The 65743-nt window shown below is 37.4% G+C and overlaps 3 protein-coding genes across 5 annotated transcripts in view; 2 read left to right on the forward strand and 1 right to left on the reverse strand.

Annotated features, from left to right (window-relative positions):
- lpin1b (lipin 1b) overlaps nt 1–1346 on the reverse strand; it is an 18770-nt gene extending 17424 nt beyond the window's left edge. Inside the window, exon 1 of the mRNA XM_087812558.1 lies at nt 1235–1346. Within this exon, the coding sequence (XP_087668684.1) occupies nt 1235–1306 (72 nt within the window). The 5' untranslated portion in view covers nt 1307–1346. The remainder of the gene's footprint in view (nt 1–1234) is intronic.
- A 1647-nt stretch (nt 1347–2993) lies between these two features.
- Nucleotides 2994–12627, forward strand: gpatch2 (G patch domain containing 2). Of its 3 annotated transcripts, none has more exons than XM_087813238.1 (10): nt 2994–3120; nt 4633–4876; nt 5003–5550; nt 5710–5774; nt 6582–6779; nt 7138–7252; nt 7547–7586; nt 7994–8058; nt 8195–8283; nt 11497–12627. In XM_087813238.1, exons 1-10 carry the CDS (start codon nt 3071–3073, stop codon nt 11661–11663), a joined length of 1581 nt encoding a protein of 526 aa, XP_087669364.1. In that variant the 5' UTR covers nt 2994–3070; the 3' UTR covers nt 11664–12627. The 3 variants fall into 3 exon arrangements, with proteins under 3 accessions (XP_087669364.1, XP_087669365.1, XP_087669366.1); XM_087813239.1 differs by having other exon boundaries at nt 5003–5547; XM_087813240.1 differs by lacking the exon at nt 2994–3120 and adding an exon at nt 3174–3302.
- An 11958-nt stretch (nt 12628–24585) lies between these two features.
- Nucleotides 24586–59557, forward strand: LOC148062237 (estrogen-related receptor gamma-like). Its single transcript, XM_087778976.1, has 8 exons — nt 24586–24943; nt 35983–36222; nt 37849–38006; nt 39807–39923; nt 48568–48678; nt 49206–49388; nt 56626–56895; nt 58220–59557. The coding sequence occupies exons 1-8, from the start codon at nt 24888–24890 to the stop codon at nt 58462–58464; spliced, it is 1380 nt and encodes a 459-aa protein (XP_087635102.1). The 5' UTR covers nt 24586–24887; the 3' UTR covers nt 58465–59557.
- Nucleotides 59558–65743: the final 6186 nt, after the last annotated feature.

Consider the following 65743-nt stretch of genomic DNA (forward strand, 5'->3'; position numbering starts at 1 on the left):
AGGATTTCTGATTCTGATTTTCAACGCCTTGTGATCAATTGCATCATATATTGTTTTTTACTCTTTTCACTTTCCCAGTTCTCCAGGAAGACCAGCTGACCAGTGAGACTTGTTGCCGCGACAAGGCTGGTTATATAACCCTCTTAGGAACTTGGTTCGCATCGTGGCCTGTGATTGGCTCTGGCCGCTCAGGTCTGACAGTCACAGGATTCACTGGAAATATTTACATTAGTATCTACTGCTGAGGAATGTTGGAGTCAAAAGTTCAATGCTCCAGGCACCTCTCAGTAAAAAAAAGACATGATAAAAAAATGTATATATATATTTCGACTTTCAGAAAGAAAAAAAATGTCATCAAAGGGACTGCACAAGTTTAAAGTTGCAGCCTGAATGTATTGCACAAAACTACTTAATTTATTTCTCCAGGGTGTAGAATAAAACATGCCCTTCTTAATTATTGTAATTATAAATGTATAATAGTAACAGCAACTAATCTGTTGATTTAAGTGTGTCTTAAATAGATGTTGGACTCTATTGTATCATCAGTATGTGTCTGTTTGGTCAAAACTCTCTTTTCATTGAAATATTTACATTAGAAAAAGGTTTTTTTGGAGATTACATTTTGTTTACCATAACCATGCCCACTGTGCTGTGATTATTCAAGGATCAAGGTTTGTCACCGTGCGTTATCAATTCCCATATGTGGGAGCCGGAACATATCGTAGATGGACTGTTTAATCTAGATTTTTGCTTTTTGGCTCAGCTTTTTCTTCAGAATGACATATTGATGCAGTGATTTGTAATTGAAGATGTTGTCCTGATCATATGCTCCAACTCGACAAGATTTCCAGAAAACCTGGGAATGATCTCATCTGCATCCTGGACAAGACATTCAACTTATTTTCTGAACGATAACAATGATTTAATCTCCGCTGAGGGGATTGATGAAATGCTGAGGCTATGAATTTGTGGACCCAAATGAACTGAACTGTGAATGAGTGGGAAATAAACAATAATGAACTTCATTTTATGGCAGAATCCATTGGTTTGAGAATACATTTCGTTATTACCTCCTCACCATGACATTCTTTTGAATATCAAGCCGCTCTGACTTTATCTCACACGCTTAACTCTCACTTTCCTAGCTGTATAAAATCACTGTATTAATAAAAGTCATCAGTCAAAAGTCTCAACCGTTGCGTCGCCATTATAACGAGAACAAGTTCCACTTTACCCAGCTCCAGGTGGTGTCCGGGCCGTATCGTTCAGCCTCATCGAAGTAGTCGTCTTCCTCTGATGATGTCATGAGTCCATGTTGTGGGAGACTGGCCTCAGATCTCTATTTTTTACTCTTTTTCAGTAACAGAAAAGTGAAGATAATGTCTGTTGAAAGTCAGAACTCAGTCAGTGTCTTCTCTCTGTGAACAGCCCCACTGCTCTGAGCAAGTGGCCGGTGTCTTACTAAATTTACCTGGTAAGAAACCTGACACTGTCCTGCAGTGGTCATCATCTACCAGACCCTCTTAAGGCATTCAAGGAAAGGAGAGGAGGGAAGGGGGCACCTGTCATATTGCATGTTTAAATCTAGGAAATGTGTCCCTCACTTCTGCTTTAACACTGACAAACATCTCACCTCAGTCAAAACTCAAATTCCATCAGCAATTCCACTAAATCTCAGCAAGAATCTGCATATCTCTGTGTATATGTAGTTCAGGTCAACTCACAGGAACACCTGTTGTTGCTGTTGACCTCGTGTTAGAGCCTCCACGACATTCAGACAAGATCAAGTTACACAAGGGTTTATGTTCAAGTCACTCTGGTGCCCCCGAGACTGGTCCAGTGGCCGCTGTAATCTATATGCCGCTGGGAGTGAGTTTGAAACCGTTAACCCTGGATTCTTGAAACTACAGCCAACACCGCCATCTAGTGTTTGTCAGTTTGATTACACTGAAGTCTCGCAAAATTAAAGAAGATTCTACATTTTTCTTTTATTTTCCCTTGTCCCTTAAGGGTCTCCTACCTGATATTTCTAAACAATATGTTGCGTCATGAAGTTAAAGTCATTGAGTATTTAATAAGATAAAATAAAATAAAAAAAATAAAAAAAAATTGTATCAAAATCCAAGTAGATTAATGTATGTGTTGATATGATGATCCATAAAGATGCCAGTGTTAAAGATAACATGAGAGCCATAGATGATGGATAGAAGCAATACTATTAAGAGTCGATTTTTTTCTGTGTGGTAAAACAATAATTATTAGTAAATTGAGCCTCAATGAATAAAAAGACAATATAAAAAGTCAAGTTCTATGCCCTGTTCTGTAGATTTAGTCTGGTCAGTTTAAAGTTTTTTTGGCCCTTGTGTAATTGAGCAGTACCTGCTCTTAAGCATTTATTTGGGATTACATTAGTGACAAAATGATTGTATCTGGACAAAATATTATTTTACTTGGGTAACGTTTTATTTTATTCAAAAATGAACAATTTTATTGAAACGTCTCCACAGGGGTCTACACTGGCCTTGCAAAAATAAATCTGGCCCACCCGTTGACTATAAAATATATTGATCAGGTTATTATATTTTACATTAAATGCAATTTTTCAAATACTATTTTACAAAACAAATGTTTGTTTAAATATAATTGTGTTGTCATTTTTAATATGTCACTCTTACACAGTAAAATTAGACCTCTATTGTAACTAAAAATGTGAAACAAAAATTAATTATATGTATTTTTGTACGACTTTAACCTCGTAATAAATGTTTTTAAAGGACATTAATCTCGTAATTAAATTACTAAAACAATCGTGTGTGTATAAATGGCCCTAATACCCCGTAGTAATTTGATATATCATTTTTTACATGATTTTTTTTATATAAATAAAGTTCTGAATAGAATGCAAAGTATTTGTAAACGTCCTATAGTCTCGTGAAGGCAGCACGAGTCCGACTGTTGCGTTCAAGGACTTAACTCTCCTTCTGCTTTGTGCATGCAATGATGGTGAATGTGATGGATCGGTGTTTGTCCGTTGTTTCTGGTTAAAGGAATTCGGCATTTGACGGCTTTAATGTCCCGAGCGGCGAACCGAAAAAGAATAAGCAAAACCGGAACCGGCTGGTAAGAAGTTCCGAATAATCACGACAGATGCACTTCCAGGCACTGGCCGGCTGCAGAACCTGAGCTAACGATGCTAGCAGACTAGCACCGCAGTTATTCTTAATATTTATGCCTTTTTCGACGTCGAATTTCAACAATAGTTATTCGAGAATATAATACGTTTAGTTGAAATCGTGTACAAGGTCAGTAGAAACAATTGCCACCTCATTTTGACTTAGTTTAGCCTTTGTTTTTGGAAGAACCTTCTGGCGTTGTTTAGCTCGACTAGCTAGTAACAATCTAATGTTTTTGCTTTTATTGGACTAAAACTGTGTTTTTGTAAATAATGCCTTAGCCTCGTAGATTTTGTTTCGGATGTACTTGTGTATTATTGATAAATACGTACTTATTTAGGCCTGTATTAACGGCAACGTCATAAATAACAGTCGTGATTTTGTTATCGTCCAGCTTCGCCAGAGTCTTGTTCGACTGATAACAATCCAATAAAACCTTTAAATATAGGGGTTTTCACATTGTAAATAAAACACAACTCGGGGATTTGTACCATTGCATAAACCTTAATAATAGAGCAAGGTAAACAGCTGTGATGGAGTCTAACGTAGAAGTTATTTAACTCGGTAATTTTTGCTTTTTATGTTTTCATTTCTCCAACTAAAAATGTATTTATAACTTGATAATCTGTTTATGTTACAAGAGACTGATCCTTTACCAACCAGCTCACCAAATACAAACATATGTGCTTGTGAAAGATAAGATTATATTGTACACTTTTTTAAAAATTCATTTTAATAATTTAGTTCAACCAATACACATCTCATTGCATCCATCCATCTTATTGGTCATATTTCTCGTATCCCTCTATCCTTACCCATGGGAAGTTTATTTAAAAGCAGTTATATTGTGTAAATAAAACCTCTCATTCCAATGTGGTCCACACAATTGTTCTTTGCATCAAGGTTCACATTGTTTGAATGCTAGTCGTCAAAGAAAGTTTGGGATTTATCAGTTATTTCTGTTACATTATTTAAATACTTTCCAAAACAAAGTTCAGTTGATAATTAATTGTGTCAGAAAAAAGGAAAGTTGTAATGCAATAAACAAACCTTTAAAACTCTTATTCTCTAGGTTGTTTCAAAACTTTCAATTGCTGTACATGTTTCTGTTTCCATAGTTATTCTTGTAGTCTTTTACTTTTTGAAAACAACTACAGTATGTACTTATGGGCTGTCCACACACTTAAGTAGTAGAAATAGGAACAATAAGAAAACAGAATAGGGGTTTACTTTTCTTTTGGTATGACTTGGATTATACAATTATAGAAAAGGTAGTTTCTTGAATTTATTTAAATAAAATGTGTCAACATTTTTTTAAATGTTCCCTTGCTAAATGTGGTGCACTCTAAAAATATATATAATAAACAATTTTGATGCATTTCTGTAGAAAATCAAATTCCTGCCCAGTTAAAGTTGTATTTTTTTTAAATAAATCACACATTTAATATCTTCTTTTCAGGCACTTTCGCCGGACAATGGACGAGCTGGTCCATGACCTGGTGTCAGCGCTGGAGGAGAGCTCTGAGCAAGCTGCACGCGGTGGCTTCGGCGACGGGGGAGACCATGCACTGGCCGTGGGTTGTTTGCTCAAGAGACAGGCCCGGAAAAGACGTGGCAGGAAGAGGCGATCGGACAATCCGCACCCACCATGGGAGACGGCCCATCTTAGCGAGGGGTCTGAGTCCAGTGTGGAAGAGCACAAGGTACTTGAGGATGCGTGAGAGTACAAAGTAATCTGAATCTTTTAAGAGAAACACATGTTCTTGGTTTGACGCTTTAAAGTCATGTTGACATTCTTGTAAGTCGCTCAATCTAGTTTCTTTTACAAGGACTATCGGACGACTGGAGGAGTCTCCGGCACGAACAACCATGGTCGGGATAACAGCGACTCAGACGAGCAACTCGGCCCTAAACGTCGGACCCCTCTATCTTCTGACATAGGCCGAGGGAAGCGTCCTCTCTGGCCTGATGACCTCGGTGTGATAGGCTCTGCAGAGGGAACTCGCAGCCTAAGGAGGAGGCGTAAGGTGAAGCGTATGGCTGTGGATCCTCCCGCCGAGCCAGAACCCCCTGTGTCCACCATGCTCGGGCCCCCGCCGGTCCCCAAAGCCCGACCCGGTGGCAGGTTGAACAGACTCTGCCCCGCTGAGAGCAGGAATGCTATGGAACTTTGTGGAGGTGGTGTGGTCGGCCCGGTGGGAGGAAAGTGCAGGATAAAGAAGAGGAAACTGGCCACACACAGGCTGGGGATGGAAGCTGCAGATGAAGGAGTGGTGGTGGAAAGTGAAGACCCCATCTCCTCTCCAACAGACGGGTCCAAGGACAAGATGGAGCTAGAGGAGCAGAAAGCCTCTGATGAGGAAATGAGTGACAGGTGGTTAGTGTTTTTACTATTTACTAATTTATCACTGAATGACATCTTGCAGGTAACAAATAAAATGCCACAAAACATTCTAAAATGTATTTAAATATAGTTGACTTTGAAATATGTTTTCATAATCAAATCTTTAAAATGAATTCTCTTTTAACTTCCCAGTGAAACTAGCAGTGTGAGTAACAGCAGTGATGGAGGTCTCTACACCAATGATGAGGGGAGACAAGGTAGGAAGATGTGTCTTTTTAACTACCATTATTATATTCTAAAATATGAACTTGTAATTAAAGCACTTGATACTTGTTAAGGGTTTGTCAAAATCGTTGATCTGTTCTTTCAGCTATAGAAGGATGTATGAATGTATCTCACAGGGTTCAAGCAGTTTTTTAAATGGTCTTAAAAGTCTTGGATTCATTATCTAAAATAAAGGCAATTGGCATTATAATGTATTAAAACGAATGGGCAACTGACAAATATCTGTTAACATCTATTTATTAATTGCCTTTTATTAAATACAGATTTCTATCACAGTAGGGACTCTTGCTAAAGCTTAATAAGCATTGTGTTTTTTATTGTGGTGGTTTTTAGTTGATTGTCGAGTTGGTCTAATAATTCCAAAAGCGATTGGAAAAACAGTATTTAAAAAAGAGATAATTTATCTTGTCTTACGCTTTAGGAACCCAGATCTCAGTTAATGATGCGTAAAAAAACAAACTTTATGAACAAACTAAACACAGTTTCTGTCCCCGTTGGATGCACGGCAACAACTTTTGGGTGAATTAAAGAACATTAAAAGAGCGAAGTTTAATTAATCGCAGGGTAAGTATTTGCGGAGATGTCTTTAATGACTTTAATTCTCTTAGTGCCCTTTTTGCTATTTAATTGACTGAAATCAACTCGACTCCTCGGGCAAGATGGAAGCGTAATAGATCTCAGAGCTTCTGCAGACTTCAAGTTGACAAAAGACAACTACGTCTGAGAAATAAATGTCACAATGCTTTTAGTCAGATAGTCAAGATTTTAACTTTCACCAGGTGATGACGAGCAGAGTGACTGGTTCTATGAAGGAGAGCCCGGTTCATCCGCAGGACCCGGCGGAGCATGTGGCATCGCAGGTGTGATCCCGTGGTGGGAGAAGGAGACTGCCTCTGAGGATCTGGATCTTGCAGACCCCGTCTTTAACAGCATTCTAACTGGCTCCTTCCCCCTCATGAGCCAAGGCACGCGCCGAGGTACGCTGCTGAATTTGTTGTTGCAGTCTCATTTGTAACCAGCAGATGGCACCCGATGCAAGAAGGTTAAGAGTTCAGACACATGGGACAGGGTGTTAATTGTATCACTTTTCAAGGCTATTATTTTAGAGCCTGTTACGCTTCAGTTGAAAGTTTCACTGAGCCTTTAATTTTCCCGATTGTGTGTTTCCCGATTCTATTCCTGTGTGTGTGTGTATGTCACACACACACACACACACACACATACACTCCTTTTAAATCACTTTGACTAGGATTACGTTTTACAAAATGGACTAGGCTTTGATGTCGGCTACCAATTCATTGTCGCATTATAAAACCGTTTTTTTCATTTCTTCAGGGTTTCAGGCCAGACTGAGTCGTGTCCAGGGACATCAGTCAGCCTCTCAGGGCGGGTTGCAGGGCAGCTCCAGTCAAGGGTTTAATGACAGACTGGCTCGACAAAACCAGGACGAGTGAGTCATCTCTTGTCCTCGCATTATTGTTTTTCCCCACAAAATTTTGAAAATATACTAAATGTATATATATATATATATATACAGTGTTTTTTTTGTATGTTTACGTTATTTAAGTGTTGTTCATGTTGGTGACTTCTTAATCAATAACAACCAAATATCAACCAACATTTTTTAAAAATGTTTAAATTAAGTCAAAATCCTCAAGAATTCTTAACCTGGAAATATGTCAAGAAAAGTCAAATGTTGTGTGTATACTGTGTTATTCAAAATATGGATGCTTTATATTCACAGTCCATGGTTCAGCTCTGGTTCAAGACTAGAACATGCACAAGTGAGTTTCCTTTTATTAGCTCTTGAAAATGTGAACGTATATGAGTGAATAGTTGTAGTTTATGTTCCGGATTCTTTTGTATGTTGGCAATAAAATGAGTTAAATATGACAGCAAATTACTCAACATGGGTAAAAAGATGAATACAAAATAATTCAGAAGTATGCTTTAAAAGTGTAATGAGAATATGCTAAATAGTGTTTTGCTTCAGAAATGTACCGTTTTTAAATTTTTATTTGGATTTTAATTTATTCTGGCATACTTTTTAGAAGTTTTATTCATTTATTTTGCTTTGAATGGCACTTTTTTTTAAAATTTAGTCGTTTTTTTCTCCAATTAATTTGTGCACCAGGTGCTATTTCAAACCTTTAATCTCAAACGTATTAATATTTGTCATTTCCATTTCAAGTTGCATTGGGACTCTCGGTCAGATAGAGGACACCGGAGAAGCTGTTCAGCAAAAACAGCCAATAGGTGAGAAAAGTCAATCATTTGTTGTTTGTTTCCGTTAGTTTTCCGTCGCCGTATATCCCGCAGTAACACTTGCTGTTAATAACATGGGAGCTATTAAACTTTCATACTCTTTTGTTCCACTTGGCTGTTTTCGCAGACAAACTAGCGGTCACCTCGGCTCTCTGTGTACAGGGGACGTCAAGCGTAGACGAAAAGCAGCCCCCCTCGGTTCTGCCGCACCCTCAGGTATTACACACACACACAAACACACACACCTAGCAGCACCTCATGAGCCATCTGGCACCCGACTCCCTGATTTTGGACCAAATTTCCATTTTGTTTTCTCCGCCTCTCTGTATGTTCCCATCAGCAGACTTTACTGCAGAGCGTTTTTACACAAACACGCTTCTTTTTTTTTTTTCTCTCTCTCTTCTCATTTCTGTGGTCATCAGAGAGGAGACTCATCCTTCCCGTTATTACCCCTCCCTCCCTTCTCTTCACATTTTATTAAACCCTGATTTAGCTCTTAACCCCATTTTCCTCTCTAAGCTTTGTTGGACAAGTGTCAGCTGGTAGTCATGCTGTCAGAGCGGAGATTAGCTCTTAGCCAGTTACTCTTGTGTATTACCCGCTTCCCCCTAAAACCAGCACTCGTGCCGCAGGGTCAGTTGATGCTTTTGGAGGACAGCGAGGAGCAATTTTGCACTTGATGTTGCGGAGAAGGCGTCGTGGATTGGATGATGTATTAAAGAGGTTCTTAAAGCAGTGGCTTCATTTATATGGGTACCAGTCACCCCACTATGACCCTCTCCTGATGAAATGACTGCCTAGGTGTTGCTAGGCAAAGACCGTCTTGAGATTATATTCCGGTGTCACGTGGCCCTGCAAGAAATTGATGCTCAGCTGAGCTTGAATTATTTGTTATCCTGCATTATTAATATATAAATACATTAAGGGAGTCACCTAAAAAAAGAGGGGTTGCAACATGAGAATATTTTTTAGGATTGCGGTAAAAATAACCAACTGTATATTTTGTAGGAACTGGTAGTTAAGACTTGTCACTTTACTTAAACTTGAAGACGATGACCTTAAAACGACGGAATAAATCAAATGTATTTATTGTCAATTTAATCATTTCTGTGTAATCTAAATAGTAGGTGATGCAGCAAATGTAGAATGGTTGAATTAAAAGGACATGGCTTCAGGTGTGTGAGGTTTTCTGTTTGTTTGTTTCAAGGCCGAACTTTATCCATCTATACATTTTTTTGAGGTTGGAAGGAAACTTGATTAGTTGAACAAAAAGTAAGATTGTTTTATCTTAAGTTTTTTAAATGACCAGTTCTACTGTGAGGGTTCAAGCAAGGTCTTGATTAATAATTTATTTCATAGCAGTGACCTGAAGTTGGTGAAAGAAGGAAGTAGTTTGGAAAAGGAAGCAATTTTAAGTGTTTAAGAAGGTGAATTAAATGGCCTTTGATAATTCATTTTGAAATTAATTAAAAAAAAATATGAACTATTTTTGATCAAAACAGAAACAACTTAAATCATTCATCAATATTAAACCCTTGATTTTTTTTGTAATAGTTTTCAATAATTTTTAAATGTAACACTTTATTGATCTTTTTTTTATTTTAAATGAACAAATTGAATGAACTATTGATGGACACATAAATGGTTTTCTTCTGTATTTTGACAACTATAGATATACAAGTGTATTTTCTCTCCAACAGCAGTACTATAATGGGTTATAATTACTTTTAAAACATAATATAATTGCCTTATTACCTTTTATAAGGACTGCTTTGTAGTATTTTCCTACTAAACACTATATTAACAATAGAATCCACGACTCAACACTTCCATTATTTAGACTCTATTCTTATGTCCTACTTCACTTCCTGTCAGCGTCCCATTGTCCAAACGTTGCTTCCTGTACAACTTAATGTTTCCGCCGCTTACACCTGAGCAGCACGTCTAAAGTCATCACATTTTAGCCGGAAACCAACACTGACTCAACCGCCACAATTAGTTATTTAGCACCGCCATGCTAAAAAATAGCCGACCTCTCTGTGAACCCTGGACTTCCTAGAAGAGATCGGGACTGACTGTCCAGTCATGGTGCTCTGCTTCTCCTGGAAAAAAGTCTGCCGGATGATATGTCACCAGTCAATTAGATAGTCAGGTCTACCTTAAAGTGGAAGCAGGGGAGTTAATGATGGACAGAAGAGGATAAACACGTTTATATGTTGCATTTTTAATGATAATAATGTCATACTTTTGTTTGTTGAATGTCCATTTTGCATTTTAATGTTTCAGATGACTTGTGATTATTTTTGTTGTGGTCCTTTCTTATTTTATTTTAAAGAGAAAAATATTTATTTGTTCATTTTTATTGTCTTACATAGGTTCTTGTTTATATCTTGAATTCATATTTTTCATTTTATAACCACTCGGAATCAATTTCTTTTCACCTTGATTTTATCCTAAATATGAATTCATTTTTTTCTCAAAACTTTGAAAACTTTTTTCTCTCCATGAGTTATTTTGTAAATATTATTTTTAAATTAAATTAAATTTAGATTTCTTTCATCTTGATTTATGATACTTTTCTTTTACATTTTAATTTGATAATCCACATACGTTTGAATTGGTCTCTTCCATTAATATCACAGAAAATTGTAATTCTACATGATTTTGGATGCTATTTCTATCATTTTTTCGGTTAAAAACAAAATTAAATTAAATATTTGATCAGAATTAATACTTAAACTGGTCTATTTTAAACACTATTGTTGTTCTTTTATTGCTCTTTTTTTCTCCATATGGTTTTTAAATTGTATTTAATAAAGCGTTTTTAATTAAAAAAAAATAATTTTTAAATGGACATTTTTTTTGGATTATACTTAAAAAATACACTATTATACATTTTTATTTAAAGAATAGATTTTTAATTTAGGTTCGACTTAAAAGCATGGGTGAAATGTATCTTCAGAAAACAATTTCTTTTTTATCATGTCCATTTTAAAAATTTAAATTTTTGTAAAAACGAATTTAAAAATAAACTTTTTATTGTAGTACAATTATTACATATTATATACATTATTCTCTTTAATTATATTGTCATTAATAATTAACTCTTGTTAGATTGTTTTAAATATATCTTTTTTTTATTCCTGCAACCTTCCCTATGTAACCTTTAATAGTTGAACTGTTTAGATAACAGAAGTTTTGTTTTCTCTTTATTAATAATTTATTATTAAACATTTATAACATAAAAAAGAAATTACTTCTTTTTTTTTACATTTTAATTAATAACACCCATTTCTTTAAAGATGTCCCTTCAATGAATGTTTTCAAAAGTGCACGACTATATTGTGATGTTTGTTATCGTTTCTAAAATGAAGGCGAGCAGAGGAAGTCAGTCGTCATCCTTCATACCTGTGTCTTCCTCTCGTGCAGTGGTCGGGGAGAACGCCCCTCCCCTCCCAGAGAGCAACATGGGGAGTCGGATGATGCAGAGCATGGGATGGAATCCGGGGACGGGCCTGGGTCCGGAGGGGAGAGGCATCACCGAGCCGGTCCGGGCCACACAGAGACCGAAGGGCACCGGTTTAGGTTTTAACTAAAAGACTCAGGGAGCCATTTTCAGCAGATTTAACGGACGGTTAGATGGACGTGACGACTAGAGCATGAGGAGCATCTTTCCCACATTGGGAAAAGAATCTCTTTTTTTTTTTTCTTTCTAGGACTCGCTACAGACTGAAGCGGAGTAAATGCTTCTCTTTCCTGCTTGTCGTCGGTTCTCTCCGCTGGCATGCAGCCCCTTTACCTCAGACGTCAACAGCTCCGGCGCTGACCACCTGCCAACGACGAGACGCCGCTTTCGTGAATGACTGAGACGTTATTGTATTGTACGAGCGCCGCGAGGAGAAGCGAAGGTGCACTGTGATGACACCGCGATACTTTTATCAGGAAAGCCACAGAATGTTTTTATGTTCTCGAGGGATTTTATGTAGGTCAATGTTTCACTGCAGACACTTTACCTGTTGTACCATTGAGGGCTTTTCAAGTGATCCAAAATGTCTTTGGAGAGAAACATTAATAAATAACTGTAGCTGCATTTAACAACCTGGTTTCTGCTTTCACTTGTTGTGATTCAACCAACAATACGACTTAACTTTTGTTTTCTCCTTTTTATTCTGTTGTGTATTTTGAATCAACACACAATGGACACATTGAGAAATGATTAAAACAATCCCAGAATGAAAATAAAACTCGGAATAGTTGCTGTTTACCTGTTTCTCAGAACTACTTCTCTTTTCCTTACAGTTTAAAGAAAAAATGTTTGACAAATGTAAGTATTGAACCCTCGTCTGAATGCATTAATAGTCTTGTTCACTTCAATCTTAAATCTCAGAAAGAGAAATAATACATTATTTTAAAAGACAATTTCAACCTGAATTGATAAACTCTTGCTAAAAATTGCAGGTTTAAACCGAGTTTTTAATTGTATTCCTTTAAGATTTAACCGGTTTCATTTGGTAAAAATGTCAAGCAAATGATGTCCAATAAACGTTTTTTTGATTTTGATGTTTTGACATTTCTGTTTGAAAGAATCATTAAAAAAAAATCCCATTTTCCTATTCACAGCACAGCTGCAGTTTTGCAATGGTTTCATTGTTCTGTCTAAACCTCAACAAGAATATTGTTTTAAAAATAGATTTCAATTGTAACTTTTATATTAGAAATGTCGTTTTATTTGGCGGCCTGCTTTCCATTTCTTAGAAAGGGACTCCGTGGCATTCCATACCTTTCCTCATTTGAGATTCCGTGTGAATCATTTATTGAAGTCCAAATGTGACTTGACCTCTGACCTATTGTGGTGACGCTAAACCTATCATAGCTGTTAGGTTTCCTGCAAAATGACTTTTGTTCAGGCTGGTTGCATTTGTTTTTCTGGTCTGTCCAGGTGCTGCAAACCAGCACATGTGACCAACACTTGAACTCAGGTGACCCTGCATTTATTTCACGTCACTAAGGAGGTGTTTCCCGCTCTGACCCCCGCACATACAAGGCAGACCCATAAATCAATAAAACCCTTGCTGGCATAAACCAGAGTTAAAGGGATTTTTGACAAACTATGCACACAAACTTGTGATCATAAACATTAAATCAAGTTTGCCGTTTCTCACGCTGCCTTTTCTTTTAGATTGTTTTCACCAAGTACATGCAAAATCTAAGCCTCTGAAAACAATGTAAAAGGACATTGCATTTTTTTATTTATCGACTGCATATTACATCTTAATTGTTTTTATTGTATATTTCTGACATTTCTGTATTCTAACCATTTGTATTTAATCTTAAATTATAAACTCAAAAAGCCATTTAGGTGAGTTATTTTTCAAATATTCTGGTTAAACCTTATTTTTAATGGTTCACACTTTGCTTAAAAAATTTGAACATCCTGTTAGTTCAACATCAAGTCAACAATTTTGTCATTTTATCTCACAATCGAGGCATAGTTTTTTTTCGCCTTTTTGTAGGAATTTTCCAGGTTCAAATCCATCTCTGGCACTGTTGTCTGGTGGCAGCTTTTATTATGCTATTATTATTATTATTATATTTTATTTGATATATTATATTTCCAGTACTAAGTTGAGCATTCCTCATCAAGTCAGTCTATCTTATATCAAGATAACTTAAAATGAGATTATCAGATCATTTCAATCATGTGAAGAAACTGTCTCGCCTGCAGTTAATACAAAACTCTGCAGCGATAATTCTGACCCGCTCTAGTAGAAGAACTCACATTTCCCCGATCCATAAAACTCTTCACTAGCAGCCAGTTTCTTTCAGGATCAATTTTAAAATTCTGGTTCTTACTTTCAGATCTATTCATGGTCAGGCTCCTCCTTACATCAGTGATTTTATCCAGTCGGCTCGGGCTCTGGATCAGAATCTACTGATGCTTCCTCTCCCTCTGTGTTTGATGATCTACTGACTCCTTCAAGAAATATCTTTAGACATTTTTATTTATGCAGGCTTTTCCTTAATTTCATTGGGTTTTTTTTTTTTCTGTAAAGGAGAACAAGCACAGAGATAATTCAAATAAATCAATAAGTCCTTTTAGGTAAATATACATAGGACTTAGAATTGAAATCAATTTTGAAAGAGCTCTGAGAGTTTTCCCCGGACTCATCTTCTTTCTTGCAGGTTGTGTCTTATCGACCTTTAAGAATGATTTCGCAGAAATAACTAACAATCTTGACCAGCAACACAAAAAGAGAAAAATAGTGCTGATCTCCACTGCTCCACGACGGAGGAGGAAGCGAGCTCAGGTCCCAACACAACTTTTCTCTTTTTTTTCCATCTGCACAGCGGAAGATTTCCATCCTATAAGAACTTTTTTTTTCTAAATGAATTCGACTATCAATGTACACATCACATTCCCATGCTGAGTCAACATCACTGAAATATGACCCCCCTCCTCCTCTCTCTCTCTCTCTCTCTCTCCCTCTCTCTCGCTTGCATCCTTTGCACTAGGAATCCTGCTCTGTATCTATGGGAATACAGGAGCGCCTCGTGTCCTCCACCCTCCCTCGCTCACCTCCCTCTGCATATAAGGGGGCGCACTGGCTGTCTCCCCCCTCTCTCCTCCCACCTCCTCCGTGAGACACACTTTCTGTCTGGCACACTCTCTCCCAGGACTCCCCCTGCGAGCGAGCAGGTAGGTGAACTCAGCACTGAATCCCATGCAGAAAAGTGTGTGTTGACGCTTTTTTATTGTGTGTGTGTTGCAAGTGTGTGTGTGTGCGCTCGGCTGCTGCATCACAGAGCCGGAGGCGAGGAGAGCGTTTGTCCTTGAGACTGACTGCAGCTGGAAGAGAAGGAAGCCGGCGGTGGATGAAACTGACGGTAAGTCACCGAGTGTTTTGTTGGCGGGATGGTTTTTTACGTCGCTGGTGCTGATGCGACGCCGAGGTCGTGTTCACTCTCCTCCAGGTGTAGGTGAGCCCAGTAGTTGATGTGAAACAGGACTTTGTTAAGCAGTTTTTCAGGCGCCGCACAAGAGGAAAGCACAGCGTCCCAGCATCTCCTGCCTGTGTGTTGACAGATCGATAGTTATGCGTCTATAATTGGAAGTCATTTATGGCGACCCTCCAAAGCGAGTCATTATCATGTGTAATCTTGCAGAAAATTACATTTTGACTGGTGTACCTTGGCGTGGCCAGGAATCACTGGACTGTGCTGAGCAGGCTGACCAGAAGGTAGCTGGAGAGTTCATTAGTTACAGGAGAGTTGCTGTCACTGGGAGAGTCCCAGTGGTCCAGGAGGGGAGCGTGAGAGGGGGGTCCTGTTTGCGTTTATCCAAATACTTTTTTTTTTTTTTTATATTTTTGAGTCTCATCTTATGTCGTGATTTAACCAGATAAACGTGCTTCATATGGTTATTAAATAGAGATTTAAATAACATTGGACAAAATAAAAAGAATAATCATAGAATTTAATTTATATTTTCTTAAATACTATTACTGTTATTTATTTATTCATAATTATTATTATTGCTTAGGCTTAACATTTGAATTCGTTCTCCATCTGTAATCGCATTAAAAAAATTAAACAACATGTATTTTCCCAATGTTTGAAAAAATGATGTTTTCTACATATATTTTCAATTTTAATATCTTAATCTCTTGACATGTTTTAAATGTTTTTTTTTAATTAATTCTCAAAACCATTTGTATTTCCATCTAATTATTGTTTAGTTTATATAGAATTTTCAGAATAATATCCTGCTCTGTTTCTTTCTGTTGCTCCAATTAAATTAATTTGTATTACTTTAATTTATTCTTATATTACTTTTAATTTTATGCACATTTATTCTTAAAATGAATTGAGCTCCAAGGTCACATAAATAAAGTTTTATTGATAAATTAAGGTATTCATTAGTTTATTAGAATGTTGCAAAGGGGCTGAAACCCTAATTGGAATGATAAACTAATTTTTTGTGAAACAGTTTCATGGTTTACAGTATGGCATGTTTTAAAAATTAAACATGTTGCAAGCACAAACAACAGCAAAGTCAATTTAACGACTACAACAGAATATAAAACAGGTCAATTTAATATTTTTAACCTTCGCTTTATCTCAGGGTCGAGGTGACCCAGAGGCCCGTATATACAAATGTGTTTTTCTTGACTCTGAGACAACAAAAGGGATACCTCAAACACATTTGTTTTTCAGGCCACCGGGTCAACTTGATCCTGGGATAACAAAAGGGTTAAATACTATCAAAGCAGCACTTTAATGAAACCATGTGTTCTTTCACTACTGTAGTCAAGTGTGCTGAATAACTAGCTGTGTAACTACTTTTATAGCATGCTAATAACAAAATAATTACCACAATTTTGCCCATATGTCTTTATTATTAAAATTACATTATCAGACTTATTTGACTGATCAATACAGACATTTGAAAAACTAAATAATTTGATATAAATCTTCAATAAATATAGCATAAAACAATCTAAAATGAAAAAAATATAGAAAAATTCAAAGTACTGAAGTTCAAGAAACGGTCAATGCATAATATTATATTATTATTTTTAATCAATATTGTAAAAAAAACATAAAAGATGTGTTAAAGATTTTCTAAGAAGTTAAGTGAATATACTATGTAGAAGCAAATAGTTAATTGAGAGTATTATAAAAACCTTAAGAATGTGAATAATAGAAAAACAATTACATAAAGATGATAAAGACTAGTGAAGCCTTCAAAAATATAAAAACAAAGTTTTAATCATCAACAGTACAATCTGAAGTATACTTCGTACTTTGAATGTTGACATTGGAAAGTCCAAATTGGCGTACCTTTGAGAAACACAAGCTTCCGAGTATTCTCGAAAGACTGACAAGAATCTCCAAATTCATGGCTAATAACTCAAAGACAAAATCTAATTGGCTCCTGGAGGACCGTGAGGTTGATGATCAGAAGAACCAGGACTATTCTCACCTGTGGAGCATCTGACAAGACGCGGTGAGACAGGTAACTGGGAGACAGACTGGAGACAGACGGACATCACATGAAGGCGGGGCACATTTCCTAACTTCCCATAATAGCTCATTTCGTTGTGTGTGTGTGTGTGTGTGTGTGTTTGTGATTTGTGTGCGGCAGACATGCTGACAGTGAGCCAGGGGCCTAACTTTGCCACCTGTGGAGATAAAAATGAGATAGACGGTGTGTATGTGTGTGTATGATAGTTTCCTGACATCAGCAGCGAGTGTGTGTGTGCTGCTGACACACTGAGTTTTACATGTGTGTGTCTTTTTTAATGTGTGCGGTCCCCGCGGCTTCTCACCTGAGGCGGGTTTGAGAGCCAGGTGTGTGTTTTTGAGGCAGGAGAGAGAAGTTTTGGACTGGAACAGATGGGCCTGGATTAAGACAATAAATGACACAGTTTCTAAATAAACAATCGAGTCCATGTATGAATGCTGATGAGGCGTCGGAGACGTTTCCAAATCAAGAATTGATTCCATTGATTCTGTGAAGCTTGATTTTTTTATTTCACCATTTAATTTTTTTAAATTAAGATAGAATAAAATGGCATTATACACATTTAATTAAGTTAAAGTTTAATGTCTTGTGATTTGTGTTGGTCAGTGGTTTCAAACTCCTGGTCTGTGGGCCGTTTGTGGCCAAAGGGATGTTATTCTGCAGCCTGCCACTAGGTGTCTACATGTTAGTACTCCCTCTTTGTATAATCCCAGGTATAATCCTTACACATCGTAATCTTGCTATGTTTATGACTTTATTTCTGAAGGCATCTCTAATTAATTGCTTATATGATCCCTGCTCTAGAAAATCACCACAAGACCTTGGAAAACTATTTTATTTTTTTAAATGATGTATTACTATCCAATATTTATTATTACTTGTCAAAGTTCTTTGTTTTTAGAAAGTAATTAATTTGTTCTTTTTTTGACCATTTGTTCTCCTTCAAAATAAATGAGTCAAAGTTAAAACAACTTATAAAGTACAAAGTATTGTTTTTCCATCTATTTATTTTATAATATTAATAATAAAATGTGTTAATAAAATGCAATTTTGTACTATCATATTAAATAAATGGTTTATTTACACTTTTTTTGTCCTGTAACTTTTGCCCAACATATAACAAACATTATTTTTCTTTCTCTTGTTCTTTCGTAGCCAAACAAGCAAAAAGAGTAGCCCTTTAGCCCTGATAACACAAAACAAAACAAAACAAACCAACTCATACAATAACCATCTTATTATGTTTGATTTTGTGTTTCCTTTATCGCTGCCCCATTGGAAGGTATTGAAGAATCAATAAAAGGATTTGTGTGTGAGAAGAATATATAGTTAATCATCCATAATAATATATATTAGGATATTTCAGAAGTGTGTACCAAACGCATAGTGTAAAAATGGAGACAGAAATGTTGGTGACCCCTGCTCTATATATTGACACAATTACTTCAGGTTCATGAAAATGTCCAGATTTATATCGTACGTCTCTTTTAAGACAACAATAGTTTGCAGACCACATATTAATGTATTTTTGTTTTGGCCCCTGGACCTTGATTTTAAACAGTTTCTTCAGTGAGGTTTTTTTTATTTGTCTTGACAATATTTGTTTCAAAGTGTTGCTAGCTAAAATGCTAACACAAGCGTCACAAGGCGAGTGGCGGTGACACAACAATAACATCGTGTTCAATATATACGTGAAACGGCAGTTAAAATTTTCGTTTTTCGAGACGTGATCAAAGTTCAGCCATGTTTCACGAGCGGACGCACCGTTCTCGGCCGAAAAACCTTTTGTCTGTTTCTAACGTGACGTTCTTGTCGAACAGTTTAATGGCGTGTTCAGCAGCGTTCATAAAGCGGCTCTACATCTCGTCTCATTACGCCGCGATAAGCAGCGCCATTAAAAAATACTTAAACCATCTTTGTCATTTTTAACATTCAAGCCTGATTTTAAATTAAAATAACTACATCCTTGAACCTCATTTTAGGTTAATATCATCCTCTTTTACCTGCAGTCTGAAAATCACACTCTATTACCACATATTTGTGTTTAAAAAAACGACTATTTTCACCTCAACTGTATTCAAACAAGTCATACTCTTAATGTATGGCAGAGTATAGGATTTATTGGACGTATAATGGCAGGATTATACGGCCCTGCAGGTGAAAAGGTCAGGAGAGGCTGACAGGTTAATCCAAACGAGCTTGTTGAGTGGATGTGTTAATCCACATTACGTTGTTTGTAGGTTCTCCTCATGACAACACGGTTGTGCTGCATCTCAGGGAAAAGATAACAAAAAAGGAGACATTTAATCATCGCGTTAAACGGATAATTCGCCGCTAGGGGGCAGTACAGACAAGTAATTTATCTTATGATGATTACAGTGTTATAGATGGAGCCCGCTGTGTTTATTTTTATTCTTTTTTTGGTTAAAAATGATGCATAAAGTGAGGTCTGGCTAATTCCTGTGCACACATGTTGACACGTTCTCCCAGGAGAAGCCGATCCACGGATAAATTAAAACCATTCTGAGACTATTGACCCGCCGAGGATAGCAGCAGTCAGTCTCGGTGCTGGGGCCACTTTAAGCCTCTCCCTCAGGCCTTCTAATGTTTCTCACAATACACAGATTATGGATGCGACTTTCTTTTCTCCGGTGCGTGACCTCTGATCCCTGAACAGAGTCGAGGCTGATCAATAGCACGAAACTGATCCACGTACTTAGTCAGTCAGTCCATTTTCCGCGTATCATTTCCCTTCCAGACATCTATTTCAGGACATAAAACTGTACAGGATGAATTAAGATGGAAGCCATCCGCTCTCCTTTTTTTTTTTTTTTTTCCTGCTTCTATTCTTTCCTTTCATCTCCGTCTTTTGTGAAGCTTTTTTCCAGACAATGGTGTTTGCACACAGTGTCAATAGTCTTCCCTTCTGTCTGGCTAATTGATGGATGAGTGTGAGTCAAGCATAAACTAAGCAGATTACTCTGACCAGAGCTGGTGGATTCTCTACTGTGGGGGGTTACAGTGCAGGAGACGAGGAGGATTGTTCGCCCAGGAAAAACTCTGTGTTTTTCATTCACTCTCCCTTTTAGCTTTTTTTTCTTCCAAAGAAAGTAAAAGCATCTGGTGTGTGGTCAATAACTGGCAGCTGGGTGCAGCGTTACAGGCTGCTTCCCCTGTGAGCAGTTATTGAGCTCGGCGACAGCAGTGTGAAAATATTTTCTGATGGCCGTCCTGTTTGTCTGCCCTGGACAGACCGCGATCACACGGCCATCATCACCGGCGCTGCTCAGGACACCATAAAACCATCATTTAGAATCTTAGACTTGTATCTCTGGAAAATATGAAGGGAAAATAGCTTGAGGAGAAGGTATGTGTTGCAGAATAGATCATATACATGTATGTTTAAAGGTCCCACAGTAGGTAATATGATGATCTAAGTATGAATATTTGATTTGTTTACTGCTTCAGATTGTATGACTGTATACATTTAATTTAATTTTAATAAATTGACTTCAAATAGGGGTTAAAGTGAAATATAAGTAATCCAATATAAACAATCAAGTTTAATTATGCTTTTATAAAGTGAAACTAAATTAGCAAAAATCCTTTTTTATTGTTTCATATACATTTTATTTTATAAATATGACCCAGAGGCACTTGAAAAAAAAGGGGGAATAAATAGTCAAAAATTTTGACAAATTAAAAGAGGAAGAACAAGTTTATATTAATACAACTATACGTAAAATAAATCTGTCGTCGTCGCTTCCCTTTACTGATTTACAAATATGATACATTATATTATCATTTGTGTTTAATTATAATCCTATTATTAGACAAAGTTAATTGAGGTTGAATCATGAAAGTGGGAAACATTAAACACACACTTTTTTTTTAATCTCGTCTTAAAACACACTTTTACTCTCTTGCTTTTAATACAGCGTGAGACTCTGAGCTGTTTTTAGTGCTTTTTACTTGTTTTATTTGATATTGTTTTATCTTTGTGTTTAAACTGTGCTTTCTTAGAGCTTTTATGTCACTTTACAGCACTTTGTAATAACTGTTGTTGTTTTTAAAGTGCTTTATAAATAAAGTTCAGTTGAGTTGAGTTTTTTTTGGTGCTCTTAAAATTTGTTTTGAATTTTTAGCCAACTTTAAGTTCTTACTGTCTTACAACAACTATAGAGCCTGACATGTAAAAGTAAAAAAAATACCCCAAAAACATGTTCTATAATAAAATATTTGGTATGAATATAAATGTATATAAATGTAAATAAACAAAAATAATGATAGTAATAATTAATAAGGAAAAATAAAGGATTCAAGGTGAATGTAGGATTTTAAATTATACCCTAGAAAATAAAAAAAATACTTAAAAAAAAACAAACAAATTTTATTAAGAAAATAATTAGGAAGTAATGATGATATTTCTGATTTGTTGTTTAATTAGCAGGAAAAAAGATGGTTACCGAAATGAATGGCCAAAAGGTTTGATACAAATAAAACATTTATTTTTTATAATTTCAACCCGAATGAAGTTTGAAGGTCAAATCTTTATCTTTATCCATGAAAGGAATTGTTTTTAATGCTCAATTGGAAATCATTGAATTAGTTTTGAGTGTCCTCCTCCTAATGTCATAATGGCAACTTCTCAGTTATTTAAAGCTGAGTCGACAAGTTTATTAGATCAAACTCTGACAGAGAAGCTCTCTCGGGACAACAAGGTTTGCTGCAGATACACATAATGAATGAAAAATCAGAGAGACGTGAGCTACTCAGGAGGATTTTCTTTTTATTTTAAGTGGCTCTCCAGACGTCCCGGTTTGATTGACTGCACAAACACAAGAACTGAAAATGGCAACCATTTGACTTTTGTTGTTTCTCCTCGTCCTCGAGGTCTTTATACTGTACAGTATAGACGGATTAACTAGGTATAGAATATTGTGTACAAAACAACATGGACGTCTCTATTCACCCTATCATGGTTGTCGCCACAAATCCTATCCTTGTCAAGACCTGAGCATCTTAGACTCTGACTCTTCTTACTCTGTACACGACATCACGTCTCTCACTAGTGTCCTATATATGTTCACTTGAGCTTCACCTTCACAGAGAGTCACTTTCCGACTGCTCTACTCACTCTCTTCCTCACCTCCCTTCATCTCTGTTTATTACTTGAAATAAGAACCACAACATTTAAAACAAGTGTATGTAAATAAAATTGTATTGAAGCACATTTGTTTTGTATGTATACATATATAAATAAGCATATTTTGGTTTTCATAAGAATATAATTGTATTTATAAATATATCAATTTGTGTACTTTTTCATGTAATTATAAACAAGTATATGTAAATGTAACTGTATAAATACGTATGCTTTTTTTTGACCAAAATAATAAATTATTATATGTTAATTAAATATACATATATGTTGTTTTTAATTAAATTATATAGATGTAATGTGTATGTATATAAACATTAGAGTTTTAGTTTTTTTATAATGAAATTATAAACACACTTATCTATGAATAAATCATAACTAAAACAAAATAGTATTTTTTTTAACAAGTTATAAATACATATTTGTAAATATCAATATATAAATAAATTAACAATTGTTTTTTTTTTACCAGTAATGTGTTTATTTTATACAAGTAGACATTTCCAAGTCGACTCAAAAGTCTTTGTATATTTTTTAATATTTATTACAAAACTACAAAAAGAATAAAATCACAGTTCTTATATATTCTGATGGAAATTACAAACAACAGTTTAACAACCATTTGTCACAATCATGAGGATGAATGAACAAACAAATCACTATTTTCACTTTTCTCTGCTGTTTATTATGATTTGTTTGAGCATCAGTCTGTTGCCAGGTGTTCGCTGAGGCGACTCTTGAAGGAGGAAAAAACATATTTTTCAACTGATTCAACAGCACTCACTCGTCATAATGAGCCAGACTAAACACACAAAAGTGTATCTTAAGTGGCGTCTAAGACTTGTTGGCATGGAAGCGAACCCTTCACGTGCGTGTCTCCTTCCAAGTGGATTAGGTCCAGTGACCAAAGGTTGCATAAGTCTGATCAAGCTGCCTGGGCAAGTCTTTTTAGTGTGCCCAATAGGACTTAGAGCGGCTCAATCTGAGTGTGCACATGTGATGTTGGTCAAAGGGAGGAAGCTTCACATTAGAGACATCTGATCCCATAAAGGTTCTGATCGAGCGGATTAGAAACCCGGCTGTGCTTCTCTCTGATGTAGCATCAGGATGAGTCTTGAAGATGCTTCTGTGGAATCTCTAGGAAATTTTAGATCGTTTGTATTCTTTCGTAGCTTTAGAAATAACTGACACAAATTTTTCACATATCAGTGAAGATAGATGATCACATTTAATATTAGCAACAGAAACTTTGATATTCAATTTTGTGTTGTCAACACAGTTTAAGTCATATATAATTATACATGATTAATACAATTTGTTGATAGTACGATCGACTCTTGGCTTTGTACTTCTCTTCGTACGTTGAAAATATGTTTGTTATCAAATTTTAAATAATATGTTTGAAGTTTAAAAGGAGGCTAGCTAGCACTGTTTTAGGTTTGTTACGTTCACATTCTAAAAAGAGGATTTTTTGTTAATCAAATTGCTCATTTATATTGTTAGAAATCCTCATAAAGTCACATTTTCACCCTATTAAAACTGTGTTTTAAATAAAGTTTGGTCACGTCTGCATAAGTATGATGGAAAAAATATAGATTTGTATTTTTATGCCATGAGATAAAAGAAGCTCTTTCTCTGCTTTTTACTTTAACAGGTTGCATTTTTTATTCTTTAAAAAAACACAAAACTCAATTTATGCATTGCTGTAAACAATCAAGAATTTTAATCTGGTGTTTTCAATACAGTTTAATATACAAGTCTACATGATGTCTACAATTCTTTGAATATATCAGTGACTCTTGGCTTTATATATATACTGTATATATATATATATATATATATATATATATATATATATATATATATATATATATATATAATTTGTTTTCTAATGTAAAATAAAATGCTTCAAGTTAAAAAAGAAGGATAGCCAGCACTGTTTTAGGTTTCTTACATGCACTTTATAAATATAAGAGTTTTATGTATATTTTTATGTACAGTAAATAGCTCATTATTTCTGTTATAAATGATCATAATTTCGCATTTTCACCTCATTAAAACTCTGTTTTAAATAAAGTTTAGACATGTCTGCATAGGTATGATGGATAGAAATTTTAATTTTAATTTTAAGATATATATATATTTCAGTTTACAGAAAGTATTGCGATCTCCTTTTTCAAGCCTGAAAAAAGCGACATCACCAGTCATATCAGTGCGGACCATCCGCTCGCTCCTCACATCCACCTGCCGCTCACAACCCCGCAGCCTCTGATTGGCCCAGAGCTCGGGCCAATGGAGCGGCGGCTCAGCTGTTGAGGGGGAAGGCCCATTCAAATCATGTGTCTGGACAGTCCTGAGTCTTTGCTTGGAGACCCCTGCTCTAGTCACAACACCCAGGACTCTCAGAGGCGCTCCAGGGTCCCGGGGCAGCGAGCGAGAGGTGTGAGTGACAGGCTGACAGACGGAGGGGCGATGAGAGCAGCTGAGAGTGAGACAGCACACGGGGAAGGCCAGTAGATGAAGTTTGGAGGCAGAATAGAGAGCAAGTGACAAAGACAATAAGAGACAGAGAAGGTGAGGAGGACACAGAGACACTACATTTTCTCTCCTTCAGAGTATGGTGGTAGAGAGCACATGGATCTAGTGGACCTGTACCTCCCGGAGTGCTTCACCTATCACTCTGACGCCGAGTAAGTACCTTCACGTCTGATCTCAGGAACTTCTTTTTGCTCTTGTTTTTGCTGATATTTCACTCAATAATGCCGTCGTAAATTGAATTTCTCATAGTATTTTGTTGTTTATACGTGATCTGCATTTTTAAATTAACTTCTATACAATTTTTAGTTTTTGTCTTTGTATGTATTTCTGCTTCTATCTGTTTGCTGTTTGTTTATACTTCATATTTTCTTCTTCTTTTTTAATTTATGTATTAGGGACAGCTGCTTCCATTCTATATATATAAAAACATCTATGTATTTACAACACAAACACAATAAAAACGGATTTTCCTTCAACAAATCTTCAAAATACTCTTCAAATGAGTATTGTTCAGCACAAACTTAATGTATTTACTGTACAATAGTATGAGAAAGAGTTGATTGCAGAATGTTATATTTAGTTTTTGCTACCAAATATTACATGAAAGACTGAAAAAACTCAATGTTTTTTGAAGATCTTTATTATATTACAGTTGCATTTCTTTAGGATGTGAATCTTGCATTTAATTCTTGAATAATCAGCTGACAAAAGCAGTTTTTTGGTGGCAATTGTTGTCTTTTTTCATGCAGCTTCTTAGTTTTAATGTCAAACCCCGAAAGTAGATTGTTTTACCTTTCTTTATCACATGTTTGCAGTTGTATATGTTAATGAAAACACAAAAAGGAACCTTAAACTAAACACAGACGATCAACAATACGTCTCACCAATTTTTTTTCAAATGAAAACAACTGCTTTTACTTCATATCTACTCGTTTCGAGCGGGATGATGTTGTTTTCCAGACCAAATAAGACGATGACATCAGAAGAATAGACGGACAAACCCGCATGACAAACAGGTGCCGTTAACCTCGCTAGGAAAAAAAATAATAACGGCGAGCAAAAGTGACAAAAACTAGCACAAGTGACGGATGAGAGCAACTAGAGGGGATGTCATCACAATACATCAACGCACATGAGAGCGGTGGTCTGTCAGACCAGCAGCCAGAAACAGCAGATATCCACACACAGCCACATGCATTGACCCACATGTCCAGTGATCAATAATTACACACTGCACAACACGCAACAGCAGCAGGAAGACACACTAATCGAGGAAGAGCACGAACCTGACGGATGATCCGCAACAGAAAATAGCAAAAGACAAATCCAGACTGTTGTAGGTTTCACGGAACAAAGAATGAAACACATAAGCAGATGGAAATGTGATTGGATTAAATGGGATGTGGAGGCGACAACACAGACAGATGCCCGCAGAACATCAGTCACACACTGACGCTGGATTATTCCATGTTGAGAACCTGAAATATTGAAAGCAAAACTTGGAACGCTTACCTTTAAGCCTCAGCGGAATTTTTGAATATCGTCGATAGCAATGAGCACAACACCCGGCAGCACCTCTGGGAATTAATCCAATTTAAAACATTTCTTGACGGGTTTCACCAAAATCGTAGTTATTTAAAAAACATTAAAACCTACATAGAAAAGACAATAACAAATGAAGGCACCACATTTATTTTAATGCAGATCATTTCGATACCTTTTATAGCATTTGAAATACAATTTAGCTTTAAAGCACAACAGGTGGCGCTAGCATTCTTTAATCTGCTTGCACAAAACACTGCATGTGTGAGCATGATCGTTTCATTCTGCACCACTGAGAGTTACACGTCTTTAAAAGATCCAAAGGGAATCCAAAGCACCACCATCATGTCTGGTATTTAAAAATGTAATCCATTTTTAGTTCTTTGTAAACCTAAAAAAGCACAGACAAAAAATAAAAAAACACAGTAGAACACATAATCCAATATTTCAATTTGATTTTATTTAGTTTGAACTGCTTTTTTAAGCATTACAAATATTCTTGATAGAAACAACAGTTGCATTTTTAACAAGCTTGAGCAACACACTCCATGTGATAGCATGGATTATTTACTCTGCACCACTAAAAGTGATATTTCTTTAAATGATCCAAACGAGTCCAGAACGCCACCAAAAATACTTCTCCAGTCATTTCTGAAAATGTAAATAAAATCTGTTTTTGAGTTATTTTTAAACCCAAAAATATAATAACAAAAAAAATACAACATATTATCCTATACATTTGTTCCTGCATTTATTTAATTCATACATTTGCATATGCATTAGAAATTATAATATCAATGACAGTAGTATTTTTGAACTACCTTGCACAGCGCCCTTTATGTGATAACATGAAGATACTGTTGAGGGTGACATTTCTTTAAACGGAATCCAGAACGCCACTAAAATGTAGTTAAAGAGTTTCCTGAAATTTTAATTGAAATACGTTTTTGAGTTATTTGCAAACCCAAAAACATAAAATCCATAGGGAAGACACTTAAAAAAGATACACAATAGAACATCTAATCTCTGAGGATACTAGTGACATCCAGACGGAATCCAAAACGACAGAAAAAATTTGATCCAACATTTCCCGAAAATGTAATTGAAACCCGTTTTTGAGTTATTTTGGGAACAAAAGTAGCAAAAACAAACACACATGAAACTTAAAAAAAATCAAGGATCACGGCAACACAACGGTGAAAAACGACACCAACTGATAACAAACAGCTGTAACAGACACACAACAGCTTTAGCACACAACAAACATGCTGATTGGATTAAAAGAAAGATGTCAACAACTCAAAACACCTCTGTGTGTGATGACGGTAAAGAAGGACGGTTGCGGGAGAAAAAAACTCCAGTCTTAAGAGTTGTTTTAAAGGAAAGATGATCGTTGGCATCGCGGACGACCAGATGAAGAACGTGAGGCACCGTCGGTCACAGATGATCCCTTGCGTGCCACGCGATCCCTGTTGGCCGAAGGGCTCGGCTCCAGCCACAAGCACCTCGGCTCACAGTTTGGTCCAAAGCCCGTCTAAGACTCTTACTGCTGGCTCGAGGTGGATCCCTGCTCAGCTCTGAGTGGCTTAGTGAGTGAGAGAGAGAGAGAGAGAGAGGGAAAAAAAAATGTGGGAGACCCCGCTGACCTAAAATCAGCACCTCAGGTTAAGTTTTTGAAGAAGACAACAAATCAGTCCCTGACAGATTCTTGTTATTTTCTTCCCTTCCCTCGCCTCCCTCCCCCGGTCTTCCTCCTTCATTGTCTGCATTATGACTCCTCTCATTTGAAAGTGAGTGTTTCCGTCTCTCACCCGCGGCTTAATGAGCCGCAGGACGGCCCCTTTCTGTCTGTCGCCGCTCGGCTCTTTCACACTCCCTCCGTCCGTCTGCCTCCCCCTGCTCGGCATTTTTTCTCTTTGTTGCCGAGCTGCAATTACACTTGTTTTGGATACTTGGACACAAAAGCGGGGTTTGATAAGTTTCGGATACGCACCAAACACAAGGACTCACAAAGTCATGGTCGAGATTTCATTAAACCCGTTGTCTGGCTCAACCGACCAACACAAAGACACACATATCCACGAATAAAAACGACACAAACAGCCGACACACACTTAGATGTACACTGCAAACCCACACCTCCTTAGACGGTCATAAACACAGACAACCAACACACACATAAAAAACCCACCTTACACACACACAGACGCCACTTGAGACGTTACGGCAAAACACAAGTTCAAAAACACAATTACATTTGAACCACACAGAAACTCACTCTATTCACTATTACACACTTGACTCACACACACACAAGCACACATATTACACATAGGTAGTTACACACCAAGTATAACACACACATATGTGGAAATGTACACACACAAGTGCACGTAAATGCGTCACACAGGCATATATACCTCTCACAAAAGCTACACAAACAACCTTACACCCTAACTGTTGTATACACACACAACTTAACACACTTATAGTTTAGCACAGGAATGAAGAATCACATTTTTTTCAGGGGCCACATTTTATTTTGTGAAAGAAGGGGCCAAAAAAAGGGCCTTTAATACGATAGGAAAAAAAAATTGAAAAAAATAGTCACACAAAAATTTGAGAAAAAGATGACAAATTGCAAAATGTTATAAAGAAAATGCAGTTATTAATTTTAATTCATTTTAGATATAAAGAATGTATTTAAAAGCGATTTATTTATAAAAATATATAAATAAAAATTGATTGTTTTATTTTGAAGGGCAAAAATAGTTGGGGAAAAGTATTGAAACGTAAACCAGTTTTATGTCAAGAGTTAAATCTGTTGCATCCGTCCACACACTTGCAGATGGACGCACAGATGGTGACACTCAATCGGCTACACAACTGCACACACACCGACGTCCGCGGACACACACTTATGCAGACGCACTCACCCGGACATTAAGACGCGGAGACGCACACGTGGGCAGACACACACACACTGATTTATCTGCAGTGCACCGCTCGTCCTGTTGATGGGCTTTTATGTGCACTTGTAGATTAGTAATGTGTCAGTGTGAATAGCACATCACATCTGATCACTGCACTCTAATGCCATTTCATTAGAAAAGCCAAACACTCCACTCCACCTCGTGCATTTCAATGAGGGACTATATTTTCATCCGCAGAGTCGGGTGATCAATCCCCCCCCAGACCTCCCCCCCCCTGCTCCCTTGCTTAACAACCTGGTGTTATGAAAATGTGGACCAAAGACTATTGTCGTTCCTTGAAGCCATAGTGTTTGAGAAGGAGTAAAGAATTGTTTACTTTATAGGAGGTGATTAGAAAGGCGTGTGTCTTGGCAAGAATCTTTGATCACGATGCGGGGGCTACGATGCGATATTTTAGGAATGAGGATATATTTGTGGTATTGCGTACTTGAGTACTTTACTCCGATGTTGTGGAATTCAAAATCTTTAAAAGCGGCTGGAGTCGACTGTATCCTCTCGTCCTCAGTCATCGCCCGGATCTTGCGGAATTTCAACGTTCCTTTAGCTAAGAGGGGGGGGCGCAATGACTGCTACAAATATTATCCAAAACATTTTTTTTTTTACATACTTAAATAAAATAACAATGAATACAATTTGATTTGAAACCAAAAAAAAAAAATCAAAATCTCGATACGGTATTGTGGAAAAAAGAGGTTGCCATGTATAAGTGCATCGTTATTTGTTTACACCGCCTAGTGATTAAAGTTAATCTACGACAAGACGTTGGACTTTCTTGTCTTGGGTTTGAGTCACTTATTCTTTTCCTCTGCAATACTACAAATATACGCTTGTTCCTACAGTAAAGCAGTTTATCGTATTGTAGCTCCTGTATCTTTGGTATGTATCGTATTGCCAGATTATTGCCAATAAACACCTTATACTAATCACTCCTATGTATATGTCAGAGTATAGTTTGGAATCGAGTAGGATTTGGAATCCTACGAGTACAGATTGGAATTCCATGATGTTGTCTATTTTCCAAAACATTTTAATGTAAATCTGAATTTCTCCTATTAGAATTGTAGATTGTCCTGATATAATTCCCATTTGATGCAGATCCCAATACAGTAGTTGGATTCCAATCTCTCCTAGTAGAGAATGGAATTCACTAGTAGAAACTGGAATGCTCCTAAAACAGATTGGAATTCCAATATTCAGATCCCAGTTCAGTAGTAGTACTAGTACAGATTGGAATTCCAATCTCTACCAGTAGGATCTGGGATCCTACTGGAATTCCAATCTGTTTTAGTAGGATTCCAGATCCTACTGGATTCAAAGCTGTACTAGTACAGATTGGAATCCTACTACTGTATTGGGATCTGAATATTGGATTTCCGATCCTACTGGATTCCAATCTGTACTGTGACATATATATGTATAATTAGCAACATGGCGGATGAAAATATATTGTCATTTCTGTAGGGGACCATGGTTTTGGGTTCGTCTGTCTGTGTGTATCTTCACTCCGACTGTTCCCAGCAGGAAGTAGAATAAAGAATTGAAAGTCCTGGCAGGGAGTAAAAAGGTGTCCTAGTAAGGTGTAAGTGGGGAGAATTGGTCCTGATATTGGTTGAAGAATCTTAGTCCGCTATAACAAACCGTTCATCAGGAACCCCGGGTTGTCTGGGCCGTCTTAAATAAAGGATACAAGCGTAAGAAATTGGTTTCCTTCGCAGGGAGGCTGGCTAATCCATCCACCCGGAAACTTAAAGAGCTGCCTCGGATCCATGTCGAAAGGATTCAGTCGAGGTGGTCAGATCCGAGAGTCGGGGGGGGAAAAAAAGACGAAAGAAGCTTGTTTTGTCTCCTGGGTTCTCAGTTAGTATCTTGAAAATACCTCTAATATCATTTTATTTGTTGCACCCAAGATCCTGGTTACAATCTGCTCCAAATAGGAGAAAACTGGAAGTAGTTTTTAAAGCAAAGTTAACGAAAAACACCATATGCTTTAAGCTTTTATGTATCATTTAACAATAAAACTATTATGTTGTATGTACTACTACGTTCAAACAAGCAGGATCTAATAAAAGAGATTCATGGAGATCGATGGTTGGATTTGGAAAGAAACAACATATTGTCATCAGCCAAACACACAACAAACCATTGGTACTTATAATAATTCTCCGTTGATCTTTGTTGTGTATAATAACTTCACCGTTGCTAATTTGTTAAGCAATTAGAAGATTCCTGATTTGAGCTTAATGATTTGTTGCCATGCGAGGTAATTTGTTGCTGCTCTTCAATGCTTCCGTAATTAGTTGATGCCTTCTGTAATTTGTTGATGCCTCTTATAATTAGTTAATGTGTTTATTCTTTGTCGCGGTTATTGCAGAGCGAGTCGTTCCGGCTTCTGTTTAATGCTTTTTGTTGGGCCGGTGATTTGTTTATGTGTCAGGATATTGTGTTTTGTTGTTCGCTTTTTTGCTCTTCCCTGTCTTGCGTTTGGTGTTGCCGTGCGAGTCAGCATCCTACCGCTTTAACTAGATCATCTACTCCAGTCATACCTTTCCTTCTCATCCATCAATCCCACTCTTCTTTTATCTGGTTCCTCCCGTTTCTAATGATCCGTCTACATAAACATACAAGATGGAAAGTCTCAATGTCATCATTTCCATTTAACTCAAGCTTGGGAATTTAAATATTTGGGCCCACATTATATTCCAGGTCTGTTGTGAGGGGCCGTCAAACACAAGAAAGAAGGTACGAAAGGAAAATGATTTAAAACTGTCATTTTAGTTTCGTTATTGCATTTTGCAAATTAATTTGTTGTGTCAAGAAATTCTGTTTTGTAGTTTATCTATATTTTGACGTTTTGTTTAGTTCACAGATGTGATGTGTTGGGTACAAACATTTGTGTTTTGTAAACATATAAACAACATTGATAATAACAACAATGATGATAATGAAAGGAACATAAAAAACATGATAATGACAACAATAAATAACAAGATAACCATAAACAACATTGATGATAATAATAACAACAATAAACACAACAACATTGATGATGATAATAATAACAATACAAACAACAACATTGATGATAATAATAACAACAATACAAACAACAAAGTTGATGATAATAATAACAATAAACATGACAACATTGATGATAATAATAACAATACAAACAACACGATGAGGATAATGATAAAAATAAAACAACATTAATGATAACAATGACAATAAAAACAACAATGACGGTGATAATAAAAACAACAACGATTATAATAATTAAAACAAAATTCATGATGATAATGACAATAAACACAAGAACACTGATGTAATAATAACAAAAAAAACAACAACGATGAGGATAATAGTAACAACAACGATTATAATAATTACAACAAAATTGATGATGATAATGACAATAAATAACACAACAATGGTGATGATAACAACAACAACGATAATAATAAAGTTATAATACGACAAGTGCAATGATGTAGCTGTTAGTGCTACAGCATCAATTCTAGTTTGAGGGAAAAATAATTAAAACGAAAACAATTTGTATTAAGAGTTTAAATTAACTAGATAACCTGGATTTTGTAGTATTTCTTTGTGGATTGTGGATTCTCAGTGTGTGATCGATTCCTCTAAGCACTCTGGTTCCATCCCCACAGCATTTTTAGGTTAATTTATGATTTAAAATCATTAATATATAATATATGTAATCATCAGTTGAGTTAGACAGGTCATCGTTCTTGACAGTTAAGGAAACTGATCGACCAAATTCCGTAGCTCCTGGCTCAGCTCTAAGACTCAAAGATTGTTATCATCGTTCCTTCACCTCTAAAGATGATTGTCACCTTCACTTACTTTCACATTTAAATAAAACCATTTCTCCGCATCATTTCTTCTCGGCGATGTGCCGCCGGCGTGCCTGAGTGATATCAGCCCCTCGTCCCGTTGTCTTGTTATCTTTAGACGTGGTCGGCGTGCGTTCGGCGTCTGCGGGTCTGTGGGTGTGTAGAGGGGTCACCGGCCCGTGTCCAGGGTGCACACTGGCGGTGGTCAGAGGCGGCCAGACTCTTTGCCTACCAAATCGCTCGCGGCTGAGACAACTTCGATTTACATGGCAGGAAACAGACATATCTAGCCTCGCTCGCCAAGATTAGACCTGTGAGTGTGTGTGTGTGTGTGTGTGTGACAAAGAGAGAGTTTTAAAGTTAGCCTGGCGTCGCACAGTTTCGGGGCGAGTACGTGTGAAGGCGTTTACGAACACACATGCTTTGGGTGAGTTGGAGAATGTCAGCGGACATACGTGTTCCCACGTCACGTGAATCTGTCGATGATTGTTATTTTTACATCCACACATGAGCACACAATGAGTCTCCAGGAGGTGTGTGTGTGTGTGTGTGTGTGTGTGTGTGTGTGTGTGTGTGTGTGTGTGTGTGTGTGTGGGGGGGGGTGAGTGTGTGTGTGTGTGAGAGGAGATCAGATTGCTGTGAGCTCACTGTTCTCCGCCGTCGCCTCCGGAGTGCTGACAGAGGAGAAGTTCTGAAGCCAAAATGTCTGGACTGATTTATATTTAAACAGCATCTGTACATCACGGTCGCTTGATTGAGTCTCGTAAAAAATAAATAAAAAAATGTAAGCACTTGTTTAATCAGTTCAAAATTATCTTTATTCCAGACCTACATGGGGCCACACAGCACTTTAAATACATTAATGTGGCCCTCATTAATGTGTTATATTCTCATTTGATATCATTTATTAGGAGTTCAATTCGAAATCTAATTAAGATCTTTGTTTTCATATTTTCATTTCTCCTTATTGTACGTTTCTTTTTTTTCTTCCTCGAAATAAATTTAGTCAAAGTTAAAAAGAAAAAACGACTCGCGCTCTTATATTGTATTTTACCATATATTTTACTTAATTTCAACATAAATCAAATGTATTTAAAATAGAGCTGTGATATATATCACAATATAAAGGGCAACGACACGATATACTCTGATTCATCAACAATATATTGGGTTTTCTTGTACAGAATTGAATTGCGGTAAATTTGTCGTAAACATATAATAACGTAACATTCTAAACATCGGCTCATTGAATTCAAACAGAGAGATCTTTATTTGTACTTCATCGGAGAAGACATATAAGTGAAATCAAGTGAATCATTTCAAGTTCATTTTGTATTTGAAAAACGATAAAGTGCTTTTAAATATCGTGAAAACAACTTCTTAAACCCCTTGTTTAAGATGCAATAACATACTATAAAATCAGGAAATTGTAATGTTTTTAATGACATCATGAGATTATGACCCTTTTTTTTTCCAATTTTCTCAACATATTAAGGCCATTATTTTCTCCCTTTCTTTTCTCGTTTGGTTTGACGACCCCTAAGAAGTGTCGCCCAATAAGTAGTGGCCCCTGGTTTAATCAAATTCTAGCTTGTTGTTTCGCTCAGACTGAACTGAGACACAGTTCAAGAGGTTTAGGGATTTCAATTATGAGCTAGATTGATACTTACAGTGTTAAAGTCATCTTCGGTGTAACAGTCCACATCTTTATGGCTTTTCTTCACTTCCATTAGGAAAAGTAATTTTCTTATTCTTATGGTACGTTCCACTGGTGCTCAGTTGATCACCTCATTTCAACCTCAATGATACTAGAAACTCCAAAAAAGTTCTGTAGGTTTCTATGAAAAAAAGACGGGGTTATGTTTTTTTGATGCTGGACAAATATCTGGGGCGAAAATATTTTGCTACTTTTTAATAATATATGACAGAAAGTATGAATTATTTGGTTGTTTTACTGTGATATGATGGTCCCTTGATACATTTATGAAGGGTAGACAATATCAGACGTTTGTTTCACTCATGTTTGGCTTCACTTTTTACTTGAAAGTGAAAAAGGGAACTGATGTCTCAAACCATATTATACATTCCTGACACCGACTCTTGACCAGGGAAGTGAGGAAGGTCCGCTGCGGTCGCTCTCCGGTTTGGATATTTCCCTGCGTTTGCTTAAAGTGTCTCCTGCTCTGAAAACAAAGCAGTGCATCACACAGCAGCTTTGCATATGTGGGAAATCACAAACGGCTGTTTGGATAGAGCCGGGACGGATGGACGCTCCGGTGACGGAGGAGCTTTTAAGGAGTCCTCGTGTCCATGTCTGGCCCTCTGTTGAAAGCGCCGGAGACTGAAATCTAAACCCCAAAAAACAACTTGTTAGTTTCAATTTTTTATGACGGCCCACCCTGATCGGGCACTTATTCCTGGACTAGAGTTGATCCTCTATAATTCATCAAGACAAAAGTTCAGGTTTTTCTACTTTCAAACTTTTTTTTTTTTTCTTAAAATGAAAAAAAAAACAGACAAATACCAAAAAGTGCTGCGAACCATCTTTCTAGAGAGATCAGTGGATCACTCCGCTGACCTACGACCCCCCGACTAGCCGGGACAACAGCAGCGTTTTACAGCATCTTGGATGGTGTTCGACCTCAGAGGCAGCAAATGAAGCCGATCTTATAAAACTAATCTCAGATCCCATCATTAATATTAATAGCAGCAGCAGCAAGGTGACCCGCCATCATGAATATATGGATTCTCCTCTCCAGGTTTTCACACTCTCTCTCTCTTTCTCTTTCTCTCTCTTCCTCACAGACTCCTGAGCAGGATGTCGGTGAGGGGCTTGGACCCCACCTGTCCCACTTCCATCAAGCGTGAGCCGTCCAGTCCCAGCTCTCAAGGGGACGTGAGCCCGGCGCAGCCCAGTCCCGCCAGCTCCTCCTCGGACACCAACTCCAGCTTCGGGCCGCTCAACAAGGGACACCTCAACGGGCTGGACTCCCCGGGGCTCTACGGCAACACAGCGGCGCTCACCAGCAACAGTGTAGCCAACAGGTGTGTGGGTGGTGGTTCAAATCCCTGGTGATTAAGCAGCGTTTAGCTGCACCTGCACCCGAGAGTCACCCTTTCAAAAAAGGCTTTAATTGAAGGACATTCATGTTTGGTTTTTGTCTCACGATCTGTCTGATTTATTCTTAGATCGTTTTTTTTTTTGTGAAGTCTGTGAAAATAGTGTATTTTTAGGTCATGTTTTTGTGTGTCCAATAAAAGGTGAACACAGGATTTTCGTTTTGTAAGTAGGAAAGAAAAAGTGTCAGTAAAACAAGTGCAAATTGTAAATAAAATTTAATAAAATTTAAATAAAATAAGAAATGATAAAAGAAAGCTAGATCTTGACATTGGTGCCAAAAATACTGTAAATCTATTTTAAATCACATTCTGCTACTAATTAATCCCAAATAAAGCATGAAATGATCCCAAAAATGAAAAAAAGTACACTTTTTTTTTCATCTTGACATCAGTAAAGAAAACAAAACAGCCACTAGAACATTTAAAAATGTATAATCTTTTTAATGAAATTGTTATATAAGTGACATCACACACAAGAGTGTCAAGCTGACAAGTTTTCGTTATGTCGGGGTCAAGGTGACCCGGAGGTTCACGGTATGCCTTGCGTTTGCTTTGGGTCGGGGTGACCCAAAGAACTCCCTGGCTTTCCAGAAACACATATACAGTAGTCGATGTCGTTAACCTGGACCCAGAGACGACACAAGGGATACCACAAACGCATTTTTTTCTGGGCCTTCGGGTCGCCTTGACCCTGACATGAGGGGTAATGATTTATTTGTTGTATTCCGTATTTAAGATTGTTTGATTTAGGTATAATTTACCACCACTTGGCAGATAAATATGACAAAGAGTTTTAGCTTTGGTGTAGCTTTAGCTTAGCTCCATTGTGAAATTTAACAGCAACTTGCACATTTTATCCTTGTATTTTTTCAGGATTTTAATATTCATTCTAAAAATCTCCAATTCAATAACAAACATATTATATATATAATAATATATATAATATTATATATTAATCAGAATAGAAAAAAATAGGTTGGAACATATTTAAAGTCTTAAAATGCATTTCTTGGACTTGGGAAAAAAAATGGTAATGGCATGGAAATGGTTCTGGTTTCATAGAACTTTATGATGTGCTGTTTTTTTTCTTATCTAAAGTGTGCGCGCCAGCATTTAGAGATGTTTATCTTTATCGCCACCAGGACAGACTCACTATCAGGTGCAGCCATCAGACCAGTAGTACTCACAACACATGTTGGGTGCAGGTGAGTTGTCTAAACATGGAAGATGAGACCGTACGGATTAAACAACTACAGCTTATTTAATGGAAGATACTGTAGAACATTCTCGGGGCGCACACTAGGAATGTCTGTTCTATTGATTATTACTATTAGGAAGGTATTTTGTTTTGACAAAATAAAGTATTTTCTCTGATGTAACATTGGCCTGTGACACTTGGCACGTCAACCTGTAGTACAAATGAATGAAACACAAACTCTATAGGAATTAATTTCACTTTATTATAATGACTTAATTCCGAGTTTAAACTGGTGTGCAGTCAGGAACGTTGCTAGCGTCCCATTACTCAACTCAAAAATCTGTCTTTCCCAGGCGGTATCAAGAAGAAGAGGGGCCGGTAAAGTGCGAGTTCATCCTCGGCGCGGTGGCCAAGCGTCTGTGTCTGGTGTGTGGCGACGTTGCGTCGGGGTACCACTACGGCGTGGCCTCCTGTGAAGCCTGCAAGGCCTTCTTCAAGAGAACCATCCAGGGTAGGAATGCACACACACACACATCGGCTTGGTTTTCAACAGGGTTTTTAATTGTTGACGGTTCAAACGCTTACCTCGGGTGCAAAAAACCTGTTGTACTGGAAACAGGTTCTTGTTGTGGTGTAAACACGGCGTATGAATGGACTCGCGGCTTCGCTCTGCTTGGTGGCAAACCACAGAAAAGGTTTGGGTAATAAATACTTGTTAGCAAACAGCCGAAGTCTTTAAGCTATCAGCCGCTCATGTTGTGCGTTGCGTCGAGATGTTTGAGATAACTCCCGATAACTCCCGGCGCGAGCCGACACAGCGGGAGTCAATGAGGCGCACCGTAGGTGTCTTAAAGCCGGTGTCCTAGTCCAGGACCTGGCAGGACACCCTGTGTTTAGACATAAAAGCAGTTGGACGGAGATTTGTAATTGGCTCATCAGATATGTCCTGTTTGTGATCGAACACGGCAGCTGAGAGCGACTGGCTCCCCTCCACCGGGCTTAACATGCTCACTTGGCTACCATCGCCGGTACTCACAGTAGGACACAGGTTGGCTAAGGTCTCCTGGACCAGATACAAAACCACATTATTTAAGATATCACCAGGTTTCTTTAAGCCTTTTTTTTTTTAGCTGAGCTACAGATTGAGCCGAAGACTAGGGTTCAACACAGCCAAGTGTAGATATGAAGCACAACAATCTGATGGAAACTATTTGGCTCAATAATGCTACAATCAGACACCAGGTGTTACTAAAGTGAACACCTTGAAGGGACACAACCATTTTGCAACACAAATGAATAGTAAAGTATTTTCAAGATGTTTATAAAATCACCTTTTTTAGGTTGAAATTGTACCAGAGAACTGTAAATGACATCTTGTGAAAAATAAATACAGTCGTTTCAGCGAGTATTCCAATATCTAAACTATATATTACTTATATACAAGACAAAAGAAAAAGTGTGGCCTGGGAGATAACTTGGGTTCTGTATCACAAATGTTGACAAATGTTTACAACTCCTATGCATTGTATTTAGCTATAGAATTGTGTGGTGTCCAGATCATTGTATGAGCTGTAGGAAAATAAACCTGTTTAAATTAATCTGTTATTTAAAGTGTTGCAAATTACATTACATTACAAGGAATATGTCATTGTTGTTGTAAATACAAATCTACACCTTATTATTTTTAGGCCATGGACAATTTTTCCATGTCCTGAGAGTCACACACTCGAAACATTCACACTTTTTCCTTTTTTAATTTGCAATAATTCATTCATATTTTCTACCAAAATGTGACTCTAATGTTTTGCAATTTACAAAGACACTGTTTCTTTAATCAAAATTACAGACAGCCGATGACATCACTCAAACCCTTCCAGGAGCCGAGCTCTCAGGCAGACAATTATATAGGATTTATTTTCTCTTTCTTACTAGAGTCTCTGAAGCTTAACCAGAAACTGTTAATGTAAATTCAATTATACATTCTAACAATATCCAGCAAAATATTTCAAACATCAAATTGAAGAGAGTTTTATAATAAGGAAACACTAAACAGTGTTTTATTGGTCATTGTGGAATGTCAAAGGTTACTCTCACTGCCCTATGATATACGGTCCTAATACCTCCTCTAAAATACAATGTATTTCTAAATCATAAAACTGAAATATGTGTGAGATACAAAATGAAGTTGCAACATAAAGCAATTCAGTGGAACTGTATGATATTTCTGAAACCCCAAAAGCTCCACCTGGGGTTTCAACAAAAGCGTATCCCTCCAAATTGTGTTTGAGTATTTGGTGTGTTTCTCCTTCAGGTAACATTGAATACAGCTGCCCTGCGTCCAATGAATGTGAAATCACCAAGCGGAGGAGGAAGTCCTGCCAAGCATGTCGATTTGTGAAATGTCTGGCGGTGGGCATGCTGAGAGAAGGTGAGACGCTGGAAATCCCTTTTTCTCGATCGCAACATTGTTTCGCCGCGGATTAATCGGACGGTGGTCCGACATCGTCCCCTGGATGCCAAATTACAAGAAACCACACTTTATTGTCGCACCTTTATCAAATGCAATTGTGGGGATCCGAGTTAATCCCCGAAAACAGGATGATTGGACACATTACTCTCTCAGCGGGCCAAATAGAGATGCATCGACTTGACTTGTGAAACTTAAGACTTTTGACAGTTAAGCTCGGGTCCCCGGAGCGGCAGCTGTGTGTGTGTCGGCATGTGTGTGTTTACCACAAACACAATGTGTGCTGCTAAAAAGGGGGTGAGGGGGGCTACAACAGCAGAGTCCCCCTTACAAACGTCTGAGTCTCTCCTTTAGTTTCTCATTTCTAAACCGGCTCATAATTGAATTAGCAAACGTGTCCGCAAACATATGTCGGACGGAGCCGTGCTGCGACATGTGCGCATTCTTAGGGGAGTCGTTGGCCGTGGTCAGGTGCTTCTTTAGTCCCACTGTGTGCCTGCTCGGTGACATATTGTTGTCCAGATTTAGAAGTGACTGAAAAAGGAAAACATTAGCGACCTCCTACTGTACTGGCCACATGTTCCACGTCAGCCCGGGCCAGGAGATAATAATAAAATCCTGCAACCCCCCATTAAAAGAATCCCTTAAGAGTCCTCTTGACAAAACCATTATTGTTATTAATGTATATATTTCAGTTCTTTGTTCTTCATTGACTGAGAAGACTACAAATATTTCGGACACTACTTGTCGCTCCACACTTCCTGCATACAGAACCTAAAGTCAAAATTCTTTATATGTATATATTTATTTTTAACCTCCCAAACTCCCAAAAGTGTTTCTTAACAAAACAACATATATTAGCAACACTTGTTAGCTACACTTCTAATTGTTTCAAGACTATACAAGTGCTAATTGTATCGCCAAATGTATTTTCTTTAAATGAATTCTACTTAGTGGCATTGATAATATTGTCATTTACGGAACTCAGCACATACACAGACAAGAATCAGCCACTATTCAGTCAGTAGCCGCTGGTTTTGTTTACCATAACATTTAGTTTACTTTGCCAAGAACCTCCGTACACAAACAAACAAACAAAAAAAAGACTTGAATACAAAATATTGTACAAACATTTGTTACATTAGTCACATGGCAGTGGTAGTTTATTGCTTTGGGCTACATACTTCAGCTTTTTATTGACCGTTATTTGGATCCAGAACAAGCGCTCAGAAAAAGAATACCTCCCCCAAGGAGCTTTGTTTCATATGGCTTAATGAACTTATCAGACAATGAATTGTTGTTGAGCTTCGATGCCACATATGTTTCATACGACGATAAGTAAATCAAACCCATGGCATGTTAGCTTAACCGCATTCACGAGTTGATACGTAGCAATGCGCTCTCGCAACCATAAATCAAAATCAATTTTGTCACTGGAGTCAATTCATTAGCCGAAGGCAGCAGCAGTCCTCGGCCATACAAGTGAATAGCAATTTTTCTCCAACTTCTCCAAAATGAACTCATCAGTTTCTTGTCCCATCACCAACACTTTAAATCATTTTGACAAACTTGTCTTTTTATACGCAGATGATCACAAAATGTTCTCGAAAATTGTGCTTTTATCAATTTGTTTTCGCTTATGGGTTTGCCTATCAAGTGGGTTTAAAAAAAAAAAACAGCTGACGCATCATTTTATTTATTAATTGTGTTGTGTTTGCGGCTCACTTAACGGCTTCAATATGATCCTCCGCACGGCGGATTATTGTGGTTTGCATGCTGATTGGTTTGTGTAAATGGTTTGTGTAACGGCGTCAGATGGCACTGACATTTACACAGACACACACACCTCCAGTGTGTTTCTCTGGCAGTGTGTGTCTGCCCTTTTTTCTAAATTAGCTTCTTTTAAGAGAGCAGGGGCATCAACAGAACCCCTCTCTAGCCCCCCACACCCACCAACCCACCCACCCTCGCCATCCTCTTTTCTTTTCCTCCTCACTCGTAAATTCCTCCAGATGCCTTTGTGGGATTCCTGGACCTCCGTGAAATGCGAACTGCCCCTCATAACTCCAGTCGTAAGCGCCCTCGTAACGCGCTTCATCGTGTCTCGTAATGCCCCTCGTCCCCGGAGAGGGCACAGTAAAGCCCGAGACAGAGGAGCGCTGGGCCTTAATAAGAGACTCTGGGTCGTATTAAACACACAGCTAAAAAGACACATAGACCCGAGGCCGGGTTTGATTAAGCCTGGTTTAGTGCTCACTTGCGCCGTCGCCCCTCGGCCTCGTAAAAGCATCAATGTTAACAAAACGCTCTCAATAAGATTCACGGCGCACATGCGATTGTGTGATGATGTGTATTCATGGTTTCGGGGGGTTTACGGTGGTCTCTACCGCGGGCAGCGGGGCATCACTACCGTTCCTCTTCATCTGCTCCTCGTTTCAACATAGTTAACATTCTTCTGTGTCAACGTGTTAATCTTTCCACTCCAGGAGGGCTTTCAGGAAATCATATAATGCTCAATAACGTTGATCGCGCATCGTTTTGTCGCTTGTCAAGGAGCGACTTCCATGTCACTGATCTATGGATTCTGGATTGACGTCGCGGTGCCGCCTGTCGATAACGCTCTTAGAATTAACCCAAAGCGGACCGACCCGCCTGAGACCCGTCGTCAGGGTTGACATTTTTGCCTTGAAGCGCATGGATGGAAAAAAAAAGAAAAAAAGAAAAATGTACCTTTTGAACCAAATTTTATTCACACTTTCTGCATCATCTATCACAATGTTACAATTATTTAAGTGGAACACAATTTCAGGAATTTCAGGAAGAGAATTCTCAAGTAACTACCAAATAAAAGGCGAGATATTTAATATAAGTTTTCTTATAAAAAAACGATGTTTGCTATAAAGACAATAAAATTAGCAAGTGTCATAATTAGCTAAAATTGACACTGAGAAATAAAAATAATAATTATAATGAATTCCACTAAAACTCAGGTTTTCAGGAAAAGGTGGTCGTGGACTAAATCCACAAGATAAGATAAGATAAGAAGATTGCTGTTTATCTTGGTTAAGCTGTAAATGGTGTCAAAAGTCGAATTGGTGTACCGTATATATTTTGTTGGTGATCAAGCATACTTAATGCAAGTCCAGTAGGGGTGTGTATTGGCAAGAATCTGGCCATATGAGAAATATCGCGATACAGGGGAAACTATACGATATATTGCGATATGTTGCACTATATTGTGATACTGTAGGAACAAGGATATATATGAAGTATTGTTCGACTACTTGACTCTGTCAACCAAAATTTGTCCCAAAATCAGCTTTAAAAGCTACTGTAGTCATGTGTATCCTCTCGTCCTCAATCATCGCCGGAAACTTGCGGGATCTGAACGTTCGTTTAACTGCAGAGGACAGAATGACTGCTGCCATCTAGCGGCCCGGAGGTTTAATTGCAACAGAAAAATGAACAAACACAGTGAAAAATTAATTGTAAAAACTAGAATTATTTGATTTAACAAACACATTATTGAAGTATAGACCATAAAAAATATGGTAATACTTGGTGCTTGGTTCTGTTGATCTATTTGCCTGTTTTGTGTGTTGTCATATTTCACAAACAATTGTTGCGTCTATAATACCAGCAACAAAAGGTTCAGATTGTGATTCTGGAAATATGATTTGGAGGCAAAAATTAAAAGAAAAAAAAATTACATTTACAGTATATATATTTTTTTAATTTTATCCTACAGTGGTTTCAAATATAGATAAAGTATTGTAAAAAAAAAAAGGTTTTCTATATATATCGCCATATCAATATTTTAGAACAACCCTAAAGTCCAGTATTAATTTAAAATCCTCAAAAAAATAGATCCGATTCTAACGATATCTGGACCGACATAGTGTTTTTGTCGAAGATTGTTTTCTAACCAGGGGAGAATAAACATGTCAATAATAGTAATGCCACGATACGTTTGTCCTCGAGGAGGATCTGTTGAGACTCATATCTACTTATTGAATGTCCAATAATTACATATTTTCTTTGGCCAGTTTACCATTTAGTTTTTTTGCATGATTGAGTTTGACACAACTGGAAAATGAGTAAAAAAAGGTTAAAAGAACGACGAGACTTAAGGGGTGTATCGATCGAGCATGAAGAATCAGGAACACTCCACAGGATTATGGAATTTTCTGTTTTTTGCCTGGTTCCCCACTTGAATTAAGAATTGAATACAATACTGGTGGCTATGATTATTTCAACGGGGATTAGATGGTTTTTTTTCGAATAGACGTGGGTTTTTTATCTTGAGTCATAATCAAAATTGTATCTTGGAATCAATCAATCAAAGACTTAAGAGAGATAAGATCTCATTATCCATCTTATCTTAACAGTTCATCTCTGTCATCGAGGCAATTTCCACTTCCTTCATCCGACCAATATACATTAAAAAAAAAAACACTTCAGTTGCATTGAGATTCATTTTCTTTCCGCAAAATCAACAAAACACTGCTGGTGAAAATTGTAATGGTTTTCCACGCCGCGTATTTTGTGTATACAGTTGAAATTATCCCAGTTCCGAGGGTCATGGAAAAGGCGTGTGTGACACTATCTGAGAAGCGTGGGATTGTTTCAAGTGAACACATGCTTGTAGTGGAAGCAGTGATAGAGGTGATGGGGGATGGGCTGCCCCCCCCCCGCCCCCCGGGCAAAACCTGGATCAACCGCAGGATGTCCACGTTTTTTTTTTTTTTTTTGATCCTGCCGGGTGCATTTTTGGAACTCGCAAAGCCTCTGATGTAAAGATCCCGACACCTTCAAAAGAGCGATGAAAGTGTCAGAAAATAGATCAATGTCTGAGTGCTGGTGTTTATTGAGCCTGTGTGTGTGTGATTGTGTTTTGCTGTCCACTAAATCTATTCCGGGCCTCCTGGTTGTCAGCACATTCCTCAGTGAAGAGTTACACTTTATTCTTCATCGTGCATGTTTGACCCGTCTGTGGCATCCACCCACACACACACACACACACGCTCTTTCTCCTTCACGACCAACCCCGCAAAGTTGTTGGTTTTAATCCGGAGTTTGCCAACAGTTGGTGTTAAACCTGATGACAGCACACAAACACGTACCCTCGTTCTCCATCCGACACCTCGGCCGCGGCACCTGCCGAGCGCCCGGGCTAATCCAAACTACTCGGTTGCCCGTGACATCACCAGGAGGGTCACGGAGTATAATCTCTCCGAGCCAATCTCATCGGTAATACCCTCCTCATCTTCTCAAGTGTGACCTCCTCACTTTTTAATTCGTTTCCTGTTAACCCGCAAATTGCCGACTCCTCATGATCCTCATCGTTTTCCAACGGAATCGTGGAAAGAAAAAAGCCGGCGAGCTGTTATCGCGTCGTTATTCTGATAAGCCTGGAATCCACCTCGATGGAGATAAATAAAATGGATACCCACTTGTGTTGATTATCTCCCGCTGTGGGTTAGAAGTACAAACGCAAACTGATCACATGACTAAGACCAAGACAGGAAGACTTTTCCAGACCGACAACAAAATAAATAGTACCTTCATCATTCATGAAAAATAATCACGACACATTATCCTTTGAAACAACAATCCGGCTCAAGACCAGGCAACAAAACCCAGATCAGTCATGGGATCGACACACTTTTTTTTGTGACACCAACTCAATAAGAACTTGTTGCGAGAAATATATTTTGAGTTCTAGTAATTTTGACTTCGATATGAACAGAATTTTTGACGTATTTTAATCTGGGTATGATTGAAGAGATTTGTTTCTGTTTCAATCCACTGTTACGAACAGTGTATTGCTTTATCGTGAAAACTGAAGTGTCTCACAGTTGAATGTGCTTTTATTACTTAAAACAACTTTAACAAACCAGGCAAAGTTACACAATAAAAAGCACAGATACTACAGTGAATCTACTGCACCATTCCTGCCTTTTAAAATAAACCAATTGTCACTTAAAATCAATGTCAAAATGTACGTATTAATGTGTGTATCTAAACTGAATTAAAGGCATAAACATAGATATTGATTTACACGTCAACAACCATTTCTGTCTACAAATAATCAAATATCGTTGATTAAAATGCCCAAAATTAATTGTATTAGATGTAAAATTAGCTAAATTATCTTATGCTGTAGAAAAACAAATGATACATTTTGACTTTGAGCAGACTTGGATTTCAGCTTTAATACTAACTAAGTTTCTGTTGATTAATTTAGCATTTATAGTTAATAAATAGTTAATTATAATTTATTCAGTGATGTTAAAAATACTATTTTCAAGTTATTTTTTTGGCCACATAAAAAGATAAACCGGAGAATTGGACAATGATTTTCTGCTAACAAACCCCGAACAGTTTTCAATCACACGTTGTCAAAAGGCGTCTGCTGTGCACAACCTTGAGACAGCGCGTCACTCTGAACCGAGCCTGACCTACTTCAGATCAGTCAATCTGAGGGGAAATGTCGAAGGCAAATGTCTGGCGGAGGAATAATGCGGCGCCGTCTTCAAACCTGCATCACGTCAATGAAATAAACACAAAGAAAGATGGAAATACGTGTTTTATGAAATTACATTTCCGATGAACTATTCATGAAATCGTTATCAACTTTGTGCGTCGTCGTCACAGAAGTGTGCGTTCGTCGTCCGCCGGCTTAGCCGTGCGGAGTGAATGCGGAGTGTCAAGTGGGTTCATAATTCCTCCAGAGTGTCTCCTTCTGATGTGAGAGCCATTATAGATCCTTAGAGCCCCGATGACCGCTCGCGCCTCCGAGCCGGAAACACAACACCGCAACTTCCTGAGTCACATTCACACCTGCCGCACGTGGCTTTTCCCTCCAGAGGGGTCTCGTCTTTAAGCCCGCCGGCCCCTCCACTCGCACCTCACACACACGGTCTCAGAATGCCCTTCGCCATGAGGAGAACGCCGCCTTCGCCGCCGACGCCGCCGCTGCTGCCGCGCTTGTTAGGGCGAGCAGTTGTCAACGGTCGCGCTGTAGAACACGGTGTCTGGTTGCAGGATGCAGTGTGTGCTGGATTTATGACTCTCCCCAGACTCTGCTCGGATAGCAAGCACGCGCTCGCGCGGCTGTGCTCCAGTCACAAGACCGGGGATCTGAACGATGACATCGACGCCAGCAGACGCACATTAAAAAGACACGTAAAGGACACGGAATCATCTTTTTTCAACCGACACACAATATTATATACAATTTAACTTCAGAAACTAATATAGACATTAGCTAACACGTCTTCCTTTATTTTGAAGTCAATATTTACCAAAAACTGCTTTAACCCTTGTGTTGTCTCTGGGTCATGGTGACCCTTATTCCCAGAAACAAATGTGTTTGTGGTATCCCTTGTGTTGTCTCTGGGTCAAGATGAATGACCTCCACCACTATACCGCATATGTATAAATGAATGCCGGGGAGGTCATAAGGGTTAAAAAAAAGGGAAAAAAGGAATAAAAGTTTTACATAAATCCCAGCTGACAACCAATACTTTTATATTTTTAATATTACCGTATTACCTAAACAATCTCTCTTTTTAAGGGCCAAAAAAGTTCACTGATCCCACTGGCAGATTTTCTTGCTCAAATCAAATAACTTTTTATAAATTTAAGAACGTTTAGCCTCCTTTATGTTGACCTCGGGGAAGAAGGAACAAGAGTTGAGCTCAGTCTCTAACAAATCCGTCAATCCAACATGAACTTTTATCTTCTTTTCTTATTGATTTTTTTAAAAAAAAATTTAAATGTCGTGTCTCTGTCAAAGGCTTATGTGACTTTAGAGACAATCTAGTCAAAATCTGAAAACCAGTCATGTAAGAACAAAACAGGGATTTTGTAAAAACAAAACAGAATTTTTCGTCGAAAAAGCAATATAAATTAGTTATAGTCAATATTTAGACTTTTTTTTTTTTAACTTTCTTTGAAGATTGTTTGTTTGTAGCTCAAACCAGTGAAAATGTTCCTGTAAACATATTTAATCGAGTTAGTATCCAATAACCTAACAGGAGGCTGAGGTTTACAGGCAGCTTCTTGGAAATTTGATTTTCTCAGACACTTTGTGATCTTCACTCAAAATAGTGAAAGCTATTTTGGCTTTCACACTTTTTACTTATTTTGTTCACAGCCTTCTTTTATCCGAACCTTTCTAAAATTTGGAACTATCTAATACTTCCGCATCGACGTAGCTTAATGCTAATTGTCTGTGTTAAAGTTGATAAAATAGTCGTAATAAAAAGTGACGGGTGGATTTAAAATAGAATCCACAGCTTCCTATAGCAGATTGAAGTGGGTTCAAAGGTCGAGCTGCACGTTGATTTGTTTGTATCGAGGATGCTTTAGTCTCTTCGGGATCCTGTGGACATGTGAGGTTATGGGTCATATCCTAACCCTGGACCTGGTTCAAGCAAAGTCTGGGAGACATGAAGCTGCTTACTGAGCCTAATGATTTCTTGGCTGAAAGTCTTGCTCTTGCACCAGCATGTTGGACTGCAGAACCACTTAAAAACCTGAACCACATCCAAAACTCGGTAGAAGGAAAGTCAACTTGACAATCTCCGCTCCCCTTCAGGTGTTCGTCTGGACCGGGTCCGAGGCGGCCGACAGAAGTACAAGCGGAGGATAGACGCGGAGAACAGTCCGTTCCTGCAGGCCCACAATTCCTTGCCCCAGAAGAAAACCTGTAAGTTCACAATCATGCATGTTTTCAAAACCACATCCTGTCATCTTCCAAAAATAAAAAACTGTTTCCGTCTGAAATACAGATTAACAGACTCATCCGTTATCAGGGGGAAAGTGGCATACGTTGCAAAAAAATAGACTTTTTTAATAATATTTAATTATCATGGACCTTACAAAATAAATGCATCATAAATGCTGACTTTCTTTTTCTTCCAAGTTAAAAGCATCCGCCATCTTCAGGAATCAGCAGTTTTGGGATTTGCTATAGTGATTTATTCATCTAAATGAGTGCATTATTTGGAAAACTGTTGTTCTGAAACGACACCAACAGAACAAGTTATAAGCCTGGAAGATTTATTGTTAAAAATGTCGCAAGTAAAGGAGGTTAAATTCCAGGTTTGACTAGAGATTGGAAGAGATTCTCAAGCTCCATTTGAGTTCAAATACAAAAATCTGATAACTTCATAGTATTGTCTCCATTATTTTCTTTTCAATCTTATGTTTTTAATCTGGTCTAATCCTGTCCAGACTCTGGGGTCACCGCGGTGGAGAACAAGGTTGTCTCTCTGCTCCTGGTCGCCGAACCAGAAGGAATCTTCGCCATGCCGGACCCCACCGTCCCGGAGAGCGACATCAAAGCTCTGACCACGCTGTGCGACCTGGCCGACCGGGAGCTGGTGGTCAACATCGGCTGGGCCAAACACATCCCAGGTAAAAAACCCCGCCGGTCAATCACTCTCTCAGACGGACACGTTAGCCAACAGTAAAGTCTGTAATCAGATCAGAGGAACGTTTGTTGTGACTCGCGGTTGCCAAGACACTAAAGCCGGAGGAGGCCAGGACATGACGCGTCGTTCCGTTATCGTCTCGCTCTGTGTGTCCTTGCTGACCAGTATCCATCAGATCACCACCAGCCAACTGGAAGGTTTAATTCATTTCCTGATCCGAGTCTCCTGGAAAGCTCTGTCAGGTGACCGAAAAAGGAAGACAGGATGTTTGTCTTTCCTTCGATGCGCTAGTGGAAATAAGACGAGAGTTGCCAGCTTAGTGGGATTAAAACAAATGCTGGTATGCTGGCGCGTTGACAGTTGTAATCAGGTGTCACAAGTTGTAATCTAAGAGATTTGTACCCATGAACGTACACTTTATGAAAGCACGACCAAAGGAGGGAAAGAATACAGACATTTAAATAGTTTTACGACTGATTTTAAAACATCACAACTATAGAAGTATATCAGTGGCATCACAATATTAATACATTTAAAATCTTGAAAGTTTTTTTTATTGAAATGTTATTGTTTTCTTCAGCATTCTTTTTGAATTCAATGCTTTCTATGATAAAAGGTAGAATATGAATAATATATAATTAAAATACATATAACTGTTTGTTTTATTGGATAAAACATAGTGATTTATATTCGTATTACAATAAATCAAAATTACAGTTTCTAAATTCTATATGCATATATATATATATATATATATATATATATATATATATATATATATTTAGAATTTAGAATGTTTAAATTCAATGTAAAAATGATGGTATAATAGTAACACCAGACTATACCAAGAGTACCAATCTGATATTTTAAACTTTAAGTTTTTAAACAGTTTTGTATTGAATTTTAAAGGCTATTAATTAGAAAATAATGAATTTAGAAAATTCAGTTTAGAAATATTAGAATTAGACTATAAAACTCTATGTAATAAAAAATGTATTATATTATTATTATTATATTATGAAATATACTTTTCTTTTAAATTGATTTAAATTGATTTATCAAATTAATAGTAATTATTTAATTCAAATATCCAATGCTTAAATAAATAAATTAAAACCATCAGTTTAATTAAGTTTCAATTAGAAAAATTCAAATGTTAAAGTCAAACCCAGAAGGTTCTGATTTACAACCATAAAACTCTACTGTTTAATCATTGGTTACACTTTTTTTCTTTTTTTTTAGCAAAACAACAAAAACCATGTTAAAAATAAGTATTTATAGTAGTTTATTTTGTAGATCTTGAGTTTCTTTACAATTTTCTGAGTTTCTTTACAATTTAATGGCAGTTTTACTTACAATGCCAGACGACTCACGCTTATCTGTTGTGGTGAACTTCATCCAAAACATCACCACGGAAACACCTGGGCTTTTGTTGATGTCCTGTCGCTGAATTGCTTACAGTATCAACACGCCAGGTGTGTGTGTGTCTGCGTGTTTGTGTCTCCATTGTTCTGTTAGGAGAGAAGAAAAAGGATTATTATCTCCTCGGGGCTGCTACTGTCTCTGTCACTGCTTCAAACAGTGTTTGTTGCTGTGTGCCAGTGACACACACAAACATACAAACACACTCGTGTCCAGTTTGACAAACAAACAACATCTTTTTTTTGTGGTGACATTACAGAATAAAAGAAGGAAATAATATAAAGGAAATAAAGAGTTGCATAAAATCCCGTAAATTAAAAATAAAATAAGGGGCATTGCCATGATATTAATACATAATTAATAATTTCAGTAGTTTTAACATATTATATATAATATGTATATATATTATATTATTAATATAAAAACCCTCCTCACAGTTAATTCCATCTTCATAATCTGATCAAGTCATGTTCATGTTTCCTGTCAATATAAATATAAATAAGTGATGCCAAAAAACCCTAAATAAGTTAATAAATAAATAACATTAAATTTGATACATTGTAATCACATTTTATCTCGATTAATAAAGGCAATATATGTATGTACTTTCCGAGTCTATTAGACTCATTTACCAGGTTATATAAAAAAAAATCTAAACAAAAATCTAAAACACCTCTTTCTCAACCACCTACTAGGAAAAATCGTAAACTATCATTTAATCCCAGTAATAATAAGTAATAATTCGATGGATGAATTTACATTTGAACGTTTGTGTTTTGTAAAAAAAATTGAACCTATATTACGTAGTATCACAGCCATAATGTGTTTTACATGATGAACACATCATAATGGTGTGATTTGTCTTTCGTAAATACAATCAATATCTCAAGATCTATATTAAACGACAATAAAAACTGTCCTTCTGTGTCACATTTATCTTTAATGAGAGTTTTAAAGAAGTTAAAATGTAGTTGTAGCTAATTGAAAACAACAACATAAAGAACGTTTAATCTCACAAAGTAGCATGCTAGCTCTACTGTGGGTATGGAATATTCAAACTAATTTATATTTATATTTTACAAAATGTAGAGTCATTACATAAAAAGTATGTGATACAAAAGACCTCTTTTGATGCTGGTCTCATTTTTATAAGCGCCAACTTATGACTTTAGCCAGCGTTGAACTCGATAGCATCCAGTCTTACTTAAGGAAGAACATCTGCTGGTGAAGACGTTTTACCTTATTTTAGACTTTATTTTAAAGAATGAAAACTTAAATAAGAAAAAAAAAGACAAATGAACAAACAAATTGTGCTCAGTTATAAACGGGAAACAGCTAGCGTGCTAAACTAGCATGCTATAAGTAAGTAAGTAATTCATATTTGAAAAGTGCTTTTCATTCAATTCTTCTAGTAAGAGTACGCAATATTTGATAATTAAAGATGAAAATTCATTTTCTAACATTTTTATCACGCAAACACAGACGGATACTTCACTAGCATTAATTAACAGATCACTAATTATCGTTATCAACTCATAACAAGTCTCATTTATTCCTCATTTATTTGCAGGAATTAATGAAATAAATGATGATTCTAATTAAAGTCATCTGAAACAACAACTTCTCCACGAAGACGACGGCTGTGTTTTCCCGTCTAAAATAATGAGGTGTTCTTGCAGGGTTAATGGAGTTGTCTGTGAGGGGAAATGTTACGGCGGTATTTAAAATGGACCAATTATTGCAGTGTTTTTTCAACATGGTCTCCGCACGAGCGACGGGCCGCCCGAGCTCTTGTCGCCGGGAGATGTTGGCTTCTGGCCGAAGTGGGCATCTGACCCCACGGGGGGGTGAGTGTGTCGGGGCCACTGTCCCCTCACTCTGCCGCCTCTTATCAGCCGCAGTGACAGTGACGCGGCGCGACATCTGCAGGCCAGACTAGCAGATGATCTGGCTAAAGACCAACCGCCTCTTTGCTTTTGGCCTTTTTGAGTCAGATGTGAGTTGGCTGTCAGATGTGTGTGTGTGAGTGTGTGTGAGTGTTGATATGATACATCCAGCACTGGGCTCACTTGGCTGCCAATTATTGCTCTCAATCCTTTTGTAGCGAGAGAACTGCAACAATGAGCAAATGTTTGTTTTAGCAAAATGTTCTTTGTCTTTTTCACACTGTTGCTGAATTTGCAAATTTATTACATTATTAACGTTTTATTCTAGGGTTTGTTTGTTTTTATTTACATTTTTTTCATAACTTTAATAACAACATTTTATGTCTCCTTTTTCCCCCTTTTTAAAACATTTTTTAATCGTAATTTATATTAATTTTTGGGAGGGAACTTACAACAAATATCAGTGTTGAAAAAGCAATGATAATTACATTATAATTATTTATCTAAGAGTTTATACAGAAAAAATCCTCGTCAAAACATCTTAACGGTCTTAAGTTGTAATATATATTAAAGTATAATTATACTGGTTATTTTGTTTAAATGTGGATGGTTTAAATGCATTTCCTGCTTATATTTAACAAATACAGTTTAATGTATATAAAGATCAAAACCATGACTTGCTTGATCTCAAGCCATGTGTTATCTCAGGGTCCAGGTGACCTGAAGGCCCAAAAACAAATGTGTTTTTGGTATCCCTTGTGTTGTCTCTGGATCAAGGGTAACGACCTCCACCACTGAATATGTATTTATGGGAGCCAGAGACAACACATTGGACTGGAGACCAAGACCAATACTAAGACTAAGACTAAGACTAAGGACAAGGACAAGGACAAGGACAAGGCCAAGGCAAGGCAAGGCAAGGCAAGGCAAGGCAAGGCAAGGACAAGGACAAGGACAAGGACAAGGACAAGGACAAGGACAAAACAAGGCAAGGCAAGGCAAGGCCAAGGACAAGGCCAAGACAAGGTCGAGGCAAGGCAAGAAGAAGGGCAAGACAAGGCAAGGACAAGGACAAGGACAAGGACAAGGACAAGGACAAAACAAGGCAAGGCAAGGCCAAGACAAGGTTGAGGCAAGGCAAGAACAAGAACAAGAACAAGAACAAGAACAAGAACAAGAGCAAGAGCAAGAGCAAGAGCAAGGCAAGGCCGAGGACAAGGACAAGGACAAGGACAAGGGCAAAGCAAGGCAAGGCAAGGTCAAGACTTTTCCCAGAGACATGACGTGAGGTTCATGGATAAACAAATAACGACGTGACGATGAATAGTATGACTGGGGAGGATGTTCAAGGTAGTTTAAGGTGGAGGAGACTGACTTGCTTTTGGAAAGATTTTTTAAAATATCAGATGAAACAGGTTTGTTTACCTGGATAACTCTGGGACTGACTGAGCTTCTATGTCGTAGCAACACAAATATATCGGGACCAGATACAGTGTGTCAACAAGACAATGACATACTTACACAGACCATATGAAACCAATTACACCTCCAGCTACAACATAATTGCCTCTCAATGAGACAGAATCAAAACAGAGCGGTTCCTGTTCAGGAACTCAAAAGTGATCTGATCTGATTTGGATCCTATCCTCTGATTATTCGACTCAAATACGATGACGCCGGTGCTTCTCTCCGATGGACGGTCCACTGACTCGATCCCCAGCGGACTATGAAAGAGCGGCACAGTGTCTCCAATCAATCAGCGAGCGATACCAGGCGCGCCCGCGGTGATTGTAAAAGATCAGCCGAACCTGATAACCATCACTGATGGTGTCAAAAACACAAACAACGCCCCCCCCCCCTTCCCCCCCCCGCTCTCTCAAAAAGAATCCTCTGTTTAATTACAGCCGAGCAGTGTGTGTGTGTGGCTGGTGTCACGAGGCGCTTTAATGATCCTCCTGTGGCGTGTAATTCTCAATCAAAGTGGGCGTGTCCTGCCGCAGAATCTCATCAAACCTTCCTCACTCCCACCGTCCTTCCTGGTGTCCTTCGCTCTGTCACACGCCGCTGAAGGAAATGGCTTCGGCTTGCGAGGGAAAAAAATACATTTTCCATGACGTGAAAGTGACATAGATCATCATCGGCTGTCTAATTCTCGCTAGCTTTTATCCCGACTAAAGTGAGAGTGATTGGTTGTAATTCACCGTCGGACACTTCGTCACCGGGGCGACAGGTTTACTGTCAACAAACAGTCACTTGTTGTTGCTCTGATGCTAATGGATGTTTGTGTCTAAACAAGTCACCGGAGGATGTCCTGGAGCATGAAGGGTATCGTCGTCGTGTATCTGGGGAGAATACTCTTTTTTTTTTTACATTTTTTAACAGCCAAAGATTCAACATTTTCAGCACGTACGGACCGTACTGATGGAGGATATTATTATTTCAGTCATGATATCGGCCCAGCTATGAAATAAAGACGGTCTTAAGAAGGTTAACGTTTATGCATCTATTTAGCAAAGTCCTGCTATACCTCTATAACTATACTTGTTTCCTTTTACAGTGTATTATATCTTGATAGGTACTTTTCTGCTCTTTTCTTGTCCAAAAAAAGTACACAACTCTTATCTAGGACAAGACCATAACATTAGGGATATCGACACAAACTGATATTCAACAACATTTCTTAGCTTTCAAATCGTATTTTATTTATGTTTTAATAAAATATGTTCAAAATAAAAATCTTTTCTTTTTTTATCTACAATCAACATCCAAATATTCACTGTTTTAAAATCATTGTGTTTCAATTACACTTCCGGCCGCTAGATGGCGTTACGCCCATCGCAGCTAAAGGAACAAAAAAAAATCTCTGAGATCCTGGTGATGACTGAGGACGAGAGGATACAGTCGACTCTGGCTGTTAAAGCTGATGTTTGGACATATTTTGGTTTCAAAACAATTGAAAGCAGTTACGACTTTATCCAGAGTCAAGTACTCAAATATATCCTTGTTCCTACAGTATGGCACTATATTGCAATATATTGACGGTATCTCCTGTATCGTGATACATATCAAATTGCCAGATTCTTGCGGACATACGCCTACTGACATGATAACATTATACATGTTATGGTCAAAAAATATGCTCATAATGTGTCAACAAAACAGAGTTCTCCTTTTTTAAATGTTTTTATACAGTAGTACCGACAAACTTGTTTAATCAGATTAATAATTACGATTAATCATGATTAAATAACGCCTTAATTCTAATTGTAATAACGTTACGATTGAAGAAATAAAGGAACACATTTAAGCACCTATGTTTTTTAATCACATTATACAGTTCATTAAAAAAAAAAAAAATAGTTGATTATTATTATATTTTTATTACATTCTTCCATGTTAATGTAACTTATCGACATCTTCCAGGAGAAGTGCTTTGTGTTTATATTACCAAGACTCATCCCTTAAAATGGTTTTATTCTTGTTATACATACTAAAATTACCTATAATAAATAATACTTTCTAAAAAACCTTAAAATTCAAAATTTCAAATGGCTATGGCAAGTGAAACTGTGCTCATGTTCATGGTGTTACAAGCGAGTGAGCTAGCTATAAGTTAGCTTGATTTTCGTTTTTTTTACTTTCAATAAAAGGGACACTTTCTGAAATGAAACTCTGGACTTATTTGCAACTGTCGCTACATCATTAGGCTCAACAAAGCTAACTCAGTGCACGATGGTGATCTCAATGCAGGGAGTCTGTGCTCTACTTGCTCTCCAGCTCACTTTAATGCATCACATTTGGTGGAAATTGTGCATCAGTGAGTTAATGTTCACAAAACATGACATTTTATTATGAAAACAGAAATAAATGAATTAAGATTTGCTAATAAGTTGCGACCTTGTGTGTCTCCAGGCTTCGCATCTCTGTCGCTGGCAGACCAGATGAGTCTCCTGCAGAGCGGATGGATGGAGATCCTGATCCTCCGCGTGGTCTTCCGTTCGCTGGCGTTGGAGGACAAGCTGGTGTACGCCGAGGACTACATCATGGACGAGGATCAGTCCAAGCTGGCGGGCCTGCTGGATCTGAACAACGCCATCCTGCAGCTGGTGAAGAAGTACAGAGCCATGGTGCTGGAGAAGGACGAGTTTGTGGTGCTCAAAGCCATCGCCCTCGCTAACTCAGGTGAGATTCATAACGTGACAAATGTTTTTTAAGATGTTTTAGTGGTTTTAATGACACACACAATGTGTTTAACTAACAATTATTTTCTGAGTTAAAAATGTATATAAATGGACAAATCTGAGGATAGAAATAGAAACAGATATTGTGGCTTTTTCAAATCATGTTTTGAATGCACAAAACAATACGTGTAAACTGTGTGTATGTGTAATTTCCACAAAAGGCTGCAGGTATGGAGATGAAAAAGTTGAAGGTGTGCAAAATAAAATAAAAATCTCGCCCTGAAAAGTGTGTACTTCATATTTACCTGTGTTTTGTGATAAATTCATAGCATTTTCTTGTTGATTTGCCAATAAATATAAGATTAAATCAATTTCAAAATGGATGTATCTTGAAGGCTGCAGCAGTCGAAATTTAAAACTATTTTAAGATACATTTTAAAATGATGAGAAAACGAAAAGGGAAATGATATAAGAAAATACAAGTCATATTAGCACACCAGAGAAGAGGTGGTTTAAAAGACAACATGTTGTTAAAATGTTTATTTCAATGAATTTGTGTCACTCTACGGAATTGCTAAAAAAAAAGGATGAATTCCTCCAACCCCCAATATTAAAAAAAAGAGTCCTACAATATGAAAACTATGTTAGTTCCCAAGTTCTATATATAATTCCAAAGCAGACAATGTGAATATAAAGGAATGACAAAAAGAAAATGTCAAAGAATTTGACTTTTGCACGAATACAACTTTTTTTTCTAAATCTCCAAAGGTGGTTAAAAAAAGGTTATAAAAACAGATTTTTTAAATAAAAACTGATGAAAAATCCTGGCTATTAATTTTAAAATAAGTGCATTTCCAAAAATGCCAGAGTAGGAAAGATCAGGCCCAGGTGGAACATGTAACGTAAAGAAATATCTAGAAATTAAAAAGAAATTGTGAGAAAAAAAATGCTAGTAAAGAATAACTGTCGCAAAATGTGACAAATATACTTTTATTAAATATCAAAAAATAAATAATCAAACAAATGATGTTAAGACATCAAGAAATATTTTTTACAGTGTAATTTGTAAAAAGAAAAAAAAAACAATTATTTGTCCTAAAATAAGACACAAAAAAATGTGTGGAAACATTGTAAAAAATGGAAACATCCAATTAAAAATGCAAAATAATAAATGTGAAGAACGACAGGTCAGACTCAGCTAGACCATGTGAACACACAGAAAGTAAGAAAGTAAGAATCATGTGATCTATACTATCTTCAGTAAAGGTTTAAGAATAAAAAGTTCTACCTTGCATCGACCCCTCACACCTGCTCTCTCTCGACAGACTCCATCCACATCGAGGACACTGACGCGGTCCAGAGACTACAGGACGTCCTTCACGCGGCCTTACAGGACTACGAGTCCTCCCACCACCCGGAGGATCCCAGACGAGCCGGTAAACTGATCATGACTCTTCCTCTGCTCCGTCAGACGGCTGCTCGAGCTGTGCAGCACTTCTGCAGCATCAAGCAGGACGGCCGCGTGCCCATGCACAAACTCTTCCTGGAGCTGCTGGAGGCCAAGGCCTGACCGGAGGGACGCCACCACCGCCCCTCCCCCCCCAACCGAAAATCAAATGAAGGACTACGGTGAAGAGAAGTGTGCGATAAAATCAGAATAATAATACCTGGGCCGTCCAGCTGATGTGATGAATATTATGCAGTCAAATTTAAGTTACTCTCATCGGTGGACAGAGAGCCGGCGGAGACTCGCAGCAACATGCCAAACACGCTTCACCACCTGATACTTGAAGATCCTCTTTGGATTATTGCATCCATCTTGAAGCCTGTTCATATGCATTCTAGTGCATTTTAGAGCCTTTTGTGGTTTGACTTTTTCTTTTTTATATAGAGACTGAAGTCTTGCCAAAGAGTAAAGACTCATCATTTCAATACCAGCAAACGCCATGACGATGTAAAGTGGCGTCAACATGCTTCCCTGCTCTGTTGTGTATCACCTAAATATCTATGGAATAATCTAATATATAACTTACTATGTGTTTCATAGGAAAATGCCACGTGACTCTTTATTTTAGTAGAAAATTATCAGGGAGGATCTGGAGAAATATATCCAAAACTGTCTTTTTATGAGATTTGTGGCATTTATGGTGATAGAACATATCATTGTAGATATTTTTACGAGCTTCTCCTGCTGCGAAACTGTTATAACATCAACCTGTGGCTGTACTGTAGCACCTGGACTAGGAAGCTCCGCCTCCTGCCGTAGAAATCTGTGTGTAGAGTTCAATTTGTGCACTACTTTTTTTCCTTTTTAGCCATCAAGATTTTGGGATTTTTCGGGCCATTTTGCTTCTGTGTCCGTGTGTTTTTTCGTGTGAAGGTTATTCAAGTATAGTTACCTCTGAAGTTTATTGTATATGCACATGTTAAATGAAGGGAAGGACACTAATAATAACGCTCCTTATTTTCATAAAACAAAGGTATTAGATGCAGTACCGTGTGCAGCAATAGGATGATTTCGATGTACGTGCTGTGCCGTGTGTATAAAACACTTGTCGACAGAGATATTTAAAGATGCAAAAGTAAGATTTGTTCGGGAGAGCTGTGCCGTGCAGTTTGGATTCTCAGGTGGATTCTTGGGCAATAAAGACGATCCCCTCAAAGTCACGTTTGTCTTCCTTCGCGATTTAGCTCCGGCGAGTCGTGGCGAGGGTCGGCCATTTTCCCCCCTCGCCATCCCTCCCTCCCGGATCCACTTTTAATGAATCGTGTGTGAAGTTTAAGAGACGCTGCAGGGGTGATGGTCATCAGGGGTCCGCTGCTGAGGCGGATGAATCATCGCTCCATCACGCGGCGAACGCCTGACACTCTTCATATCTACTTTTTTTATCCCTGTTATTCATTTCGTCCAGAAGGCTGCGACCTTCACTATTTAATGAACCTTTTTAAATAGAACAGAACGAGAGAGAGATTCAACCAGAGGCTAAAAAAAAAGGAGTAAAAACCTTTATGAGACTTAGAAGGACAATCTTTTTTTTTAATTGATTCATATATTTGTTCAACTAGATTTCTTTTTCACTCTTTTCTTATTCTTATATTTATTTATTTATTTTTTTCAATATTTAAACTTAATAAAATGATATAATATACATTTCAACATTTAATTTTCTAACCATAATAATAGTTTTATAATTAAATACCTTCTTTATGACCCTTTTTCACTTTCTTTTCCGATGGTTTGTGCAAGAGTATCACTTACTGGAAAAGCACTCAGGGAGGACATACCTCCACAGAACCCAATTTCCCGAAGGAGATCTCCAGGGATTAATAAAGTTGATCTATCTTTCTAAGAGGAGCTCATATCACATGAGTCCACAGCAGGGGTCGCCAACCTTTTTTTGCACCACAGACCAGTTTTATAGTAGCATGATATTCATAGACTTTCAGACAAAAACAGTAAAATTAAATTATAGATTGTGTTTCACTCAATTTTTTTGGAGTAAACTTGACTGAAACGAGTGGCTTGACGTGTTTAGATGCTTTTTTTCCAAAACAAAACACATTATTAATATTAGGGATTCTACGCGAGAGTTGAAGGACACCCTGGACAGGATGCTGGTCTGTTGCAGGGCACACAAAGACAACTGGAGTTCCCGGAGTAAACCCACGCAACACAAGGGGAACATACAAACTCCAGACAGAAATTACCTGGAAGCAAACCGGCAACCTTCTTTCTGTGAGACGCATTATTATTATTACAGACAGTAATAATCAATAGAAGAGAAATGATCTAAAATGTTCTTTCTATACAGTAACAAATACTTTGCAGACTAGTTCTAATCCCCAGACCGGGATTTAGGGACCAGTGCTCTATTAAACCCAGTCTACAGTTGACAACTAAGACGTGTCGATATGTCATCGTGCTCACACACCACAGAATCGGGTTGGCTCCCTGGCTGGAAGGAACTACCGTAAGTGGGAATTGAACTTGAGTCATGACAGTTCTAAATCCAAACCACTCTACCGCCTTTGATGTTAGCCTCACAGGAAAGATGGTTGACTTTAGGTTTTTCATCATGTATATCCACTGGTCTCCAGCTTTTAAATCCATAAAAGTCAGTGACAAATTCTTCAAAGAGTTCCTGGATCCAGATGGAATCATAATCCAGAAAGGACCTCCCTGGCTTCCAGAAATACATATGCAGTGGTGGAGGTTGTTCACCTTGACTCTGAAGGGATAACACAAATGCATTTGTTTTCGGGCCTTCGGGTCACTTTGACCCTGAGATAACACAAGGGTCAATAAAGATACGTATAAAGGTACTTTCTCCGGTCTATTAGGGTATGAGGAACTGTGTATAACTTATTTTTTAACAGAGAAGTGGTTAAACTTCCACGTTGACAAATATAGCCCAATTTTTATTTTAGAAAAAAATATATACTGTAACATTTTGGCCTCAATATAAGCAAAAAAATCCCCGCAAAAATGCAGTATGTGTTATTCTTCAAGCTTCTTTTTTTGGGGGGTTTGCCAGATACAACCCAAAATAAACACGACCTGACCATCTGTCTGGCATGTCAGGGGAGTTTATAAGATTCTTAAAATGTCATGGGTTCCATGTGGCGTGTTCTTTATCTTAGCATCATAGAGAATTGTGTTGTGGTGAGCACAAGAAAACTACATTGCATGTGATGTTCCATCCTTGCCAACAACAGTAACGGTGACGTGAAATAGAAAACCTATGGCGCTTTGCCGCCCAGCCAACCAACCACAACTGCTGATACATTTGTAAACACAATACAAGTTCCACCTCAAACCAGGAGGACGTGCTGTGTGTAAAAGGGAGAAAATACAAAAAATGACTTTTTTTTGTCTGCAAAAATTTGACGCATGTTTCAGTGGAAAGTCTCTAATAATAAGTCCCTATCAACACTTTAAAGAATATAAACCTGTCAGAAGAGAATAATTATATTTTCTTTTAGTTTAGCTTAATGCTTTATTTTTATTTTGTTTTGTGGAATTGACTAACTAAACTACAAAATATGCTACCTCTCTTTTTATATATATATATATATATATATATATATATATATATATATATATATAAATATATTTGATGAGGCACAATAAATACATATTTCACAAAAGAGAGGTTATTCTAAAGAATGTACCACCTCAGTTTTTTCAAGATTTTTTAAGTCCAAAAGCGATTTTATATTGTTAAAAATCTAAATATTACACGGAACTTCAGAACTGTTGTGGGAATAAAAATGATGTTGGTCATTTTAGTGTAATTTATTTGTAGATAAATCTATATATTTTTGATTGAAATAACATTGTTCTCCAAGAGGAAAGTCAAGAATATACGTTTAACTGACTTAAAGGACGTAAAAAAACATTAAAATTGATCGAAAAAAAACCTACAAGATTTTGCGACAACTTCACTCCAGGTAGTCGTGTCCTCTCTTTGGGGATTCAGAATATGATCGCCATAACAATAAACCACCATATGCTTGGATTCTCCAAACCAACATTCTCAAAACAAGCTTAATTGGGGCGTAAACAAAACCAACCTGGCAACGCAGCCCGCTAACGTCGCCGTTAAGATGTGAACAATAACTTTTTTGGGGCGAATAAAGGCAAATATTCTGGTTTATATTTTCTAAATCGCTGGAGACAAAAACTATATACAGATATGTATACGCATAGATATATTTATGTGACAGGAAATGGAGTAAACGGACAGTTTACAGTCATTGTGAGCAGTATTTTATATAATATACTTTTTAATCAAATACTTTATTACGTTGGATATGAAGTATTCTATCCGTGATAAGCAGGATTAGCGCATCATCGCCCCGAGAATGAGAGATTTCACCAGAATGACATGCCTGCAGATTGAGTGAGATTCAAGCAGCTTTCAGAAGCCTGGACACGGAACACGCGACACTTTGATTCATACGTGCGCTGAGAGATTAAACATCATTTCATTATATTGTCAATTTGTTCTGGGTTAGGAGGAGAAGGGGGAGGCAAGTGATAAAGATGAATGGATACAAAGACAAAGCAGAATCTCCTCATCTGTCAGCAGAGGAGGAGTAATCCCCTTATTTACTTGCAGTTAAAACTCACAGGGATTCCGAACCGGGCCGGAGATTCTTCAGCACATCCGCCGCCCGTAAGTGAGTTAGCGATGGTGAGTGATATATCCCCATATGTCTCTCTCCTTAAATGAGTTAGGATGTGTCTAGCGGCCGTGTCGGACGGACACCCAGGTGATGGATGAGGCCCCGAGGAGATGGCTTGTAAAAGAAAAAAAAAAAAAAAAGAGGCTGATTCTGGCACTCAAGGGTGAGATCACTTCCTCAATAAAGGAATAACAGTGTTGGGAATGATCACGGCCAGGTATGAATGTTGATGAGGCTATTAGACGCAGGAGGGACGGCGGGGGCGGATAAATCAAACGTGTCGTTACTTAATGTGGGACAGACCCTCTTAGTCCGGCCGGTCACTCTCGGCACGTGTCGCCGCTTCCAAGGTAGTGACTTGAATCTGCCCGGCGATTGAAGCTGTTCGTCAGATTAATCACAGGCGATTAATTATCGATTAATCACTGTATTTTTAATATATTTTATTCATGTTGGAATTTACATTAGTAGACTAATGAATACTCAAGCAAATGTATCAATTTACATTGTGTTTATTAGATGTCCCAGCATGCATTGCAGGACCGAAAGGTTGTTTTGGCCCTTTGTTTTCCTTCGGTATTGTTTTTCCTTTTAGTCAATAAAAAAAATCAGTTTCACTATATGAACTATATATCCATTTATAGGCATTTTTTGAATGTTTGGTGTGATTTGCTTGTTTTCTGGTTACAGTCCGATTTAAATAAGACTTATTTTACATTTTGAAATAGTAGTTGATTGTTTATGAAATACATTCAATTTAAATGAAAGTTATTTATTTTTATTTTGGTTTTTGGCAATCAAAAACGTAAATAGGGTTAAATGTCATGATATTTAAATATATATATATGTATATATATATATATATATGAATATATACAGTATATATATGTATATATATATGTATATATGTTTATGTATATATATATATATATATATATATAGTATATCTTTTCGATTTTTCGATTTTATACATTTTATGGTAGTGGGCTCAATGATTTTGGACGCAAAATAATGGTAACAATAGAATTTAATAACCAATTAAGTGTAGATGCTATATTAACTCTAAATTGTATCTTTGTTTTGTTTATTACTATTTGTTAAAGCCTCAATCCGTAGGTTTAGAGATGTTGTTTCTGGCGACCCCCTGTGTCAGAAATGTGCAATACAATAAAATCTCAAATGTTAATGCCTTAAACATCATGTACATTTGTTTATAAAATGATTATTTTTAAAGACTTATAATATATAGAGAGTTCTATGATGACTGTTCAAAATTAAACATATATATATATAAAAAATAAAAAAATCTCACATAGTATTGCTTTAAAGAGAAAACAGTCCACAATGAAGTGCACACGTTCATACAAGGCTCCGGGGTCGCAGTAACAGGCAGCCATGTTGGATCCTCACTGAATTCGAGACCCTCCTCCACGATGAAATATTAACGTCCAGGGGAGTCAATAATTACAAAATGTGGAATCCTCTTTCATTCCGCCACATCGTGAACTCGACCCACAAATCATTTCGGCTCCGGGACATTTCAAAGTTGGACTTGGTCCTGCTGGGAAGCACCTTGACTACACCAACATAAATCTGCTGCTTTATGTCTCCACTGTCACTGTCAGTCATCGCTCTGGACTCTACGGTGTCACTTAAGGACAAACGGGCGGAAAATGGACTCGTGCATAAGATATGAAGACGTATGTGCGCATGTGTGTCGCTAATGTGTCACTAGTCTCTCACAAACAGCGCCGGAGACACTTATGTCCGCTTTTGTTGACAGATGATGCAGGACAATAGAGGTCAGATGCTGCTCTCTAGCGTTATCACGTGGTCAGAGGAGAGAACTGCATGAACGCGCGTCAACAAAAAGATGCAAAGACTCACTATTTTTATCCATATATGTTTATTTATAAACGTTTTGTAACTTATTTAAGGCGTATTTATTAAAAACAAAAATGTAAATAAATTAAAGCTTGATGAATTTAGTTTGATTAGTGAAACGCACGTCAAGATTACGGTGGCCCAGAAGTACCAAACACATTTACGAACACTGAGATGTATGTATTTACTCTGAAATAAATTTACAATTTCTTAAAACGAATATAAAAACTTAATCAAAATGTAAATTTCCTGATTATTTTTCTTTTATCAACCCTGAATTATTATTATTATTATTATTATTATTATTATTATTTTTACAGCTTTCTGATTTGAAAAATACATTTACAAACTCAGAAACAAAAATCACAACACAATTTTGTTCAGGATTTTTTTGCCCCAGAGTAAATAAAATTAGTCTCAGGAAATTTTAATTGGAAAATAAATAAGGAAAATGAGAAAGTGAAAAGTGTAAATACACATCGTCGGTGCAGAAGTAAATTGGATTTGTTGTTTTTAACATGTTACCATTTATATTGCCATTATGATGAATCTTCATTTCTATTTCTTTATTCCTATGTTGTGTATTTATATTTCGATTTACAAAACAATATTCTTATTTTCAGTTATATATTTCTGATCGCCTGTTATTCCAAAGTATAAAATAAGGGTATTTGTGAAGCACTGGATAAAGATAATCTCCAAAAAAAACAAAAATAAAGATAAAATACAGTCATACAATACAAATAATAAATTGATTATATATTTATAAAATGATA

Source organism: Callionymus lyra, chromosome 17, assembly GCF_982586985.1.
Source record: "Callionymus lyra chromosome 17, fCalLyr1.hap1.1, whole genome shotgun sequence".
Classification (NCBI taxonomy): domain Eukaryota; kingdom Metazoa; phylum Chordata; class Actinopteri; order Syngnathiformes; family Callionymidae; genus Callionymus; species Callionymus lyra.

Coding starts and splice junctions, on each gene's coding strand:
- gpatch2 (XM_087813238.1), top strand. CDS start 3,071: ATGTCCCGAGCGGCGAACCGAAAAAGAATAAGCAAAACCGGAACCGGC. Junction 7,253..7,546: donor GCTCGACAAAACCAGGACGA/GTGAGTCATCTC, acceptor TTATATTCACAG/TCCATGGTTCAGCTCTGGTT. Junction 7,587..7,993: donor CAAGACTAGAACATGCACAA/GTGAGTTTCCTT, acceptor TTCCATTTCAAG/TTGCATTGGGACTCTCGGTC.
- LOC148062237 (XM_087778976.1), top strand. CDS start 24,888: ATGGATCTAGTGGACCTGTACCTCCCGGAGTGCTTCACCTATCACTCT. Junction 36,223..37,848: donor AGCAACAGTGTAGCCAACAG/GTGTGTGGGTGG, acceptor TGTCTTTCCCAG/GCGGTATCAAGAAGAAGAGG. Junction 38,007..39,806: donor CTTCAAGAGAACCATCCAGG/GTAGGAATGCAC, acceptor TTTCTCCTTCAG/GTAACATTGAATACAGCTGC.